The sequence below is a fragment of the Hordeum vulgare genome, chromosome 4H (assembly GCF_904849725.1).
Source record: "Hordeum vulgare subsp. vulgare chromosome 4H, MorexV3_pseudomolecules_assembly, whole genome shotgun sequence".
NCBI lineage: Eukaryota > Viridiplantae > Streptophyta > Magnoliopsida > Poales > Poaceae > Hordeum > Hordeum vulgare.
The window spans coordinates 473,266,454-473,338,542 of record NC_058521.1 but is presented as its reverse complement, the minus strand read 5'-3'; the positions used below and the strand labels follow the sequence as shown (position 1 = coordinate 473,338,542).

Sequence of the window (72,089 nt, the reverse complement as noted above, 5' to 3'; positions counted from 1 at the left end):
GTCGCTGGCGGTGATTGACTGGAGATCAACAGGAAAAGATGGCGCAGGTGAACATACGTGGTCCCTCCATGATGGTGTGTGGTGGAAGGGGTCGTCGGGGAGCACCACTTCAACGAGAACCTACACTCCGGCGGACAGCGGCTTCGGGTGCACGTGGATCTCACCGAAGAGACCTGCATCCATCAAATTGGAGCGCGGGTCAGAGCTATGGCTTCACTAGGTGGCTATGGTTGAAGCTTTGGCTGCGGGCATCCACTCACCAGAGTGAATTTTGAAGAGGGCCGAGGCTTATCGAGATGGATGGAGGCGGGGAAGAAGACCTTCCCGACGTCCTCCACGAGGATAGGTCTGGGTCTCGGGTTGGTGTAGTGTGGTGCTCGTCGATGGAGGCGGGGGGGACACCTATTTATAGGCGACTGAGGACGGTGCCATGACAGAGCTAGCTCCATGTGGGGACCCTGACTTGTTGGTCGATATCACCGAATTTACGTGTACAGTGATCCCCCACAGATCAATGCTCACTAAACACACATATACTGAATAACAAGAGTCTTACATCCATAAATAATGGTTGATACAGATAGGGCCATTATGGCTAAGTCATTACATAAATACGTCTTATCAAGCCGACTGACCAACATACTACTAATTGAGGATAACTTGCATGATAACGTGAACCCATGCCATCTGCCTTAACATACAGGCATTCTGACTAGGAAGCGTCCTAGATCGCGTGTCCGTCTCCGACGACAAACTCTTCTCGATACTCCGATTCTTCCATGCCTAGCCAATTAAATAACCAATGGAAAGCCAATGAGTACATTGAATGTACTTGCAAGCAACCCATGATGCGAACAATGCAAAATGAAGCATGATATAATTATAGAATACAACCTTTGCTGAAAGCAAGTTTTTCTCTAAATGCAATACCATGGTCAAGTGCTTCTATGGTTATGCATCATAAGGTAAATGATAACCACATGAACAGGTTACAGATATCAACATTTATTCCGAGGGCTGAACACCTCATGTTCACCCTCTATGCCAAGTCACCCAACTTGACTCAAGTAACCTCTTTCTCGTATACACCTTTGTCATGCACGCACACTTGGTTTATGAGAAAACGACTGGACGTAGTTAAAGCGGGATTACCCAACTGTCCTTGACTGTGGACACGGATATTTGAATAGTTTTACACTCTGCATAGTTTGCGCGCTGTACCCACAAGACTCAGGGAGCTTCCGTGTCATCCATGACTCGCGGTATATAACGTACCCGAGGTAAGCACCCGAACAATGTCATTCCCCTGACGACACTAGACAAACAATCCACTCAATTGTTACCCAACCCACATGTACATCTTACGGACCTCACTCTAGATCAAATCATCCATGTAGGGACCAACGCTATTCCCAAAACGTATAAAAACAACATAGTCGTCCTACCTGGAACGATCCCATCCCGAGAATGACCATGTCACTCCCGTCACTAGTAGTGCGGGTTGTTTGCTAGGACCGACCAAAGTAATCAATAAAGCCCCGTCCCATAAGGGGTATCATGGTCGCACATGTAAAGTTGGGATGGTCGACACATCTTAAATCTCTCCTTGTTTTCGAAACCACACACACACACACACACAAGACCTTCTTCCGGTACACCACTTCTTTCTCAAGTGGTCACCATCTGAACCCATCACCCTCACGCATTAGTGGCACCCGACGGGTTTTTTTGAAAAGCTTTTGAAATCACCTCCGTGTTACCATCACCATGCATATGCTCATCCTATGCGTACCACTACTATAAACCAACTGACTTTTTAACTACGTGCCCCTCATAGATGGTAGGGTCATGCTTAAAATGCAAGTGCTATCGAGGAACCGTCGGAAACAACATGGCGAGGATTTTACATATTCAATCAAGATCATATGCATTGGAATGGAGTAATAAACATGGCGTGCATGAAATATTTTCTGAGACATGGTCAAAGGGCAACTTTCCTTGGTCAACAAAGTTTCCTAGGTCTTCGGGTCCAAGTCCTTCAATAATCACGTGATCTATCGTCACGATAATAATATAAAATAATAATAATCACAACCGAAACAAGGCACACATTCCACTTCTAAAAAATCACCATATTCTGTAAAGTACGAGTTTCATTTCTAAAATTATTGGTTTCTAATTTTGGAGTGAAAAATAATTTTAATTTTCTATATCAAGGCTGAAATATGTTTATTCTAGGTTTTAAAATAAACATGTACATAAAAGTTCCTATAAAAATTACAGAGATAGTTTTATTAAATTCCCCACATTTAAACAAGAAATATGGTGGAGAAAATAGTTAAATTAGATGCATTTATAACCTTGTGGAATTTTTTTAAATAAAAACTAGAAAGGAAAAAAGAAAAAGGCCCAATGGCCAAGCCAGAGCGAGCGAGCAGTTGGGCGGGTTTAACTGGCCGGAGAGCCAACCAGCCCAGGTACACGCGCGCCATCACGTTTGAACCTGACATGTGGGGCCATGCGTCGAGTGACTAGGAGGGGGAGGAGAGAGAGACAGACGCTGACAAGTGGGTCACCCCTGTCAGGTCGTATTCTACCTAAAGATAGAGAGGGGGAGCTCATTGACAGCAGCACAGGCGACGTCGAGGAAGGGCGAGTGCAGGAATGGGTTCCTTGCACTCCCGCCTTTCAGGTGGTGGTCGAAGGGGAGGCTGAGGTGGCTGGAGTCGCAAGTGATGGCTGCGGTGGAAGCTTTGGGGAGGTGGCTTGCGATGATGCTCAGAGAGGGGAAACTGTCGGGGGAGAGGCGGAGGTGAAGCAGCAGACGACTGTGGTCAGGATGGGGGCCAAATGAGTGCCGGAGCAGGCCTGTGTCCCAAGATCGACTGAGTTCCCACGCAGCGGTGCCTCGGTCAATCTCGAGCACTGGTGCTGGGATAGCTCTATTGGGGGGCTCGGGGAGGCGATTGGAGGTGTGGTGAGGTCGAAGGGTTCAGAGAAGAGCCGGGGGAGGCCTATTTATAATGGCTCCACGGTCCATCGAGTGGTGGTGCGCCGACAAGGTTGCTGCAATGGCTGGAGAGGAAGTGGGGTTCCTGGGGTGTGTCTGGGGTCTTCGTGGGTGAGGCCTACGTGGGTCGAAAGGGTCAAAGGGGAGCGGGTCGCGCCTTTTGACGCATAATGGTGGCTAGCTCCGCCTAATGGGCTCGGGTGTGCGTGGGCACGCGTCGCCAGTGCAGGATAAAGGGGAGAAGGGAGGGGGCATGTGCCGCACTAGAGCTGAACATTGATTCAAGAGCTTTTGGACAGGTTGTGGGGGCGAGGCCTGGACGGTGCTGGCCTCCCTTGATGCAGGCGTGCTCTATGGCACGTCGAGAGCGTCGTTTTGGCATGTCATGGCATGCTAGTGCGCTCTAGCATGTTTAGGGCATGTTTGGTAGCACCTAGGGGTTTGGGAGATGCTCTGTGGAGGCATTGGCGCTCAGGAATAGTGTTGGTCAAAGAGAGAGTGAATAACAAGTGCTGCCGGAGTGCACTCATAGTGTAAATTTAACATTTTGTCCTCCTTCTTTTGAACTGGAGCTGAAGCCCTCAACTACAGGTGTGGGGCTACACAGGCCACCTGTGATATATATTAGGAATGGAGGAGTGGGGTGGAAGTGGTGTTTGTGGCTGATTTGCAAAATCAGCAAAAGGTGTTTGATGCTTATTTGGAGAAGTTATTCTTCTACAAATAGAGTGAAACTTAACATGATTGGATGAGGGATAGAAATAACAGGGTTTACCAAGTTTGAGCTCATTTGAGCTAGTTTGACAATGTAGACATGGAAAAACCCCCAAATAGGCAGAATTACAATCATGTGGTGTAGGGACCCCGACTTACTAGTCGATAATCGCCGTGCTCAGTGATCCCAGAGATAAATGCTCACCGAACACGGATACTGAATAAAGAGTCCTACATTTAAGTACCGATTATTACAACACGTGACCGAAGGGTCAAGTTCACAAGATAGGGCCTAAGGCCAAATCACACGAATACACTAATAGCGGAAACATAGGGCTAAGAGGGTGCCCATGCCATCAAGCCTACACCAACAGGCATTCTGACTCGGAAGCGTCCTAGTTCGCAGGGGTTTCGCCGAAGACGTACTCATCTCCAAACTCCAGTCCTTCCATGTCTGGTCAATAACATAACCAGTGGCAAGCCAATGCTTTGAATGTACTCGCAAATAGCCCATGATATGAACAATGAAAGTGAAGGATAACAATATCATGCATTTACTAGTATAACTCATCGGGGTGGAATGATCATGAATATGCATCAAGTTAAAGAATTACTCTTGAAGAACAGGTTACAGATACCAACATATCTTCTAAGGCTGAACCATCCGAGTTCACCCTATATGCCAAGTCACCAAACTTGGTCATATTATTATTACTTTCATAACAACACCTTTTTCCAACACCACTCACACTCACTCACACACACTTGGTTTATGCGGAAATATCAGGACGTAGTTTAAGCAGGATTACCCAACTATCCTTGACTGTGGACATGCCTATTCGAATAGTTTACACTCTGCAGAGGTAGTACGCTGGACCCACGAGATCCGGGAAACTTCCGTGTCATCCACGACTCGCGGTATATCACATACCCGAGGTAAGTACCCGATCAATGCCTTTCCCCTGACGATAGTAGACAAGGAGATCCACTCGATTGGTACATAACTCGATATGGTACCCAGCCCACATGTCGTACGTCTTATGAGCACCAACTCTGGACCGTACCGACCATGCGAGGACCAACGGTGTGACTGGAACTCATAAAAATGGCATATTCGTCCTACCCAGCACGACCCCATCACGAGAGTGACCACATATCACTCCCGCAATAGTAATGTGGCTCTTTGCTAGCACCGACCAGAGTAATTAACATAGCCCCGTCCCATAAGGGGTAACGTGGTCGTACTGGTAAGATTGGGACAGTCGACACATCATAAATCTAATCCCATTTACGAAACCTTACTCACACAAATACCGGGTGCATCACTTCACCAAAAGTGACCACCTAACTCATCATCACCCTCGGGCATTACTGGCACCCGACGGGGTTTTTATAAACTCTTACTTTATCACAACATCATGCTCATGATGAACTACTGCTACTTTTACTTGTCAACATGGTATTAGCATGACCCTAAGGGGTAGAGTCAAGCTCAATGCAAATGCTCCGGGGGACCTTCGGTAAAATCATATAAAATGATTACCCACACTTATGATCATATGCAACGGAAATACTTGCTATTATAATATGCAAAGTAATATATGCTCATTCATGGTCAAAGGGCTGCTTGCCTAGGTCATCTAAGTATCCGGGGTCTTCGAGGTCTTCCGCTCCGATTCCCTCGTCACACGGGTTTTCTATCGTCGATAAAACCAAAAATAAGAAATAGCTCACACAGAAACAGTCCACAAAGTCATTTTAAAAATGTTCCCTATTTCTGATAAATCTAAGATATCATTTTTAAAATACTTGCCTAAATTTTCCTTGAAGGAATAATTTTTAAAACAACCAAGGAGAAGCAAAACTATTCCATTTTAGTCCTTTTTAATATTGCAAATTAATTAGTTGCTGGAAAAATTCATCTAAGCATATCATTAAATACTACACATTTTTAGAAACATAACAATGGAAGAATTATATTTTTACACTGGTTAAATGTTTTTATAAAAATCTTAGAAATGCAGGTTTTAAAAATAAAAGAAAAACACAGGTCACATCCTGGCTTGGCTCGGCCCAGAGCTGGGCTGGCCCATGGCCAGCATACGGCTTGCCCAGGCGCGTGCGCCGTCAGGTTTTTAACCTGACGCACGGGCCCCTGCATTCAGTGGTCCAGGCCAACGCGGGGGAGGAGGTTGGGCCACCGATAGGTGGGGCACACCTGTCGGGGTCGTCTCCTACCTCCAGCCAGAGAGGAGGAGGAGGAGGCCGACGTGGCTGCCGACGTGCTCAAGCTCCAATGAGCACGGGAATGGGTTCGCCTGACCGTCGCCTACCTACTGGTGGTCGAAACAACGATGGGGAGGTAAGGGTTCGCCGGGGACGAGGAGGCCGTGGCGGAGGGGTTTCGGGAAGTGGTCGAGGAGGTTGTTAGCGACACGGGAAAGCTTGGGCGAGTTGGGGGAAAGCTTCCTCGGGTCAAGGGGGTCAGTTTGGGGGGTTGAGGGGCGCAGGAGCCGTCGTGTAGCCGGAGATCGACCGTACCTCCGAGGCGGAGGGGCCTCGGTCGATCTCGAGCACCGGGGCTCTGCTAGGTTGCTGGGTGGCTAGGGAGGTGCTAGTGGACTCGGCGAAGCTATCTGAGGGGTGATAGAGCGAGGGGGAGGGCTATTTATAGGCCCGCGATGGTGATCAGACTCGGCTGCGCCGGTGACTCATCGTGGCTCGCATGGGGGTGCAGAGAGACGTTGGGGATGAAATCACGGTCTCATGACGTGGTATTGGACTGCCCGAACCGTCTCCTGCAGAGAGAGAGAGAGAGGAGAGATGCATTCGTGGCCGCGCAAGCTTGGCCGAATCTGGAGCGCGCGGGCACGCGTCGCGCGAGCTCTTGCGCGAGAGAGGAGGGGCCCTGAGGCTGGCCCAACGCAGAGGGGCTGTCGGGGAGGTGGTTGGACATCTCGGGGGAGGCTGGAACTAGCCGAGGGCGTCGCACCCACCTCGGAGACTCCCTGTAGCGCGCCCAGAGCGCAGTTTTGGCATGCCACGACATGCCGGTGCGCTCTGGGGCACTTTGGACGTGTCTAGCATGTCCTGGCACTTGCTGGGGGTGTGGCTAGCCGTTTGGTTCTAGTGGGAGCTGCGGCTGGTCAAAGGAGGCAAGAAATACTGGTGCTGTCAATCATGAACTGATGTCTAAATTGGGGTTTTTGGCCTTTCCACTTTGAACCAGTGAGGGGCCAGTTGACTGGGGTTAGCTACTGGTGCTGGCTAGTTAATCTAAGAGTTTGAAGCAAAGGGGTTTGGTTTAGCTGTGGCTAAGGTGGCTTTTTCCTCTCTGTCAGAAGGTGTTCGACAGTGGTCACAGGGGGTTGCACCCCACCACTGGTGCTGAGACTTAACACGTTTGGTTTTAGGGGATAAACCATGGAGTTCCACCAAATTTGAGCTCCAATGGATAAGTTTAGCTTTGTAAACTTGAAATCACTCCAATATGACCAGATTTGTTCCTTCCAAAGGGAGTGTGAGCAAACTAAGTCCCACAAATCCCATTTTCGGTGCAGAACCCTCATTTGAGGTATTAGGCACTCCTGCAAAGTTTTAGCTTCATTGGGCAAACTTTGCTATGTAGAGTTGCTCTAACTTGATTCTGGACAAACAGGGTTTTAGGGTTATTCGGGATCCCTATCCACCTTTGATAAAGGTGAAACTTTATGTGGACACCAAACAAGCCTTAGGGCATCACTGGAATTTTCTAGTAATTTATTGAGAATATTTCCTTTGGAAATATTCCAAAATGCCAAAACAGACATAAATAGCTTTTATTGTTTTAATCAATAAATATAATATAAAATGGGTTTTAAAATCCTATGTATGGAAAATATATGTCCTTCTCATCATCTCTAAATTTAATCAGATTTTTCCAAGGCAGAAAAGTATTTTTCCTTGTTAGAATACCAATTCTGACCTTAGAAATGGACATGTTATTTAATTGGGAAAATACTCACAAAAATAATTATTTTTGTGGTTTTGAAATAAAAAGATATCTAAAAAATCAGATTACCAAATATGAGTGGAAGCACTGCTTGCTATCAAGGACATGTAGTGCAACTCAAGGTGGTTTTACTTTGGTTACCAAAGGTTTTTGAAAATCATAAAAATACCAAAAGGATTTTAGGGTTTTAAATCTCACATGATCAAACATACAAGCATACAATGTCAATAATGGCACTCACAACATTAGTTTGGAAAAAAATTAACAAGCTCAGAATTTTACAACAGACGCAGGTGATAGCAAAAACAGGGTGTGACATGTGGGCAAGTGTGATCAAATCATTTGGAGTTTTGAGCACTCCTACAAACTTTGGGATCAATTCGATAAACTTGGCAATGTAGAGTTGTTCCAATTTGGTTCTGGACAGAATGGTTTTCTGAGTTATTAGGTGAGCCAAACCATCTTCGATGGGGATGAAACTTGGCATTTTCATCACATATGATATGTGGGACATGCTGGAATTTTATTGGAATTTATTGAGAATATTTCCTTTGGAAACATTTCAAAAGATCAGAATAGATAGAAACTGTTTTCAAGGGATTAGTCCAATATTTTGAACATGACCACGGATTGAAACACACATATATGGAAAATATATGTCCTCTGAGTTTCCATAATTTTTCTCAGAATTTTTTGAGGTAGGAAAATAATTTGCCCCTATGAAATACCATTTCCGGCCTCAGGAAAAGTCACTTAAGTAATATAGGAAAATAACTTTTAGAATAACTATATTAGGGTTTTGACAAGTTATTTTAATAATAGAAACAAGATAAAACCTTTGGGGCCACATATCTCCCTTAGATTACGGACATGTAGAACAAATCCCAATCCAAGAGCTTCAGAAATTAAAAATAAGAAAATGCGTTTTTGTTGGATTAACATTTTATAATGATTGGTTGATGGTGCTATACCCAAGGCATGATCATTGGGCAAGGGTTTAAAGTCATGATGCAAGTCCTTAGAGAAAAAAGTTGTTTTGGGTGAGCTACTCACAAGCAAACATACAACCAATGGCAATCAAGACAATCATAACACTCACTTAATAAGTTCTAATTGACTCCAAATTTTGAAAAGGAAATCAGTGGTGACAAGGTTGTACAAACACGGGGTGTGACACTCCGGCGTGCATCATAGTGAACCAGAGGGGTTAGCAGGTGGTTAGGGCGGCTGGGAAGGCAGCATCAAGCTCTAGGGATGCCATGTCACACCTAATCGAGCTCATTGATATGCTAATGCTGCTGCTCAACGGAACAGAGCTCACGAGCATGGCGGCTGTTGTCGGTGCGCTCTGGTGCATCGAGGCCATGACGACGGTCTTGCACGGTGGGGCATCACATTGCAGGATGCACAGGGCCATGCGGAACTCGCACGGGCGATGGACGACGGAGGCCAGCTGGTGCTGCTCTCTAGGATCGGCAACGGGCATCACAGTGTCGCTGTGAAGGCTGGCATCGGCAAGCCAGCTCACCACCAACGCTCAGGTATGGCCAAACGATTGTGCAGCGCATGGATAGGATCGGGTAACAAGGAGCAACCGCCAATGCTCGGCACTAGCGAGTTGCGGTCGGATTTGACCATTCACTCATCCAGTGCACGCGAGGTGCTCGCCAGAATGAAAATGTCATGAGAAAAATGAGTTTTGAGGTGAAACTTGGACGGAAGGCTTCTCATCAATTCTAGGAGCTGCCTGGATTTATTCAGAATTTTTTAGGGTGAAAAAGATGGGTTTTCATCAATAAGATCAAATCTGGTCCAAATTTTTAGTCAAACAGAATTTCAATAATTTGAACTAAAAAATAAGAAGTATTTGGAGAAATAGGTTGAGGGTACCTAGGGCTATCATGAATATTTTACTTGGCGTGAGATGGTAAAGGAAACTATGAGTTCCTTTGCAAATTTTTGTGGTCCAAAAATGATTACAAAAAATGCCTTGGGTTAATTTAAAATGGATAAAAATAATAAACACATCCAAAACTTTGTGAAATTGTTTTATATTATGTCTTGGGAACAGAGGAGGGTCATTGGGATGAAAAAACTTTGAAATTATGAGAGGGGTAAATGAGTGAGAATTTTAGAGAGCAAATTTGAGCATAAACCAGTTTGTGGTTTTCTAGAAAATAAGGAATTAGTTCCCATAATAAAATTTTCTTGTCAAGTAAGAACAAGATAGAAACTTTTTTCAAACCAGAAGTCATCTCAAGAAATCTCAAAAGTTTTCTCAAGAATCACGTTTCCCAAAAGATTTCAAAAGAGTTTTTTTATAAAAATATCAATAACCCTCTTTAAAAATAATAAAAAGTTCAAAAATCCAAAATAAAAATTTGTGGGTGTTACATCCCATAAAGTCAAAACCCCACACATCAAATGGTTCAATAGCAAGTGAATAGTTCATCGGTATTTCCTGACATTTACCAATATTACCTACTCTTTGTCATTCATCACAAGATAGGACCTACTTACGGGCATCTTTACAAAGAGTAGGCCAATAAAAACCAGATTACAATACCTTGTATGTACTTCTATTACCAGCATGATGTCCTCCGTAGGCCTCAGAATTACACTTCCTTAGAATTTTTTCCTGCTCATGCTTAGGTATTCAACGCCTAATAACAACATCTACTCCTTTGTCAAGATGTGGGTCATCCCAAAAGTAATGTCGTAAATCATTGAAGAATTTTTTATTTTGTTGATAGGTGAAAGTTGGTGGAATATATTTGGCAAAAATGTAATTGGCATGATCCGCATACCAATGAGTGCTACGTGAAGTGTTTATAACATCAAGTTTCACATGAGGGAAATTATTGTCAATACGTAGTGGGTCAGCAAGCACATTTTCCATCCTAGGCAAGTTATCTGCTATAGGGTTATCAGCTCCCTTTCTATCAAGGATATGCAAATAAAATTCTTGGAGTAGTAACACCCATCTAATGATTCTAGGATTAGCATATTTCTTTTCCATAAGGTACTTAATAGCAGCATGATTAGTGTGAATAGTTACTTTAGAATAAACAATGTAAGGTCTAAACTTACTACATGCAAACACAACTTCTAAACATTCCTTTTGAGTAGTAGCATACTTTCTTTGAGCAGTATCTAGGGTCTTACTAGCATAATGAATAACCTTCAATTTCTTGTATATTCTTTACCATAGGACATCACCAACAGCATAATCACTAGCATCACACGTAATTTCAAAGGGTAAATTTCAATAGAGTGGTTGAATGATAGGTGCAGAAATTAAGTCTTTCATATGTATTTCAAAGGATTCTACACAATCATCATCAAAAACAAAGGGAACATATTTTTGAAGAAGATTAGTTAATGTCCTAGAAATCTTTAATGAAACACCTATAGAAACTAGCATGACCAAGGAAGCTTCTTATACCTTTGACATCTTTCGGGCAAGGCATTTTCTCTATTGCATCAACTTTGGCTTTATCCACCTCAATACCAATTTCGGAAATTTTTTGCCCAAGCACTATACCTTCATTCATCATAAAGTGGCACTTCTCCCAATTCAAGACAAGACTAGTTTATTCACATCTCTGCAACACTCGATCGAGGTTTCTCAAGCAATAATAAAAGGAAGTCCCGTAAACAGAGAAATCATCCATGAAAACCTCAACAATGTTTTCACAGAAGTCAAAGAATATAGCAGTCATATATCTATGAAAGGTAGCAGGTGCATTGCATAGACCAAAAGGCATACGTCTATAAGCATAAGTTCCAAAAGCACAAGTAAAGATGGTTTTCTCTTGGTCCTATTTTGACACACGTATTTGAGAAAATCCATAGTACCCATCAAGGAAACAAAAGTGTTTGTGCTTAGATAATCTTTCTAACATTCGATCAATAAAAGGCAAAGGATAGTGTTCTTTCCTAGTGGTTTATTCAATTTCCTAAAATCAGTCACCATCCTTTCACAAGTTACTATCCTTTGTGGAATGAGTTCATTTTTATCATTGGGAACAACTGCTATACCACCATTCTTAGGAACAGAATGAACATGACTTACCCATCTACTATTAGCAATAGGATAAATTATACGTGCTTCGATAAGTTTTAGTATTTCAGTTCTTACTACCTCCTTCATTTTAGGATTGAGGCAATGTTAATGATCAATGATTTGTTTGGCATACGGTTCCATATTATTCATGTGCTGACAGAGAGTAGGGCTTATGCCTTTAAGATCATCAAGAGTATAGCCAATAGCAGCCATGTGCTTCTTTAAGGTTTTGAGTGGTCTTTTTCCTTAATGCTATAAAAGGTTAGCACTAATAATAATAGGATATATCTTATTGTCATCAAGATAATCATATTTCAAAGTATCACGTAAAGCCTTGAACTCAAACACGGGGTCTTCTTTGGGTGGAGGAGGACCACCTAAAATTTCAACTCGTAAGTTGTGCTTAAGAATAGGATGCTCATCAAGGAGTATCTTATCTATTTCATTGCTTTTATTGACATTCATGTCATTCTCATGGTCTAGCAAATATTGTTCTAAAGGATCGGTAGGAGGTACAACAATAGAAGCAAGACCAATTATTGCATCCTTTCTAGGAAATTCTTTTTCATGTGGCTGTTTTCTGAACTTAGAGAAGTTAAATTCACGAAAAGCATCACCAAAACTTACCTTGACCTTCTGAGTAGCACAATTAATTTCAAAATTAACCGTATTCAAGAAAGGTCTAACAAATATGATAGGACAGAAGTTATCTTGTTCCGAGCCAAGTACTAGGAAATCAGTGGGGTACTTAACTTTTCCACACAAGACTTCAACATCTCTAACAATCCCAAGTGGTGAAATAGTATAACGGTTTGCAAGCTTAATAGTGACACCAATATCTTCAATTTTAGATCGTTCTATGTCATGCGTAATTTCTTGATATAATGTAAAGAGTATAACACTAATACTAGCACAAATATCACATGGGCCATGATAGCAATGATTCCCAATTTTAACTGAGATGACATGTGTGCCTACCACTATTTTAGTTTTATCTAGTTTATATCTTTTGTTTCTAATAGGTTTAGCAATTCTAGTAGCTTCGTAGGAGATATAAATAACCTGCCCATCAATATTGTCAACTAGGAGATATTGACTATATAAATATTAGGATCAACATTTATTTCTTCAGGAGGTGTAGGTGTTCTAACATAACTTTTATTAACCACTGTTGTAGCCTTAGCATGTTCTCTAATCCAAACAGGGAAAAGTGGTTCCTCAATGTAACCAGTAGGAACAATTGGATCAACATGGTTAACAAATATTTCTTCCTTCTCTATTTTAGCAGGTTCCTCGGTAGCTTTTCAATGCGAGGATGATATTCAAACCACTTTTCCTTGGGAAGATTAGTATAGGTAGCAAATGATTAGAAGAAAATAGCTACTATCTCAGAGTCAAGGCCATATTTGTTGCTAAACTCATGAAAACGGGAAGTTTCCATGAAAGATTTATCACAATCAAAATTAAGTTATATATCTGACTCTTTACCTTCACAGAGTTCCCAATATTTAGATTTGTGTTTAATATTTTCCAGAAGATCACATTTGAATTCAATAGTCTCCTTCATATAAGAACCCACCGCACAAGAATCGAGTAATGTTTGATCATCGTGAGAAAGCCGAGCACTCTTTTGTATAATCAATTCCTTTGAGAGCTCATGATTCGGGCAAGTGTGCATCATAGATTTAAGCCTCCCCCGAGATTGAGCGATGCTTTCTCCTTCACGAGGTCATCAATTATAAATAAAATTCCAATCATGAAGAATTAAATGCATAGGATAAAAACTTCTGATGAAATTCCAGCTTCAAGTTATTCCAATCCCATGATCCAATATCATCCAATAACCTGTACCACATTAGTGATTTTCCCTCCAAATATAAAGGGAAAACTTTCTTCTTAACCCAGTCTCCGGGTAGACGTGAAAGCTGAAACAATCCACAAATCGCATGGACATATCTCAAATGGTAATCAGGATGAGTTGAACCATTATAAGGATTAGCCAATAGTTTCTCTACCATACCCGAAGGACTCTCATAATAAATATTTTCAATAGGTTGAGGAACAATTTCCTCAACTTTCGTTCGAGGCGAAGATGCCCCGAACAAGCCACTCAAAGGGTGACCATTCATAGTGATAAGCAACAGTAAACTTCAGCATGTACTGAAAATGTTACCTTAGAGGTTTCCACTTACCAAAGGCGCTTCACTCCCGAGAAACGACACGATAAAAGAGTATTGATGACCCACAAGTATAGGGGATCAATCATAGTCCTTTCAATGAGTAAGAGTGTCAAACCCAACGAGGAGCAGAAGGAAATTATAAGCAGTTTTCAACAAGGGATTCTATGCAAGTGTTGTAAGTAAAAGTGATAGATAGTTTTGTAGCAAGATAATTCGTAGCTAGTGACAAGTAAAAATAATAGCAAAGGTGCACAAAGGTAGCCCAATCCTTTTGTAGCAAAGGACAAGCCTGAAAGTACTCTTATATGAAGCAAGTAATCCCGGGGACTCATGGGAATATGTGTCTAGTCATGTTGATCATATTGAGTTGATTCATGTTCGCTACTTTAATAATTTGATATGTGGGTGGACCGGTGCTAAGGTGATATTCTTACTTGAACTAACAACCTATTTATGATTAACCCCTCTCGCAAGCATCCGCAACAATGAAAGAAGAAATAAGAAAATCTAACCATAACATGAAACTTGTGGATCCAAATCAGCCCCTTATGAAGCAAGACATAAATTGGGGTTTAAGCTTCTATCACTCTCGCAACCCATCATCTACTTGTTACTCGACAATGACTTCCTTTAGGCCCATAACCTCTTGAAGTGTCATGTAGTCGACGTTCACAAGACACTACTAAAGGAAGTGAAAACATACATATCATCAAAATATCGAACGAATACCAACTTTATACGACTACTTATAACCAGACTTCTCTCATGTCCTCGGGAACAATAGTAATGACTCACACCTCATCAACATGTTCAACATCACTAGTATAGAAATAATGATTAAGGATATGAACATGATGTCTTCCACCAAGTAATCCAACTATCATCAACTACAAGATGTAATTAACACAACTAGCAACCTACAGGTACCAATCTGAGGTTTTGAGACAAAGATTGATTAGACGAGATGAACTAGGGTTGGATATGAGATGGTGTTGGTGAAGATGTTGATGAGGATTCCATGAAGAAGGAAGCGTTGGTGATGATGATGGCTTTTCCCCCTCCCGGAGAGGAATTCCACCGGTAGAATCGCTCTGCCGGAGAGCAAAAGTTCCTCTACCCAGGTTTCCGCCTCGAGACAGTGGTGTTTCATCCCGAAAGTTATGTCTTGATTTTTTTTCTAGGGTAAAACACACCATATAGGATAATAGGAGTGTCGGAGGACCAGAACGGTTTTGAGGAACGTTGCATGGGAAACAAAAAAAAATTGACACTCACCCAAGATCTATCTATGTAGATCAACATCTACGAGATGAGGAGTGCATCTACATACCATTTTATATCGCTAAGCAGAAGCGTATATAACACGGTTGATGTAGTCGTACTCTTCATGAACCAATCGTGATCCAATCCGATCTAACGCTAAACGTGCATCACTTCCGCGTTCAGCACACGTGCGGCTCGATGATGTCTCCTCCTTCTTGATACAGCAATACAAGAAGGAAAAGTAGATGGGATCTCAACCAACACAACGGTGTGGTGGAGATGGTGGTGGAGCAATCCAAGTAGGGCTTCGCCAAGCGCCTCCGAAACTACGAACGAGGAAGAACGGGAGAGAGGGGAGGCCACATGGGCATGGAAATTGTTGTGTCCATCCCTTCACATATCCTCTACTATATATAGGAGGTAAGGGGCAGGTTCAGGTTGTAGCCCTTAGCCCCTCCTCCAAGGAGGGCTGGCGGCTAGGGTTGAGTCCTCCCTCCACAAGGAAGGGAGGAGTCCCCCTCCTCCAATGCACCTCCGGGGTGCCTTGTACCTTTGGGACTCTTTCCCCAAGCCAATATCACCTCTAGGGGTTGGTGCCCTTGGCCTAGGGTGGCTAGGGAGCCCCCCTAGAGCCCATGTGGGCCCATGGAACCCTTTCAGCACCCCGGTACAGTACCGATAATGTCCGAAACTTTTCCGGTAGGCAAAATAACACTTCCCATATATAAATCTTTACCTCGGGACCATTTACAGAACTCCTCGTGATGTAAGGAACCTCATTCGGTGCTCTGAACAATATTCGGTCACCAACATACATATCCCAATACTACTTTAGCGCCAATCAAGCGTTAAGTATGCGGAACCTACGGGTTCGAGAATCATGTGGACATGACCAAGACACCTCTCTGATAAATAACCAATAATAGGACCTAGATGGCCATATTGGTTCCCACATATTCCATGAAGATCATTATCGGTTGAACCACGATGTCAAGGATTCAATCAATCTTGTATGCAATTCCCTTCGTCCATCGGTATGTTACTTGCTCGAGATTCAATCATCTGTATCTCCTTACCTAGTTCAATCTCGTTACTGGCAAGTTTCTTTACTCGTTTCATAATACAAGATCATGTGACTAACTCCTTAGTCACATTGCCTGCAAGTTTCTTGTGATGTTGTATTACTGAGTGGCCCAGAGTACCTCTCCATCATACCGAGTGACAAATCCCAGTCACGATCCATGCCAACCCAATAAACACCCTTAGATATACCTGTGGAGCATCTTTATAATCACCTAGTTATGTTTTGATGTTTGATACACCCAAGGCATTCCTCGAGTGTCACGAAGTTGCATGATCTCATGGTCACAAATACATTGACATGCAGGAAGTAATAGAAAAAAAGTTAGTCATACTATCAAATGCTATGCTTATGGTTTGGGTCTTGTCCATCACATAATTCGCCTAATGATGTGATGACGTCATCAAATGTCAACTTATGTCTATGGCTTGGAAACCTTAACCATATTTTATTAATGAGCTAGCTAGTAGAGGCTTACTAGAGACACTTTGTTGTCTATGTATCCACACATGTATTTGAGTTTCCAATCCATGTGTACTTGCACTAGAGTCAATATCTAGTTCACATCACTATGTGATTAACACCCAATGAGTTTTGGGGTTTGATCATGTTTTGCTTGTGAGAGAGGTTTTAGTCAACAGGTCTGCAACATTCAAATCCATGTGTACTTTGCAAATCTCAATTTCATAATCTAGATGATGCTACCACGCTCCACTTAGAGCTATTCCAAATGACTACTCCAGTATACGAATCCGGTTTGCTACTCAGAGTCATCCGCATTGGTTTCAAAGCTTGCATCGACATAACCCTTTACAACAAACTCTTTTACCACCTCCATAATCGAGAAGCATTTCCTTCGTCCTCTAGTTACTAAGGATAATTTTGACCGCTGTCCAGTGATCCACTCTTGGATCACTCTTGTACCCCTTGACAGACTCATGACAAGGCACACACCAGGTGTGGTACACAACATGGCATACTATAGAACCTATGGCTAAGGCGTAGGGGGCGACCTTCATCCTTTCTCTTTCTTCTATCGTGGTCTGGTCGAGCTTTGAGTCTTACTCAAATTCACACCTTACAATACAGTCAAGAACTCCTTATTTGACTAATCTATTTTGAACTCCTTCAAAATCTTGTCAAGGTATGTCTTCATTGAAAGTTTTATCAAGTGTCCTCATCTATCTCTATAGATCTTGATGCCCAATGTTCAAGTACCTTTATCAAGGTTTTCCTTTGAAAAACTCCTTTAAAACAACCCTCTATGCTTTCCAGAAATTCTACTTCCTTTTTTATCAACAATATGTCATCCACATATACTTAACAAAAAAATTGTAGTGCTCCCACTCACATTCTTGTAAATACACGTATCTTCATAAACTCTGTATAAACCAAATTCTTTGATCATTCAGCAAAGCGCTTATTCCAACTCTGAGATACTTGCATGAGTCCATAAATGGATCGCTGATGTCTAGAGGGGGTGATTAGACTACTTGACAAGATAATTTTTTTCCTTTTCCCAATTTTAGTTCAGAGGCAGCTACGACAGTTATAACAAGTCAACTACACCCTACACATCCAGTTCTAATAGTATATCAGTGGAAAGTAAACCTGCAAGTGTAAATAGAGGAGTAAGGTAGGGAGATGAAACACATGAGATTGACACGACGATTTTTTACATGGTTCCGATAGCGGCGATATCATACGTCCTTGTTAGTGGAGACTTCAACCCACGGAGGGTAACGGCTGCGAGAGTCCACACAGAGATCCACCCACGGAGGGTCCACAAAGAAGCAGTCTTGTCTATCCCACCACGGTCTTCGTCCATGGAGGACTAGCCTTACTCATGATAGATCTTCATGAAGTAGGCGATCTCCTTGCCCTTACAAACATCCTGGTTCAACTCCACAACACAAAGTAGGAGGCTCCCAAGCGACACCTAACCAATCTAGGAGGCACCACACTTCGAAACGTAATAGATGTGGTAGATCAATGAACTCCTTGCTCTTGTGGTTCTAAAGATAGTCTCCTCAACACAAATCACTCTCTCATAGAATATGCATGGGAAGGAGAGGTTGATTTGGTGGAAAGCAGTTTGGGAAGGCTAGAGATCAAGTTTCAAATGATTGGATTGGAATATCTTGGTCTCAACACATGAGTAGGTGGTTCTCTCTCAGAAAATTGATATAGAAATGAAGTGTGTGTTCTGAGTGCTTCTCCCACGAATGAGAGGTGGGTGAAGAGGTATATGTAGGCAGCAGCCAAAATCCAACCGTTACACACGAAAGAGCAAACTCGGTGACACCGAAGTTGGAAACTCGGTGGTACTGACTAGCACTAAAGGTGTGAACTTTTGAATCTCGGTGAGACCAATATATACAACCCGGTGGCACCGAAAAGGTGAATAACGGTCAGATGGTTAAACTCAGTGGCACCAATACTCAAACTCGGAAATTCTTATCTTGTGCATCTTGGCAATAGAATGTTGGTCACCCAAACTCGGTAGCACCGATGCAGTTTTGGTTGCACCAATTTGGTAGGAATGGCTAGGGTTTCTGTCTGAGGTCAAACTCGGTGGATCTTATATGGGAATGTTGGTGACACTGAATTTGTGAATGTGAAACTTGACACAGTGGAAATGTGGGAAAATGACTAAGTGTTTTGGTGGCTAACTTTGAGCGTTTGAGCAATCAGTTCATTTTATGACCTCACCCTCTTTTAATAATATTGGCTTTCCTATGGACTCAAAAGTGATTTATCACAAATATAAAATGAAGAGTCCTCTAGCTTGAAGCTTGAGCCAATATTATTCCTTTCTGGTATCCCGGGGTATCTCCACATAAACCATAAGCCATAGCTCTCCATGGACTTTCCTGAAATATCTAGGTAAAAGTGTTAGTCCAAGAGACAATGTATGTTGTCATGAACTATCAAAATCCCCAAGGGAGCATATTTGCTTTCAATCTCCCCCTTTTTGGTAATTGATGACAACATAAAATCAAAGCTTCAAATAAAGATACACATAAGGATATGACAGCTTTGAAGGAAATATGACTAGTACAAGCCCCCCCCCTAAATGTGTGCAATCCCTTTATAGGATAGTTGCTTTGGAATGCATGGGCACACACAAGATAGAAGGACAGGACAAGCCATAGGAATCTTGGCTATATGCATCAAACATATGTGAATGAAATACCTCCATGTTGAAGACTCCCTCTTGCAAACAATATGTGCAAGAAACAAGAGGCCATCATGAACAAGGATATGATGCATATACTTACCTTGAGGATCTTGAGCATCTTGACATAGGAGTAAACTTGGGAAAACAAATGTTACATAACACAAGAGTACCCTATTGTAAAGATGCAAAGAAATTCAAAAATACCATGAAATTGAAGACATAGTTAAGATAGGATTTGATGAAAGAATATGTCTCCAAGGAACAAGATTTTTTTTCTCCCCTAAAAATTAATATGTAAAGTTTCCTATCCCCCCTGAATAATGGCATGTAGATATCGGGAGTAGGTAGGGAAAATAAGTTCAAACCAATCAAGCCAATTAAAACGGTATTTATCTCTCTCCCCATTAATGTGTAGGGTTTAGTGTTGTTGCTCCCTCTTTTGTATAAGCTTCTTGATAGTATTTGATAGTATTTATCCCCTATAAATAGGTTCACTGAATTACCAAAAAGAAAGGACAGAGGGTAAGGGCTCATTGAGAGAAATAATAGGATCCTTTATACTTCTCTCTTTTGTAAGGGTTCCTAGGATTTGTCTTTTCTCCCCCCTTAGATGTTTTGTAGGGTACATTGAATGTTCTCCCCCTTAGGTATGGATAATAGTTCCTTGAATGATGTCCCCCTAAGTTAGGGATCCTAGAGGATTCTCACTCTTATATTGCATGGGATCACTTAGATTTTTTTCCCGTACAAAAGTTGTCTCCCCCTAAGACAATAGTCCGGAAGAAATTATCATAGCAACAAAGTCAGAAAACACAGTCACCGAGGCATAATGATCCGGTAGAACCGAGATTGATATTTAGGACTCTTGGAGAAATCGGTTGGACCGAGTTTCCCAATTCTGTGAAACCGAGTTGCAATGATAGTCAATTCTTTAACAGAAAATAGGTTGATTAAAGAATTGTTTCAAAAGGTCAAGAGTCCAAAATAATGATAATTCCAACTAAGAGAGTTAAACAAAAGTAAGAAAAATAATAGCTAGGTTTTTTGGTTTTTTTGTTAATACACACATATAGATGAGAGTGGAATGGTTCTAAGAATGTGAAAGATCAAATGTGAACCATACAATATTCTCCATCTAGATGTGGGGTGGTGACTAGGTCACCTATATTAGAGTATTTGACTTGAGGAGTCAAGCAAGGATGCTTGATTATAGATCATACTCATCGTTAAGCGTGAAATGGGGTTGCCATTTTTCTATTAAGCATTTCAATGTCTTCATATCACTTGAGTTGTTGTACACCATGAATTAGTGTAGAGCTTTATCAAGGATATATAGTACATACCTTCAAATGATGTTGATGACGTGGCATGTAGGTGAATTTGTTGTGGATGCTCAAAGTTTATGAAGACCATCTCTAGTTGGGAGCTATCCTTGTTGTTTTCATACTCCTTTCACCTACATGGGTTAGTCCCAAAGCAAAAGGAACATATGCAAGAATATCTATGGACATGGAGTGAAGCACACATGGGATAATGTCCAAAGATGCATTAATTACCTTGTTCATTGCTTACCTTTGAGGGAATGTGTGACTCCTTGAACTAATGCATATGGTTGTGGTTGATTGCATATAGTTCTTTCCAAAATGAATAAGAGTGAATTTCATTAGCAGAGTCACCCTTCAAGAACTTCTAGTTCTTCCTCTTGGGAATCCATGCCAAATTGATGGGAATCCTTGGAGTTGTGGTAGCACTTGTTGAAGTAGAGCTAGTAGTATCCTTTGGAATCCACTTGACCTTGACTTGGGGTTCTTCTTCAAATAGGTCAATGTCATATTGAAGCTTTCCCTTGCCTTTGTGGTCTTGTGGAAGAAGACCATCTTGTGAGCTCATTCCTTCGGAAGGAGTGGAATCACACTTCTCTTCTTGGAGAACAAACTTGGGAGTTGGATATGCACCTTCTTCCCAAACATATCTGTAGACGTTGAAGTAGCCAACACCTTGTTTCTTACGATGTCCTCCTTTCTTGCGCACAATTTCCTCAAATTGCTTACTTCCGACAAAACTTGATACGTCTCCAACGTATCTATAATTTTTGATGGTTTCATGCTATTATCTTGTCAAACTTTGGATGTTTTGCATGCCTTTTATTTATTTTCTGGGACTAACCTATTAACTCAGTGCCAAGTGTTAGTTCCTGTTTTTTCCATGTTTTTGACCCCTTTTAGAGGAGATTTTGAAACGGAGTCCAAACGGAAGAAAATCCCCGAAAAGATTTTTTCTAGAACGGAAGAAGATCGGAGAGCTAAGGGGCCAAGCCAGAAGAGCCCCAGGGGCCCCACAAGCCCCCACCCCACGGCCAGGGGGCACGCCATGCAGGCTTGTGGGCCACCTGGAGGTCCCCTGACCTAGATCTTGCGCCTATAAATTCCCAAATATTCCCAAAACAATCAGGGGAGCATCGTATTCACTTTTCCGCCGCCGCAAGCTTCTGTTTCCGCAAGATCCCAACTGGGGCACGTCCTGGTGCCCTACCGGAGGGGGGATATGGACACAGAAGGCTTCTCCATCAACACCATGACCTCTCCGATGATGCGTGAGTAGTTCACCATAGACCTACGGGTCCATAGCGAGTAATTAGATGGCTTCTTCTCTCTCTTGGATCTTCAATACAATGTTCTCCATGATCTTCATGGAGATCTATCTGACGTAATCTTGTTTTGCGGTGTGTTTGTCGAGATCCGATGAATTGTGGATTTATGATCAGCTTATCTATGAATCTTATTTGAGTTTCTTCTGATCTCTCTTATGCATGATTTCATATCCTTGTAATTCTCTTCGAGTTGTGAGTTTTGTTTGGCCAACTAGATCTCTGATTCTTGCAATGGGAGAAGTGCTTGGTTTTGGGTTCATACCATGAGGTGACCTCACCGAGTGACAGAAGGGGTAGCGAGGCACGTATCGTGTTGTTGCCATCAAGGGTAAAAAGATGGGGGTTTCATCATTGGTTTGAGATTATCCCTCTACATCATGTCATCTTGCTTAAAGCGTTACTCTGTTCGTCATGAACTCAATACACTAGATGCATGCTAGATAGCGGTCGATGTGTGGAGTAATAGTAGTAGATGAAGAAAGTATCGGTCTACTTGTCTCGGACATGATGCCTATATGCTAGATCATTGCCTTAGATATCTTCATGACTTTGCGCGGTTCTATCAATTGCTCGACAGTAATTTGTTCACCCACCGTGATATTTTCTATTATGAGAGAAGGCTCTAGTGAACACTATGGCCCCCAGATTCTACTTCACACCATATTTTCAGCCTTACACTTTTCACTTTGTTGCATTTTACGCCTTCAGATCTCACTTTTGCAAACAATCTTGAAGGGAGTGACAACCCCTTTGAAGCGTTGGGTGCAAGGTTGTTTGTTTTTGCGCAGGTACTTTGGACTTGACGAGGCCCTCCTTTTGGTTTGATACCTTGGTTCTCAAACTGAGGGAGATACTTGCTGCTCCTGTGCTGCATCACCCTTTCCTCTTCAAGGGAAAAACCTACGCAAACGAGAGAAGTAACAAGAAGAACTCCTACGCACCAGGGAAGGACTTTTGTTGCCGCAGCAGAAGAATTTCTGGCGCCGTTGTCGGGGAGGAAGATCAAGTCAAGAACCCATCCAAGTAAGTGTCGCAAACTCATCTCTTGCATTTATTTTGTTTGCCAGTTGCCTCTCATTTTCCTCTCCCCCACTTCACCAAGTTGCCTTTTTTGTTTGCCTTTTCGTTCGCCTTTTCGTTTGCCCTTTCTCTCTCGCAAGCTTTCTGCTCGTTTGTGTGGGATAGTCTATCCTGATGGCTAGATCCACCACTTTGAACGATACTCCCGAGAGCGAAGTTCTCAATTTCAAACAAATTGAGGGAGAAAACTTAAAGGACGCCTGGTATAGGATTTGCAATGCTCAGAGTAGATCTACTCATAAGCCATCCACTACCGTCTTGCTTCGCAGTTTTTATGTGGGTATTTATCCTTGGAATAGGTGTATTCTTGACACTATCGTATGTGGAAATTTCTTGGGTAGCCATACCGTTGATTCTTATGGAGCTATGATAAATTTGGTAGGCTCACCCCCACTCATGGTTAATGGAACTACCTTAACTCTGGAACATGTGATGCGTAGGCTGGACACTATTGAAAATAAAGTTGCTACGATTGAACTCATTGAGAATTTGGATAAAAAGATCCACAATCAAATCACTAAGTACGGGTCCAAGATGGGAATGGTTTTGAAAAATTTAAAGGAGAAGGAACCCACGGTTAGCGAAAAGCTAGGTCATGATTCCGCTAGGATTGGCAAACTAGAGGATGTTATAACTAACTTGGGTTCCGCTTTTGCCGCTATGCAGAATACTCCCAATCTTTCCCACAATAAAATCACCAAGCCTGTCTTTGTTCCTAAATATAGTGGTGAATCATCTAGCAAGAAAGATGATACGTGATTCTATCGCTACTATGACTAGCTAAGGGTGTTAAACAATAGCGCTTGTTGGGAGGCAACCCAATGAATTTATCTTTTTCTTTCTATTTAGTTGCGTCCACACTTTCACTATTCTGTTGTGATTGTGTTTTTTGTGTTTCTTTTTGTGTTTGAGCCAAGCAAAGCCTTTATGACTAGTCTTGGTAATGGTTGTTTGATCCTACTGGAAAAAGACAGCAAATTTTCGCTCACGAGAAGATTTTTCATTTTTATTAATGAAGAGCTTTTGAGTTGATTCTTTTTGCTGCTGATTGATATGCTTTTTCCCCAGACCGTCGTAATTTTTCAGATTTTTTGAGGTAACAGAAATACACGAAGTAAACAGATTGCTACAGACTGGTCTGTTTTTGACAAATTCTGTTTTTTTGTTGACTATGGTTAGTATAGGGGCGTACTAGTCATGGAAAAGTGAGAATACAGTAGTCCATCATCAATATAGATGGAATTCAAGTTTGCTACAGTACCAAAAGAAGTGGTAGTTTGTTTTCTTGTACTAATGTTATCACAAGTTTCTGTTTAAGTTTTGTGTTCTGAAGTTTTCAAGTTTTGGGTGATGTTCTCATGGACAAAGAGATAAGGAGCGGAAAGAGCTCAAGCTTGGGGATGCCCACGGCACCCCAAGTCAAATTCAAGGACACCAAAAAGCCTAAGCTTGGGGATGCCCCAGGGAGGCATCCCCTCTTTCGTCTTCAATCCATCGCTAACATTACTTGGAGCTATATTTTTATTCACCACATGATATGTGTTTTGCTTGGAGCATCTTGTATCATAGGAGTCTTTTATTTTTGTTGTGTCACAATCATACTTCCGGCACACCTTTTTGAGAGGGAGAGACATGCACTCACTGTGATTTTGCTAGAATGCTCATAGTGCTTCACTTATATCTTTTGAGCTAGATACTTTTGCTTTACTGATTCACTTATATCTTTAGAGCTAGATGCTTTTGCTCTTGTGCTTCACTTATATCTTTAGAGAACGACGGTGCGTGATTTGGTAGTTGGCTTATGCTATGAAAGTACTCCCATGTGCTAGGTACCCAAAGAGGATGCAAAAACCTCCATCCTCATGTGCATTGAGTAGAAACAGAAGTTTCGATTCCTCTCAATTAGTATTGAGACACGGATTAGGTAATATTGAGAGTTATGTTAGTAGGGTGTTGTGAATCTAGAAATACTTGTGTTGAAGTTAGTGATTCCCATAGCATGCACGTATGGTGAACCGCTATGTTAGGAAGTCGGAGCATAATTTATCTATTGATTTCCATCCTTTGTGTTGAGGTCGGGATCGCGCGATGGTTTACACCTACCAACCCTTCCCCTCGGAGTATGCGCTTAGCACTTTGTTTCGATTACTAATGAAAACTTTTGCAACAAGTATGTGAGTTCTTTATGACTAATGTTGAGTCCATGGTATAAATGCACTTTCACCTTCCACCATTGCTAGCCTCTCTAGCGCCGTGCAATTCTCACCGGTGCACAAACCCACCAGATTCCTTCCTCAAAACAGCCACCATACCTACCTACTATGGCATTTTCTTAGCCATTACGAGATATATTGCCATGCAACTACCACCATTCCGTCTAATGACTTGTGCCGTCACTTTCATATTGCCATTGCATGATCATACTAGATCGTTGCACATCCCGGTACACTGCCGGAGGCATTTCCTATGGAGTCATTATCATTGTGACCTTCGAACTGTGAGTAAATAAAAGTGTGATGCTCATCACTATTAGAGCATTGTCCCATGTGAGGAAATAAAAAAAAAGAGGCCAAAGAGCCCAAAAACAAAAAAAGGACAGAAAAGAAAAAAAGAGGCCTAAGAGCCCAAATAAAAAAAGAGAAATGAGAGAAAAAGAGAGAAGGGATAATGCTACTATCTTTTTCCACACTTGTGCTTCATAATAGCACCATGTTCTTCATGATTGAGAGCTTCTTGCTTTGTCACTACCATATGCTAGTGGGAATCTTCGTTTTATAACTTGGCTTGTATATTCCAATGATGGGCTTCCTCAAAATTGCCCTAGGTCTTCGTGAGAAAGCAAGTTGGATGCACACCCACTAGTTTTCCTCTTGAGGTTTCAAATACTTATAGCTCTAGTGCATCTCTTGTATGGCAATCCCTACTTATTCACGTTGATATCTATTAATGGGCATCTCCATAGCCTATTGATACACCGAGTCAATGTGACCATCTCCTCCTTTTTGTCTCACAACCACCACCACACTCTATTCCACCTATAGTGCTATATCCATGGCTCGCGCTCATGTATTGCGTGATAGTTATAAAAAGTTTGAGAAAGTAAGAGTGCGAAAACAATTACTTGGCCAATTCCGGAGTTGTGCATGATTTGCATTAGTTGTGTGAGGATGATGGAGCATATCCAGACTATATGATTTTGTAGGGATAACTTTCTTTGGCCTTGTTATTTTGAAAGTTCATGATTACTTTGCTAGTTTGCTTGAAGTATTATTGTTTTCATGTCAATAGCAAACTATTGTTTTGAATCGTATGAATCTGAACATTCATGCCATGTGAAAGAAGTTGCAAAGGAAGACTACGCTAGGTAGCATTCCACATCAAAAATTCGTTCTTTATCACTTCCCTACTCGAGGATGAGCAGGAGTTAAGCTTGGGGATGCTTGATACGTCTCCAACATATCTATAATTTTTGATGGTTTCATGCTATTATCTTGTCAAACTTTGGATGTTTTGCATGCCTTTTATTTATTTTCTAGGACTAACCTATTAACTCAGTGCCAAGTGCCAGTTCCTGTTTTTTCCAGGTTTTTGACCCCTTTGAGAGGAGATTTTGAAACTGAGTCCAAACGGAAGAAAATCCCCGAAAAGATTTTTTCTAGAACAGAAGAAGATCGGAGAGCTTGGGGGCCAAGCCAGAAGAGCCCCAGGGGCCCCACAAGCCCCCACCCCGCGGCCGGGGGGGTGCGCCATGCAGGCTTGTGGGCCCCCTGGAGTTCCCTTGACCTAGATCTTGCGCCTATAAATTCCCAAATATTCCCGAAAAAATCAGGGGAGCATCATAATCACTTTTCCGCCGCCGCAAGCTTTTGTCTCCGCAAGATCCCATCTGGGGCACGTACTGGTGCCTTGCCAGAGAGGGGATTTGGACACGGAAGGCTTCTCCATCAACACCATGACCTCTCCGATGATGCGTGAGTAGTTCACCATAGACCTACGGCTCCATAGCTAGTAACTAGATGGCTTCTTCTCTCTCTTGGATCTTCAATACAAAGTTCTCCATGATCTTCATGGAGATCTAACTGATGTAATCTTCTTTTGCGGTTTGTTTGTCGAGATCCGATGAATTGTGGATTTATGATCAGATTATCTATGAATCTTATTTGAGTTTCTTCCGATCTCTCTTATGCTTGATTTCATATCCTTCTAATTCTCTTTGAGTTGTGGGTTTTGTTTGGCCAACTAGATCTATGATTCTTGCAATGGGAGAAGTGCTTGGTTTTGGGTTCATACCATGCGGTGACCTCACCAAGTGACAGAAGGGGTAGCGAGGCACGTATCGTGTTGTTGCCATCAAGGGTAAAAAGATGGGGTTTTCATCATTGGTTTGAGATTATCCCTCTACATCATGTCATCTTGCTTAAAGCGTTACTTTGTTCGTCATGAACTCAATACACTAGATGCATGCTGGATAGCGGTAGATGTGTGGAGTAATAGTAGTAGATGCAGAAAGTATCGGTCTACTTGTGTCGGACGTGATGCCTATATGCTAGATCATTGCCTTAGATATCGTCATGACTTTGCGCGGTTCTATCAATTGCTCGACGGTAATTTGTTCACCCACAATGATATTTGCTATTATGAGAGAAGCCTCTAGTGAACACTATGCCCCCCAGGGTCTACTCCACACCATATTTTCAGCCTTACACTTTTCACTTTGTTGCACTTTCCGCCTTAAGATCTCACTTTTGCAAACAATCTTGAAGGGATTGACAACCCCTTTGAAGCGTTGGGAGCAAGCTTGTTTGTTTTTGCGCAGGTACTTTGGACTTGACGAGGCCCTCCTTTTGGTTCGATACCTTGGTTCTCAAACTGAGGGAGATACTTACTGCTCGTGTGCTGCATCACCCTTTCCTCTTCAAGGGAAAAACCAACGCAAACCAGAGAAGTAACAAGAAGAATTCCTACGCGCCAGGGAAGGACTTTTGTTGCCGCAACAAGACTCTTGAAGACACCTCTCTCTATAATCCCTTTATATACATCATTTCTTGCTCAAGTGTAACTTGGCTAAGAGAATCGTTAGTGGAATCAATAGAGTTACTAGCAACAACATTATTGGATTTGGCTTTAGCATTGTTGTTACTAGATGAAGAAACCTTCTTGCCTTTTTTACTAGTGTTCCTAGGATTAACTTTTGGAACAAAGTTAGACAAGAGTAATCGTTTGGATAGATAAGAAGAACTCTTCTTCCGAAGATCATCATTGATTGCTTTTAAGAACTCATGCTCTTGCTCCAAGTTGATCTTCTCGAAGCGTAGCTTCTCATGGGTTCTTGCAAGATCTCCATGATCTTCTTGAGTAGTCTCATGATCTAACTTAAGAGTTTTTAATTCTTGAGTTAGTCGTTCAATTTCTTTCTTATCATCATCATTGAATTTCTCTTAACTACCATGATAAATAGCAAGTTCATTTTTAGTGCATTCACTACACTACTAGGAAAAGGCCTGCTAGTGGCGCACCTGTTTTGGCTACTAATGGCGCACTACAGGTGCACCACTAGCATCACGCCATTAGAAATTTTTACTACAGGTGCGCCATTAGTATCTGGTATACTAATGGCACACCAGGCAGTGCTCCATTAGTATAGCCCATGGTGCGCCATTAGTATGCCTCCGAGGGGGCCATATTTACCCATGTGCTCTGGCTTACTAATGGTGCACTAGTTGACGATGCGCCACTAGTGTGCTTTTTGCATTGCGCCACTAAAGTGCTGAGTGGTGCGCCACTAGTATGAAATCTTTGCTGAGAGCATAAAATCTTTGCTGAGAGCCCCATGACATCAAAGATTCTGGCATATATATGTTTTGTTTCAAGACCACAAATTCAATAATACATAACATATATATCAAATATATAATACATAATATGTGCCCAATAGTTTTACTGATCCACAACATATGACATATATGCAAAGTTGCATAACAAATTTCATGATCCATATATCAAAATTCCATAGCATCCGTATATACGTATTGTTCCATAGCATCCATACATACATAGCTCCATAGGAAATATAATACACAACGATACTTTGCGGGCATTAGTAAGTAATATTTGGCACTAAAACAAATGCCTTCATGTCCATATCGTAGTCCAAAGAGCATCCGCGTGGCAACCTACAAGATGAAATTATCAACATGTCAAATTTAACACTCTAAATCATGAAGATCTTCAAGAATGGTCTCTAATTATAAATTTGATCTTCAAATGGGTCAAATGATCTCTACTTACATGTTTTGCAGCGGCGTGGCGGGAAAACCTAGCTTCTAAGCAAAGAAATAAAGTAGCACGAAAGACTGATGGACAAATAACAAGACAAACCTTGCGCTTCCATTGTCCTTTGTATGCTGGATTCAGTATCCTTCTAGGTTTCCATATGCCATCATCATCGTTGTCCCACGTGTCGGGCTGATTAATAACACAACATGCATACATTTTTCATCATGTGGTGTGCTTAGTTGTACAGAGCTTCATCATAAAAATGTTTCTTTAGATGTGCTAGGACATCTACAGTTTATGTGAGGGTAACTAGAATGCTTCAAATGCAGAAAATTTTCAACAAGACCAAATATGTAGAGCCAGATATGCGGTTAAATGGGTCAACTTCATGCTAATAAGTTAGCACTGAATGATGCATAATAAGTCAAGACCATTTATAATATGGAATATGAAGTGCAGTAACCTAATGTTTGATGTCTTGAATTTCATTAAGATAAGAACTTGCATACGTTCTTATCCTTTGGGTCAAGAATCTCTCTTGGAATAGAATCATAGCCCTGGCCAAGGTAGATGAGTCGTTAGAAAACAATTTGCTACACTGTAAAATAATCAAATGCACATACTAATGTATGGGCACACAAACCTCAGGTTTAACCGCATCAGGATCCTCAATATACTCTCTGTCATCCCAATCCTTAGGCTGCAAAAAGGCAAATAAGTTAGATGATTCTCTCACTGTAAATTTCCTAGTTGTAGTACAGTTCAGTTTTTTTTAAAAAGCGAGCTACCTTTTTGGCACCAACATCCTTGATTTTACGAGGAGGTAAGATGTCCCAATCAGTGTACATGCTCCCAGATTCTCTTTCACGGTTATCAACAAGTAAACTATAAGATGCATCGGGCCTAAGAATGAATGTGTAAACATGTGTGAGCCTGCGTTTCGCATTGTAGATCTTTTTTGATAGGATAGTTCGGCCCCTGGTAAGAGAGTATAAGATGCAGCTTCTTTGTTTGAGTCCCGCATGTATCTGGCCCAAACATCAAGTTGCGTAAGAGAACGAAGAAAGCTATTAACATAACTCAGCAGTAGACTAGTAAACCTCAACAAGTAAGCAGTTTATATTTATTCATTTCCCCTTAATCATGGATGGACATTCGCAAGCCATAGCATCTAGGTGGACTTATACAATGTAACAAATTATGTGAGGTAGACCTTTGCTCATCAACTATACAAACATTCCAATCCAATCACATGGTCGAAAGAGTGACAGGGTCTGCTTAGGAGCTTACTAACAGCAATGGTGGACCTTTGTTCCATGGGACAGAAGTAGGCAATAACATACCTGTATGGAGTGTCTCCGCTATATTTCTTCTGGTTGACATAACCAGACATTAGCTTAATATAGCCGCCGCCACACTCATTTTCCTGCTCAAACTTTATGGAGTACTGGACCACCAATGTTCGGCCTTTGTTACTGAACTCCGGTATCTTGGCTGAGATAGCAAAATGCCTATCATCTATCGTTGTTTGAATGCCTGGAATACACGAATAGAATACAGGGATTAGATGGTATGTAGAATTAAGGTAGCGACAAACAAGAGTTTATTTGATTAGCGCCCAAACCATCAACATCATTAATTAAACAAGAACTACTGAGGGGTGAGAACGCAAACCTTTGTCATCAGGGTCCCCAGAATATTTCCCTTCCGTGTGCTTGAATGTACCGGCTTTCCCTTCGCTCCTTTTCCAATTGGGTTTCACCCAACGTGTCTCCCAGCCATATGAAACATACAACAGTATGAGACAACTAGAAAGTACAGTACTAATCGCACAGAAGTGTTGTTCCATGTCGCCGCCATCAGTGATGAGGCATGTGTTAGGGAGCGAAGTTACCAACACGCTGATCAATAGATCATTGTGTTATAATACACAAATACAACAAAATAAACAAATAAATGTGATAGTAGTATTGCGTGTTTTTCGAGAAACAGGAATGTGACATCACAAATTTTCAGCTTACAATAGAATACTTCGTGTTTCACGCGTTTGAGTATGATCACACAATTTAAATTAGCGAGTATCTAGTTCATATAAGATGTTAGAAGATATTACAAAGCTCATCTACTACATTATCAAGAGGTTCAGATATAGCTGCACACCAAGAGAGAAGTTATTAGATAAATATTTTACATGGTGGCATAAGTATCTTGAACACCAAACATAAAGAAGAAAAGCCATGAGAACACCATTTAGTTTTTGTACCTTCTTATCCAACAAACATTCCAATATGAAGAATTTGATTTCTAATCCATGGTCAAACTATCATCTTCCCTAGATAGAAATAGCAAGGGAGAAACAGATAAGATGTGTTTTTAGTATTAGTGCAAGCAAGTTACTAAGATAAACCAGCAAGTAATGCATCTTATCTCCTCTCAGGCCAAATATCATACCAAACCAGCAAGTAATTCATATTATCTCCCATCAGGTCAAATATCGTAACAAACCAGCAAGCAATGCATCTTGTAGTTACCTCGTACCCTTTGTTCTGACAAACTAAAGACTATCGGACACTTACATCTCCACCACACCAAACTGAATCAGAGAATGGATAGGCAAGGGCGCCAAACCTCCGAACGCCCACTTATGGAAGGTCAGGTTGGTGTTGAAGAACTTGGGGTGCACACAGACCGACGCGGTTGTGCTGCAGTGTCTTCAACAGTCGGAGTTGTGCACCACGCTACCCTTGCACCCCAGAGCACCGCCACCCGCAGCAACCGATTTAAAATGTTTTTTATGTGCATGCGAGCATTGTCAACACTGCCAAGGGCAGATGGAAACCATATATCAATAACCACATATGAAAGAAATCATGCAAGAAAAGCATTGATCAGGTCTAATTCAATAACCTGGAAGCTATCACAATCTACAAGATCTCCTAATGCAAATCTCTTCTCTTAATCCACCATTGGACCATCTGTGGAACATCTGCACAGTTTGGGACAGCAATCAGGTTAATTCAAATGCCTTCAGCAGAAAATAAAAAGGGCTCCAAGCATAAAAAGCGTAATGTAAAATGAAACCTTTAACCGGATCAGCCGATAACCAGATTAATTGGCATATGGAATAGGCTTAAATATCATTGGATGAGAAGAACTATATGCTAAATTTATAAATAAGTGAGATGAATATTATAAATTGTTTGGAGCTAAGTCTCCAACTTAGAGAAGAGTAGACGCAAGCTCCAAACCTATCTTATGAAAAAGACGTCAAGCTAAGTAACTAAGCTAAAATTCTACAATTTCTCATCGGAAGCGCAAAACCTTTTAAAATAATAGTCGGATGGTTTAGTTTTGCTTGGTCAGGTTTGCCTTTAAATCCATTTAACACTATAAAATGACCCAGAATAGTCTAATGCTCCAGAGACTTTTTCATTTGGTGGCAATGGAAGCTGGTTAAGTAGCATTCAAATTAAAGGGAAGAGGATGTGAGCATTAAGAAGGTGAGAACATATCCTCCAATTCACAGATTCACTTATTTTCATGGGAGCTTCTTCTTCATGAGCTCAACCTATGGCAAAATGAACCAACAAACAGCATTATGAGAATGTCATGGTATATTAAATTACTATATCGATGTCATTCATCACAGAGAAACAATACAACGGGCCTTCTTGAGGAGCTTATCTCTTTGTCGGACACGTTGGACATCTTTTTCTTGTTCGGTGTTGAGGGCCTTGAGGTTGTTCAACGTCTGCTCCTTTTGCTTTATAGCCTGAAATTTGAGACAAGGTCAGTAGTCAATCGAGCTGGTATGTAAGAGACCGTGTGTATGATGAAGCCAGAGAAGCTTCAGATGTTGAACAGGGAAAACATGGAAGGATTGATGTTTACCACTTCAATATTCCTGAGCTCCCTGCTCCATTCTATAAGCTGACGATGCTGAACAGGTAAGTTGGAATCGCCCATAGCCTTCTCGGTCTCTTCTAGCAGCTAGATGGGGGTGAGCTTTCTAAACTCATAGACCCGATCTTGCGGCAAGAACTAAATCGAGACAAATCGTCATTCGTGTATAGGTACATAGTGTCGCCGGCCTGTGACTGGGAGCGGAGGGAGAGGCAGACGTGGTCGGACTCCTCGCCGCGCTTGACGAAAGCCCCAACGCTGGAGGCCCTGCCGAGGATGGAGGGGTCGGAGCGAGGGCGAGCGCGATGGCGCAGACGAGGGAGCTCTTGTCGGAACCGATGGGGCCGACGACGAGGTTGAGGCGTGGGCCGGGGCGGCAAACGAGGCGGTCGTAGCTCATGAAGTTGCAGAGCTCGATCTCCACGATGTTCCACGGCACATAGTCGTCGTCGCCCGCTGATGCTGATGCTGCGCAGCGGAGGTGGAGGCGGAGGCTAAAAGGACCACGATGAAGCCTAGAGGGGGGTGAATAGGCTATTTAAAAACTTCTTCGGATTTGGCTTAAACCTAATGCGGAAATAAACTAAGAGGATACTTTTCAAGCACAAATCCTAAATGCAATAGGCACTGCAACGTGCATCAACAACACGATCTACCAAGATGGACACAACACGGTTACTAACAAGCACAAGTAAGTTGGACAAACTTACTTGAGCTATATCACACGACGAGTAGGTGAACGACACAAGATACTAGATCACACTATAGCACACGATATATCAAAAACTGCAAGTGTGAACGTGTGGATATAGAGGGTATGCTTGAACGATTATTCTTGTACAAACAAATAGCCAACACAATATAATGAGCACAAACAATATGCAATGTATGTATGCTCAAGCAACACAAGTAAACCACAAGTAAGGAGTTAGAGTTAGGGATAACCAAGGTCACTGAGACAAAGATGTATCCCGATGTTCACTTCCTTGGAGGGAAGCTAGTCACCGTTAGAGAGGTGGATTTTACCACGAAGGCACACAAACGCCACGAAGGCTCACCCTATTCTCCCTTTGAGATAACACCACAAAGGAGTTTCTCAACCACTAGTGCTAAGCCTTTGAGGTGGCTTCCAAACCCTCACAAACTTTTCCGGGGGTAATCACACGGATTGATTCCTCTCCGAAGAACTCCTACCGCCTAGGAGTCTCCAAACTCCAAGAGTAATAAGATCACGGGGAATGCTCAAAACTTGCTCAAATCTCAAATATCTTGGGTTGAGAGGAGGAGAGGGAGACGATCTAGATTTTGACTGGAACAACTCTCAAAGGGGCTCACAAACGCTCTTGGGATCCAAGATTTGGTGTGAGAAAATGTGTGTGAGGTAGAAATGTGTTCTTATGAAGATATGGCTGTGTTGGACCCCCCTCGCACGAAGTGGGATGGGGGTATATATAGTGTGGATACAAAAGTAACCGTTGGGGTCACTTAAGTAACACAGTGGTCGGACGTCCGACGATTTCCAAACGTCCGGACGGCCACAGAGGTCGGACGTCCGACAGGTGTCGGACGACCGAGGAAGTGTTCATATCAGTTGGCCCCTGTATAGTCGAACAAGGACCGGACGTCCGAAGATAGGGTCGGATGTCCGAGAGTACGGCTCTGTTCAATAGCACCGGATTTCCGAAAGAGGTCGGACGTCCGGCCCTCGGACGACCGGAGGAAGCTGGAAGTCCAAGGTTTTTGACTCTATTGCAAGGCTCCGGATATCCGAAAGGGGTCGGACGTCCGGCCCTCAGACGTCCGGAGGAAGCCGGATGTCCGAGATTTTGACTCTGGTATAAGTCTCCGGTTTTCCGAAGTGGTCGGGTGTCCGGCCCTCGGACGTCCGAAGGGAGCCGGATGTCCGAGGCTTTGGTTATGTTTTGGAATCAAACAAGAGCAGAGGAGATGTGGCTTGAGCAGAGAAGTAGAGATGTAGTTTTGAGCAAACTTATCGCAATACCCAGTGATCCCCTCTTAATAGTGCAGGATCCCTGAAGACTCAAGAATCATAAAAAGATGGGGTACCGATGATCTATACTTGCGTGTATACTTTTATTCGGTGATCATCACTCTACACCACTAACGTCGAAGGAACTAATACCTTTGAGTTAGCCTTTCACTTGAGCTTGGTGTTGTTGTTCATTCTTGACTCAAGTTGAAAGCAAGACATGATGAAGTCTTCAAGAAGCTCTCCCATGCACAATGTGGAAAGCCTAGCTTGGGTATTCATCTTCATCTGTCCGCCATGTGAGCATCCACAAGATTCAAGCATGTAGTACTCAGGAATGCTTATCTTGATCTTGTCCTTGTTAGCACATGAGCTTGTCCTTATCAACACATGATCATTAACAACAACTTAAAGGGGATTAGTGATTAGTTATCTATATGTGTTTTGTCAGCAACACCAAAACACGATTAAGGGCATGACTGCACTTTCACAGGCGGAGGGCTCGAGCTTGGGGCGCTTGGCGGCACGGGCGGGCGCCATGGACGGCGGCGGCGACTGGGGGAATGGGTTGGTAGGGCTTTGGAGTTTGGGGCTGTTCGGCAGGACGGGACGGGATGGGACAGGACAGGATGGGACGGGACGGGACGGGGTGGGGAATTTGGAGGAAAAAAATGGAAGGCAACCGCATCGGTGGCTTTGGGCTTGGGCTGAGAATTATAGCAATGGCGCATCCCAGAGAGGTGCGCCATTAGTAACCCTAGTTACTAACTAACGGCGCACCAGCTGGTGGTGCGCCATTAGTAGTTTTGCCAAAAAAATATAGTAATGGCGCACTGGGTGAGTGGTGCGCCATTACTAGTTAAACTAGTAATGGCGCACTCTGCCCCGGTGCGCCATTAGTACTTTTGGAAAAAAAAAGTTTGTTAGTAGTAGCGCACCGAGTGTGTGATGCGCCATTAGTGTCCATCACACTAATGGCGCACCTGCACATGGTGCGCCACTGCTATATAGTAGTGGCGCACTACTTGTGTTGTGCACCAATAGTGTCTATATTATCTATAGCCATGGCACAAATTTGTCTCGTACATATGACCATGAAGAGCTAAGAGAGCACCAAGACTAAGCATTTCGTCAGTGTGATTGACAAGGACATGCAGGAAATTACACAGTGGAAAAAGTATTATGTTCATGCGATGATGCAACCTACACAGGGTTGACTCTAATGTTATGCATGCATGAAGTAAATACTTGTTACCGAAAACCATTGATATGGCGTAGAAGTAGCGGAGTCCTGCCTTGACTCTAATTTCTTCGTGACCAACACCACCAACTTCTTCTGAGAATAACTCAAGATAGCAATGCTTCTCCAAAGTACCTAAACCACCATTCAAGTACAATATGGTCCCCAAACTCATTGGGTCCGAAGTAGTTAGTCCAACTACCATATATATAGGGTAAAATCACTTAATTATGTGCTCATAGATATAACTTTTACTTTCATGCACACCTTAACCTTTTAATGGATATGTCAGATTTACCATATACATATATTGGATCAAAGATACGATAGACAAGGCATGTGAATCTACAAATAGTAGATATTCCTACACAAGCCTATCAAAAACCAAGAATATACAAATTGGACAAATGAAGACATAACTGTTAATTACGGAATATTCATTTTGTCCAAGATGGATCATGGTGACAAATCAGCATATGATAGCACCCCAAGTTCAATACATGAACCGGTCAAAGCATCAAACCATGTAAGGTATGCATTTTGCATAAACATCCATGCATGTCTCACTCCAGTAGATATATTAGTGTAGGTAATACGATTATAACTCCCACAACATTATAAAGTAAATAATACAACCTCAAACACATGCATGGGAGATTACCGGAAGACACATGAATTTCTGGGCAAGTTATGTAGGTCAAATGGAGGAATGGCCGAAATAGGATGAGCATGAAAACACTACCAAGCAAGAGATACCATGTGTGAATGAACACAATGGTATTTGGAATTATCAGTGGTGGTAGATGCCAAACGAGCACACATATCATTTTGTACTCACACAAGTGTGATATGGGAGTTTAGCCATAAGCATAATGTTTAGATACCATACGTTAACATCCCAATTAGCTAGAACATATTGTAGAGAAATAATTTGAAAGGCTTGCATCATATATGCCCTTCCTTCAAGTACGATCTAGCGACTAAGCCATGAGTATAGGTGTAGCAGAATGTCATACTCACGCACATCTAAGGGATTTAAACACCAAAAGGGTTATTATGTGAATTAAGTCACACGGAGCACGACAAGCCACACAGTTATAGAATAACCCCATGTGGTAGATTCTGAGTGGCATACATCGGATGTTTATCTTACCAAGGGTTGTGACGTGCACAAAGCATATGACACTCCCTTAATGTGATAATCCATGTATTTATCATACAAGGAAAACAATCATCCAACTAAGCTGATAAGTGGATGCCAATTTGAACTTCGGATGGCTTTGACATCCAACGAAATGAATGGATAATCTTGCACCGTGGATACTAGATGGAGTCCAATACATATATACACATTTTGGGTTAGTGATGTGCGTAGAGAAGAACACTCCCCCTTAATGTGATGAGCTATTAACGTTTCAAAAGACCCACACAACGGTGCAACTAGGATGCAAGTAATGATCAGGACTACACACAAATATGACATACATAACGACCTACACATGATAGATAACACATCACAATCATACTAGTAGGCGCAACATGTCAAAGTACATGCTAGGTACCAAACCTAGACATGAGAAGGAGTGGGGCAGGCAACTTTCAATGTAAACAATTTAAGTACAAGTTACCGCGAAGAGGCACATTGGATATGGGATATGAGCTCGATAATCCAAATGACTTGGCTTGAGATAATACAAATGATGAAGAGTCCTCAAATCTTCATTGTGTATCCAAGTCTTCAGTGTCCTCCAAAGTCACCTATTGATCAAGTTTGAGCTTGTTGGTCCCCAACTACGTTGGGTCCTAAGAGGTTAGTCACAATAGGCTTGGCAACCCAAATGGTTCTTTTCTTGACACCATTTTGAGTACCAACAAACTTGGCAAACACATTTCCAACCTTATCCTTCCCAAGGGAATAGATATCATCAATAGTGATTGGGTTGGATAAGTTACCTCTCATGCAAGACGAAGCAACGTGACCCTTCTCACGACATAAGTAGCAACATCTACCCTTTGCTTTCTTCCCAGTTGATTTCTCACCTCGGGGAGTTTTGGCTTGGGTCTTATTGGGAAGAGGCCTTCCTTCAACTTGTAGTTGAGTATGTGATTGAGTTTGTGGCTGCTTCCCTTGTTGCTGGTGACTTTGAGGCTTCATCTTCAGAGGGCAAGATCTAACGTGGTGCCCTTTAACTTTGCACTTGAAGCAAATGATCTTGGCCGAATTCTTGACTTGTTCTAGGCCACTCTTGTTCTTGTTGGAGTTTATTCCAACATCATTTTTGTCATTTGGAGATGTTTTCTCACACAAGACGTTGTTGACTGTGGACATCCCTTCATGACACTGTTCCAAGTCTTTCTTCAAAGAAGTGACTTGGGCCTTGAGCTCTTCGATTTCCTCTACACGGTTAGTATCAACGCAAGTACTAGAGGAAGTATAAGCTTCAGTGTTAGAGCAACAAGGCAAGAAAAGTAATTCATCACACGAGGTAGCAACATTATGAGTAGACGAATTACGAGGACTAGCACATGGAAATATAGTACTTTAACTAGAAGTGGTGCCATTGTCCACATGAGGCTCACTTGATGTTACCTTGGTGATGATAGCCTCATGAGCTAACTTTTGCACATTATGGGATGTTAGAAGATCGGCATGAGAGATTGTGAGCATTACATGGTTTTCTTCCAATTTCCCGTAATTGCTAGTTAGTAAATCAAGTTGAGCATGTAGCTCAACATTCTCCTTCAATGTTGATACTTCAAACGAGGTAGTGTTAGATGTACAAGTATCATCAACAACATGAGAGGAGAAAGTAGCAATTAGAGACTTATCATGAGTAGATTGAAGCTCCTCATAGATCTTAGAGGTTTTGATGAGCTCTCCCTTGACATTATTGCATTCAAGGAGAAGGACCTCAAAATCCTTTTTAAGTTTACCATGAGCAACTTCAATCTCTTCTTTTGAAGATCTTAAGTCTCTACATGCTTGATGACTCTTCTCAAGTTCATGTTCAAGTTGTTCACTTTTAGCTTGTTCATGATTAAGTGAATCATTACAATTTTCAAAATAAGCAAGAACATCTTGGAATCTTTGAAGAGCGTTATTTTTAGCTTTATGAAGAATTTTAATGATCACATACAAGTCATCATCATCATCCTCATCGCAGATATCATCGTTATTGCACAAAGAAGATGATACCTCATTATTACCTCTTGCCATGAGGCACATGTGAACTGGAGGAGTTGATGATGATTCTTTTGGTGAATCAGATTCTTCATTAATCAACAGTACTTCATATTTCTTGATTTCCCTTAAATGATTAGTCATAGAGCAACTAGGGAGAAACAAGATATTTTGATCAAGAGGACACGTGAGAGCAGGCATATCACCACAGACATTTTTTGAGGGATATTTAGGTGAAATGTATGACCTATAAGCACAATAATTTACACTATGTGTGGTGCTAGATATGCTCGTTTCCATAGAGGCTATGACATTTTCATCAACACATACTTCTTCACTTACCATGTCATTACCTTGTGAGGTTGAAGATGCTAAGGTGTGCAAGCAATCGGATATGGAAGTAGTGGTGGACTCTTCATGATCGAAAAGAGTAAAGAGCTCATGCACCAACTCCTTCATCATAATATTGTCTTCATCAAGATTGGACCCACAATATATATCTTCAAGTTTGGTCCAAACTTCATGAGCTGACTTGCAAGTCGAGATAGACTTAAACACTTCAGGACTTATGGTGTGATGAATGGCAAGAAAAGCCTCACAATCAAGATACATTTCATTAGTAGATGAAGATGCATCATCCTTTTTGTCGGCAATCCCTACAAGAACAATTCGTAAAGTATTTGGGCCCATGGCCCGAAAGTGATGGAGCATACGAATTCTCCATAGGGTATAATTTGTGCCATCAATGTCAAAGGTGTCATTGTGCACTAGTCCAATAGTCGACATCGATACTCTCTAGGTCGTGAAACCTAATTAAAGAGAGACATTGCTCTGGTACCAATTGAAAGGACCACGATGACGCCTAGAGGGGGGTGAATAGGCTATTTAAAATCTTCTTCGGATTTGGCTTAAACCTAATGCGGAAATAAACTAAGAGGATACTTTTCAAGCACAAATCCTAAATGCAATAGGCACCGGAACGTGCACCAACAACACGATCTACCAAGATGGACACAACACGGTTACTAACAAGCACAAGTAAGTTACACAAACTTACTTGAGCTATATCACACGACGAGTAGGTGAACGACACAAGATACTAGATCACACTATAGCACACGATATATCAAAAACTGCAAGTGTGAACGTGTGGATATAGAGGGTATGCTTGAACGATTAGTCTTGTACAAATAAATGGCCAACACAATATAATGAGAACAAACAATATGCAATGTATGTATGCTGAAGCAACACAAGTAAACCACAAGTAAACCACAAGTAAGGAGTTAGAGTTAGGGATAACCAAGGTCACTGAGACAAAGATGTATCCCGATGTTCACTTCCTTGGAGGGAAGCTAGTCACCCTTAGAGAGGTGGATGTTACCATGACGGCACACCAACGCCACGAAGGCTCACCCTATTCTCCCTTTGAGATAACACCACGAAGGCATTTCTCAACCACTAGTGGTAAGCCTTTGAGGTGGCTTCCAAACCCTCACAAACTTTTTCGGGGGTAATCACACGGATTGATTCCTCTCCGAAGAACTCCTACCACCTAGGAGTCTCCAACCTCCAAGAGTAACAAGATCATGGGGATGTTGGGGAACGACGCATGGGAAACAGAATTTTCCTACGCGCACGAAGACCTATCATGGTGATGTCCATCTACGAGAGGGCATATTCGATCTACGTACCCTTGTAGACCGCACAGCAGAAACGTTAAGAAACGCGATTGATGTAGTGGAATGTCCTCACGTCCCTCGATCCGCCCCGCGAACCGTCCCGCGATCAGTCCCACGATCTAGTGCCGAACGGACGGCACCTCCGCGTTCAGCACACGCACAGCTCGATGATGATCTCAGCCTTCTTGATCCAGCAAGAGAGATGGAGAGGTAGACGAGTTCTCCGGTAGCGTGATGGCGCTCCAGAGGTTGGTGATGATCTTATCTCAGCAGGGCTCCGCCCGAGCTCCACAGAAACGCGATCTAGAGGTAAAACCGTGGAGATATGTGGTCGGGCTCCCGTGGCAAACTTGTCTCAAATCAGCCCTAAAACCTCCGTATATATAGGGGGAAGAGGGGGAGCCTTGCCTTGGGGTCCAAGGACCCCCAAGGGGTTCGGCCGAGCCAAGGGGGCAACCCTCCCCTTCCAAACCGAGTCCAACTAGGTTTGGAAGGAGGAGTCCTTCCCCCTTTTCCCACCTCCTCTTTTTTTTCTTTCTTTTCACTTTGATTTTCTTCCTATGGCGCATAGGGCCTTCTTGGGCGATCCCACCAGCCCACTAAGGGCTGTTGCGCCACCCGCAAGGCCTATGGGCTTCCCCGGGGTGGGTTGCCCCCCCCCCCCCCCCCGATGAACACCCGGAACCCATTTGTCATTCCCGGTACATTCCCGATAACTCCGAAAACCTTCCGATAATCAAATGAGGTCATCCTATATATCAATCTTCGTTTCCGGACTATTCCGGAAACCCTCGTGACGTCCGTCATCTCATCCGGGACTCCGAACAATATTCGGTAACCAACCATATAACTCAAATACGCATAAAACAACGTCGAACCTTAAGTGTGCAGACCTTGCGGGTTCGAGAACTATGTAGACATGACCCGAGAGACTCCTCGGTCAATATCCAATAGCGGGACCTGGATGCCCATATTGGATCCTACATATTCTACGAAGATCTTATCGTTTGAACCTCAGTGCCAAGGATTCATATAATCCCGTATGTCAGTCCCTTTGTCCTTCGGTATGTTACTTGCCCAAGATTTGATCGTCAGTATCCGCATACCTATTTCAATCTCGTTTACCGGCAAGTCTCTTTACTCGTTCCGTAATACATGATCCCACAACTTACAGTAAGTCACATTGCTTGCAAGGCTTGTGTGTGATGTTGTATTACCGAGTGGGCCCCGAGATACCTCTCCGTCACACGGAGTGACAAATCCCAGTCTCGATCCATACTAACTCAACGAACACCTTCGGAGATACCTGTAGAGCATCTTTATAGTCACCCATTTACGTTGCGACGTTTGATACACACAAAGCATTCCTCCGGTGTCAGTGAGTTATATGATCTCATGGTCATAGGAACAAATACTTGACACGCAGAAAACAGTAGCAACAAAATGACACGATCAACATGCTACGTCTATTAGTTTGGGTCTAGTCCATCACGTGATTCTCCTAATGACGCGATCCAATTATCAAGCAACAACACCTTGTTCATAATCAGAAGACCCTCACTATCTTTGATCAACTGGCTAGCCAACTAGAGGCTTGCTAGGGACAATGTTTTGTCTATGTATCCACACATGTTTATAAGTCTTTATTCAATACAATTATAGCATGGATAATAAACGATTATCTTGATACAGGAATTATAATAATAACTATATTTATTATTGCCTCTAGGGCATAATTCCAACAGTCCCCACTTGCACTAGAGTCAATAATCTAACCCTCACATCATCATGCGAATTACATTGTAATAAATCTAACACCCATACAGTTCTGGTGTTGATCATGCTTTGCCCGTGGAAGAGGTTTAGTCAGCGGGTCTGCTACATTCAGATCCGTGTGCACTTTGCATATATTTACGTCCTCCCCTTCGACCTAGTCGCGGATGAGGTTGAAGCTTCGTTTGATGTGTCTAGACTTCTTGTGAAACCGTGGTTCCTTTGCTAGGGCCATGGCACCCGTGTTGTCACAGAACAAGGTTATTGGATTCAGTGCGCTTCGCACCACTCCAAGATCCGTCATGAACTGCTTCATCCAGACACCCTCCTTAGCCGCCTCCGAGGCAGCCATATACTCCGCTTCACATGTAGAATCTGTTACGACGCTCTGCTTGGAACTGCACCAGCTTACCGCACCCCCATTAAGAATAAATATGTATCCGCTCTGCGACTTAGAGTCGTCCGGATCTGTGTCAAAGCTTGCATCGACGTAACCTTTTACGGCGAGCTCTTCGTCACCTCCATACACGAGAAACATCTCCTTAGTCCTTTTCAGGTACTTCAGGATATTCTTGACCGCCGTCCTGTGATCCACTCCTGGATTACTCTAGAACCTACCTGACATACTTATGGCCAGGCTAACATCCCGTCTAGTGCACAGCATTGCATACATGATAGAACCTATGGCTGAAGCATAGGGGACGGTGCTCATATGCTCTCTATCCTCATCAATTGTTGGGCACTTAGTCTTACTCAATCTCGTACCTTGTAAAACTGGCAAGAACCCTTTCTTGGACTGTTCCATTTTGAACCTCTTCAAAACTTTATCAAGGTATGTGCTTTGTGAAATTCCTATCAGGCGTTTTGATCTATCCCTGTAGATCTTAATTCCTAGAATGTAAGCAGCTTCTCCTAGGTCCTTCATAGAGAAACTTTTATTCAAGTAATCCTTTATGCTCTCCAAAAACTCTACGTTGTTTCCAATCAGGAATATGTCACCCACATATAATATTAGAAACGCCACAGAGCTCCCACTCACTTTCTTGTAAATACAAGATTCTCCAACCACTTGTATAAACCCAAATGATTTGATCACCTCATCAAAGCGTTTGTTCCAACTCCGAGATGCTTGCACCAGTCCATAAATGGATCGCTCGAGCTTGCACACCTTGTTAGCATTCTTAGGATCGACAAAACCTTCGGGTTGCATCATATACAACTCTTCCATAAGGAAACCGTTAAGGAACGCCGTTTTGACATCCATCTGCCATATTTCATAATCGAAAAATGCAGCTATTGCTAACATGATTCTGACAGACTTAAGCATCACTACGGGTGAGAATGTCTCATCGTAGTCAACTCTTTGAACTTGTGAAAAACCCTTTGCCACAAGTCGAGCTTTATAAACGGTCACATTGCCGTCAGCATCTGTCTTCCTCTTAAAGATCCATTTGTTCTGAATAGCCTTGCGGCCCTCAGGTAGTACTTCCAAAGTCCACACTTTGTTCTCATACATGGATCCTATCTCGGACTTCATGGCTTCTAGCCATTTGTTAGAATCTGGGCCCACCATGGCTTCTTCATAACTTGCAGGTTCATTGTTGTCTAACAACATGATTGACAAAATGGGATTACCGTACCACTCTGGAGCAGCACGTGGTCTCGTCGACCTGCGTGGTTCGATAGGAACTTGAACCGGAGTTTCTTGATCATCATCATTAACTTCCTCCTCAACCGGCGATGCAATGACAGAGGTTTCCCCTTGCCCTGCGCCACCATCTAGAGGGATGAGAGGTTCGACAACCTCATCAAGTTCTATCTTCCTCCCACTCAATTCTCTCGAGAGAAACTCCTTCTCGAGAAAAGCTCCGTTTTTAGCAACAACCACTTTGCCCTCAGATTTGAGATAGAAGGTGTACCCAACTGTCTCTTTTGGGTAACCTATGAAGATGCACTTTTCCGCTTTGGGTTCCAGCTTTTCAGGCTGAAGCTTTTTGACATAAGCATCACATCCCCAAACTTTAAGAAATGACAACTTTGGCCTTTTGCCATACCACAGTTCGTATGGTGTCGTCTCAACGGATTTTGATGGTGCCCTATTTAAAGTGAATGCAGTTGTTTCTAATGCATAACCCCAAAATGATAACGGCAAATCGGTAAGAGACATCATAGATTGCACCATCTCTAATAAAGTACAATTACGACGTTCGGACACACCATTACGCTGTGGTGTTCCAGGCGGTGTTAACTGTGAAACAATTCCACATTGTCTTAAGTGAGCACCAAACTCGAAACTCAGATATTCACCCCCACGATCAGACCGTATGAACTTGATCTTCTTGTTACGATGATTTTTAACTTCACTCTGAAATTGCTTGAACTTTTCAAATGTTTCACACTTGTGCTTCATTAAGTAGACATAACCATATCTACTTAAATCGTCAGTGAAGGTGAGAAAATAACGATATCCGCCGCGTGCCTCTACGCTCATCGGACCGCACACATCGGTATGTATGATTTCCAACAAGTCACTTGCACGCTCCATTGTTCCGGAGAACGGAGTTTTAGTCATCTTGCCCATGAGGCATGGTTCGCACGTGTCAAGTGAATCAAAGTCAAGTGACTCCAAAAGTCCATCGGCATGGAGTTTCTTCATGCGCTTTATACCAATATGACCTAAGCGGCAGTGCCACAAAAATATGGCGCTATCATTGTTAACTCTAACTCTTTTGGTCTCAATGTTATGTATGTGTGTATCACTATCAAGATTCAATATGAACAATCATCTCACATTGGGTGCATGACCATAAAAGATGTTACTCATAGAAATAGAACAACCATTATTCTCTGACTTAAAAGAGTACCGTCTCGCAATAAACAAGATCCAGATATAATGTTCATGCTCAACGCAGGCACTAAATAACAATGATTCAAGTTCATAACTAATCCTGATGGTAACTGAAGTGAAACTATGCCGACGGCGATTGCATCAACCTTGGAACCATTTCCTACGCGCATCGTCACTTCATCTTTCGCCAGCCTTCGTCTATTCCGCAGTTCCTATTTCGAGTTGCAAATATGAGCAACGGAACCGGTATCGAATACCCAGGCACTACTACGAGAATCGGTTAAGTACACATCAATAACATGTATATCAAATATACCTGATTTTTTCTTTGGCCGCCTTCTTATCAGCCAGATACTTGGGGCAATTGCGCTTCCAGTGACCCATACCCTTGCAATAGTAACACTCTGTTTCAGGCTTAGGTCCAGCTTTGGGTTTCTTCATCGGATTGGCAACAGGCTTGCCGCTCTTCTTTGAATTACCCTTCTGGCCTTTCCCGTTTCTCTTGAAACTAGTGGTCTTATTCACCATCAACACTTGATGCTCTTTACGGAGTTCAGACTCTGCGACTTTCAGCATCGCAAACAACTCGCCAGGTGACTTGTTCATCCCTTGCATGTTGTAGTTCAACACAAAGCCTTTATAGCTTGGCGGCAGTGATTGAAGGATTCTGTCAGTGATAGCCTCTTGCGGGAGTTCAATCCCCAGCTCAGCTAGACGGTTTGAGTACCCAGACATTTTGAGCACATGTTCACTGACAGACGAGTTCTCCTCCATCTTGTAAGCATAGAATTTATCAGAGGTCTCATACCTCTCAATCCGGGCGTTCTTCTGAAAGATGAACTTCAACTCTTGGAACATCTCAAATGCTCCATGACGCTCAAAGCGACGTTGAAGTCCCGGTTCTAAACCATACAAGACTGCACATTGAACTACTGAGTTGTCCTCCTTACGTGTTAACCAAGCGTTCTTAACATCCTGGTCAGCCGTAGCGGGTGGTTCATCTCCTAGCGCAGCATTAAGGACATAATCCTTCTTCCTAGCTTCTAAGATTAGATTAAGATTGCGAGCCCAGTCTACAAAGTTGCTTCCATCATCTTTCAACTTAGCTTTCTCTAGGAACGTATTAAAATTCAGGGTGACTGTCGCGTGAGCCATGATCTACAATACAAATATATTCACAGTGGACTTAGACTATGTTCAAGATAATTAGAGTTTAACTTAATCAAATTACTTGCTAAACTCCCACTCAAAAAGTACATCTCTCTAGTCATTTGAGTGGTTCATGATCCACTTACACTAGCTCAAGTCCGATCATCATGTGAGTTGAGTATAGTTTCAGTGGTAAGCATCCCTATGCTAATCATATCATCTATATGATTCATGATCGACCTTTTGGTCTCATGTGTTCCGAGGCCATGTACGCACATGCTAGGCTCGTCAAGCTTAACCCGAGTGTTCCGCGTGCGCAACTGTTTTGCACCCGTTGTATGTGAACGTTGAGTCTATCACACCCGATCATCACGTGGTGTCTCGAAACGACGAACTGTAGCAACGGTGCACAGTCGGGGAGAACACAATTTCGTCTTGAAATTTTAGTGAGTGATCACCTCATAATGCTACCGTCGTTCTGAGCAAAATAAGGTGCATAAAAGGATTAACATCACATGCAATTCATAAGTGACATGATATGGCCATCATCACGTGCTCCTTGATCTCCATCACCAAAGCACCGGCACGATCTTCTAGTCACCGGCGCCACACAATGATCTCCATCAACGTGTCGCCATCGGGGTTGTCGTGCTACTCATGCTATTACTACTAAAGCTACATCCTAGCAAAATAGTAAATGCATCTGCAAGCACAAACGTTAGTATAAAGACAACCCTATGGCTCCTGCCGGTTGCCGTACCATCACGTGCAAGTCGATATTATCTATTACAACATGATCATCTCATACATCCAATATATCACATCACATCGTTGGCCATATCATATCACAAGCATACCCTGCAAAAACAAGTTAGACGTCCTCTAATTTTGTTGTTGCATTTTTTACGTGGTGACCATGGGTATCTAGTAGGATCGCATCTTACTTACGCAAAGACCACAAGGGAGATATATGAGTTGCTATTTAACCTCATCCAAGGACCTCCTCGGTCAAATCCAATTCAACTAAAGTTGGAGAAACTGACACTTGCCAGTCATGTTTAAGCAACGGGGTTACTCGTAGCGATGAAACCAGTCTCTCGTAAGCGTATGAGTAATGTCGGTCCAAGCCGCTTCAATGCAAGAATACCGCGGAATCAAGAAAAGACTAAGGAGGGCAGCAAAACGCACATCACCGCCCACAAAAACTTTTGTGTTCTACTCGAGAAGACATCTATGCATGAACCTGGCTCATGATGCCACTGTTGGGGAACGTCGCATGGGAAACAAAATTTTCCTACGCGCACGAAGACCTATCATGGTGATGTCCATCTACGAGAGGGGATATTCGATCTACGTACCCTTGTAGGCCGCACAGCAGAAGCGTTAAGAAACGCGGTTGATGTAGTGGAACGTCCTCACGTCCCTCGATCCGCCCCGCGAACCGTCCCGCGATCAGTCCCACGATCTAGTGCCGAACGGACGGCACCTCCGCGTTCAGCACACGTACAGCTCGACGATGATCTCGGCCTTCTTGATCTAGCAAGAGAGACGGAGAGGTAGATGAGTTCTCCGGCAGCGTGACAGCGCTCCGGAGGTTGGTGATGATCTTAACTCAGCAGGGCTCCGCCCGAGCTCCGCAGAAACGCGATCTAGAGGTAAAACCGTGGAGATATGTGGTCGGGCTGCCGTGGCAAAGTTGTCTCAAATCAGCCCTAAAACCTCCGTATATATAGGGGGAAGAGGGAAAGCCTTGCCTTGGGGTCCAAGGACCCCCAAGGGGTTCGGCCGAGCCAAGGGGGGCAACCCTCCCCTTCCAAACCTAGTCCAACTAGGTTTGGAAGGAGAAGTCCTTCCCCCTTTTCCCACCTCCTCTTTTTTTCTTTATTTTCTCTTTGATTTTCTTCCTATGGCGCATAGGGCCTTCTTGGGCCGTCCCACCAGCCCACTAAGGTCTGGTGCGCCACCCCCAAGGCCTATGGGCTTCCCCGGGGTGGGTTCCCCCCCCCTCGGTGAACACCCGAAACCCATTCGTCATTCCCGGTAACTCCGAAAACCTTCCGGTAATCAAATGAGGTCATCCTATATATCAATCTTCGTTTCCGGACTATTCTGGAACCCCTCGTGATGTCCATGATCTCATCCGGGACTCTGAACAATATTCGGTAACCAACCATATAACTCAAATACGCATAAAACAACGTCGAACCTTAAGTGTGCAGAACCTGCGGGTTCGAGAACTATGTAGACATGACCCGAGAGACTCCTCGGTCAATATCCAATAGCGGGACCTGGATGCCCATATTGGATCCTACATATTCTACGAAGATCTTATCGTTTGAACCTCTGTGCCAAGGATTCATATAATCCCGTATGTCATTCCCTTTGTCCTTCGGTATGTTACTTGCCCGAGATTCATCGTCACTATCCGCATACCTATTTCAATCTCGTTTACCGGCAAGTCTCTTTACTCGTTCCGTAATACAAGATCCTGCAACTTACACTAAGTCACATTGCGTGCAAGGCTTGTGTGTGATGTTGTATTACCGAGTGAGCCCCAAGATACCTCTCCGTCACACGGAGTGACAAATCCCAGTCTCGATCCATACTAACTCAACGAACACCTTCGGAGATACCTGTAGAGCATCTTTATAGTCACCCAGTTACGTTGCGATGTTTGATACACACAAAGCATTCCTCCGGTGTTAGTGAGTTATATGATCTCATGGTCACAGGAACAAATACTTGACACGCAGAAAACAGTAGCAACAAAATAACACGATCAACATGCTACGTCTATTAGTTTGGGTCTAGTCCATCACGTGATTCTCCTAATGATGTGATCCAGTTATCAAGAAACAACACCTTGTTCATAATCAGAAGACGCTGACTATCTTTGATCAACTGGCTAGCCAACTAGAGGCTTGCTAGGGACAGTGTTTTGTCTATGTATCCACACATGTATATAAGTCTTTATTCAATACAATTATAGCATGGATAATAAACGATTATCCTGATACAGGAATTATAATAATAACTATATTTATTATTGCCTCTAGGGCGTAATTCCAACAGGGGAATGCTCAAAACTTGCTCAAATCTCAAATATCTTGGGTTGAGAGGAGGAGAGGGAGACGATCTATATTTTGATTGGAACAACTCTCAAAGGGGCTCACAAATGCTCTTGGGATCTAAGATTTGGTGTGAGCAAATGTGTGTGAGGTAGAAATGTGTTCTTATGAAGATATGGCTGTGTTGAACCCCCTCACATGAAGTGGTAGGGGCCTATATACAGTGAGGATACAAAAGTAACCGTTGGGGTCACTTAAGTCACACAGTGGTCGGACGTCCGACGGTTTCAAGATGTCCGGACGGCCACAGAGGTCGGACGTCCAACAGGTGTCGTACGACCGAGGAAGTGTTCATAATAGTTGGCCACTGTATAATCGAATAGGGACCGGACGTCCGAAGATACGGTTGGATGTCTGAGAGTACGGCGTTGTTCAAGAGCACCGGATTTCCGAAAGAGGTCGGACGTCCGGTCCTCGGAAGACCGGAGGATGCCGGAAGTCCGAGGTTTTTGACTCTGGTGCAAGGCTCCGGATATCCGAAAGGGGTCGGACGTCCGGCCCTCGGAGGTCCAGAGGAAGCCGGATGTACAAGATTTTGACTCTGGTATAAGGCTCCGGTTTTCCGAAGTGGTCAGGCATCCGGCCCTCGGACGTCCGGAGGGAGCCGGATGTCCGAGGCTTTGGTTTTGTTTTGGAATCAAACAAGAGCAGAGGATATGTGGCTTGAGTAGAGAAGTAGAGATGTAGTTTTGAGCAAATTTATCGCAATATCCAGTGATCCCCACTTAATAGTGCGGGATCCCTAAAGACTCAAGAATCATAAAAAGAAGGGGTACCGATGATCTATACTTGCGTGTATACTTTTATTCGCTGATCATCACTCCGCACTACCAACATCAAAGGAACGGATACCTTTGAGTTAGCCTTTCACTTGAGCTTGGTGTTGTTGTTCCTTCTTGACTCAAGTTGAAAGCAAGACATGATGAAGTCTTCAAGAAGATCTCCCATACACAATGTGGAAAGCCTAGCTTGTGTATTCATCTTCATCTGTCCACCATGTGAGCATCCACAAGATTCAAGCATGTAGTACTCAGGAATGCTTATCTTGATCTTGTCCTTGTTAGCACATGAGCTTGTCCTTATCAACACATGATCATTAACAGCAGCTTAAAGGGGATTAGTGATTAGTTATCTATATGTGTGTTGTCAGCAACACCAAAACACGATTAAGGGCATGAGTGCACTTTCAGAGGCGGAGGGCTTGAGCTTGGGGCGCTTGGCGGCACGGGCGGGCGCCATGGACGGCGGCGGTGGCCGGGGGAATGGGTTGGTAGGGCTTTGGGGTTTGGGGCTCTTTGGCGGGACGGGACGGGGCGGGGTGGGGAATTTGGAGGAAAAAAATGGATGGCAACCGCATCGGTGTCTTTGGGCTTGGGCTGAGAATTATAGCAATGGCGCATCCCAGAGAGGTGCGCCATTAGTAACCCTGGTTACTAATGGCGCACCAGCTGGTGGTGCGCCATTAGTAGTTTTGCAAAAAAAAATATAGTAGTGGCGCACTGGGTGAGTGGTGCGCTATTACTAGTTAAACTAGTAATGGCGCACTCTGCCCCGATGCGCCATTAGTACTTTTGAAAAAAGAAAGTTTGTTAGTAGTGGCGCACCGAGTGTGTGATGCGCCATTAGTGTCCATCACACTAATGGCACACTTGCACATGGTGCGCCACTGCTATATAGTAGTGGCGCACTACTTGTCTGGTGCGCCATTAGTGTCTATATTATCTATAGCCCTTTTCCTAGTAGTGCTAGTTTTATCTAGAAGCAAGTCATCTTCTCCTAACAAGTCATCCTCATCAATATTAAAATCAAGATACTCAGGATGTGATACCTTGGGGCCTTTAGCCATAAAGCATTTCCGACTCCCTCATTTGGTGAATCAAATAAGTCGTAGGAGTTGGTGGAAACAAGCGCAATCCCGGCAACACCTTCATCTTGACTATAGTCGGAGTTGGAGTGATAGCTTCTCTCAGAGTGGTGATCAGACTCGGAGCGAGAGACCCATTCACCAACATGAGCGTGATGTCTTCTTCTTGGACTCCTCTTGGTGTATTTATCCTTCTTCTCTGATTCCTTGCCTCTCCAAGAGTGTCTTCATTCATAGTGATATTATCTACTCCTTGACTCTCTACGAGAGCTTCGTCTTCGAGGTGACTCCTCTCTTATTTTGTATGGAGCCAAGCACTCATTTGAGTAGTGTCCGGGCTTCCCACAATTGTAGCAATTTCGGTCACGACTGGACGAATGCTTCTCATCATGTCCTGAACTTGAGCTTCTATCTTTGCCTCTACTCTTGTAGAACTTGTTGAATTTTCTGACCATGAGGCTCATCTCTTCATAAGTGAGAAGATTGTCTTTTGAAGTAGCGGGATCATCACATGAAGCTTTATAAGCACCGCTTGACTTGTTGTGCATCTCATCTTTGTCCTTGATTGAAATCTCATGAGCAAAAATCCTACCAATGGTTTCAATTGGTTTGAGATCTTTGTAATTTGGTATCATTTGGATCAATGTGCACATCGTGTCATACTTACCATCAAGAGCTATAAGTATCTTCTTGATGATGAACTTGTCGGTCATCTCTTCGCTTCCTAAGACGGCAATCTCACTGGTGACGAGAGCTAGCCTAGAGTACATTTCAGCGACTCCTTCACCATCCTTCATCTTGAACTTGTCAAGCTGACTTTGAAGCACATCCAACTTATATTCTCTGACAGAATCAATACCTTCGTGCATATCAACTAAAGTATCCCAAATTTCTTTTGCATTCTCAATACGACTGATTTTGTTGAATTCTTTGGGGCAAAGGCAGTTGAAGATTATATCGCAGTCTTGACCGTCAAGTTGCAACATCTTCAATTCATGAGGTGTCGCATCACGATTTGGTTCATTCCCATCTCCAAAGAAGTTACCTTGCACACCAACACGAATAACACCCCAAACATGAGGATTAAAGCCAAGTATATGCATTTTCATTTTATGCTTCCAACTAGCAAAATTAGTGCCATCTAAGTAAGGACCTCTACGATGATAATTTCCCTCACTAGATACCATACTATCCTAGGTTGCTAAACCAATGAAACGGATACGAAAGCTCTGATACAACTTGAAGCATAGAAAGTATGTCTAGAGGGGGTGATTAGACTACTTGACAAGATAAATTTTTTGCCTTTTCCCAATTTTACTTGAGAGGCAGCAATGACAGTTGTAACAAGTCAAGTACACCCTACACATGCAGTTCTAATAGTGTAGCAGCAGAAAGTAAACATGCAAGTGTAAATAGAGGACTAAGGTAGGGAGATTAAACGCATGAGGTTGACACCGCAATTTTTGGCATGGTTCCAATAAGTGGCGCTATCGTACGTCCATGTTAGTGGAGACTTCAACCCAGGGAGGGTAACGGCTGCGAGAGTCCACGGAGGACCCACAAAGAAGTGGCCTTATCTATCCCACCATGGCTTCCGTCCACAGAGGACTAGCCTTACTCACGGTAGATCTTCACAAATTAGGCGATCTCCTTGCCCTTACAACCATCTTGGTTCAACTCCACGACATGAAGTAGGAGGCTCTCAAGAGACACCTAACCAATCTAGGAGGCACCACCCTCCAAAAGGTAATAGATGTGATAGATCAATTAACTCCTTGCTCTTGTGCTTCTAAAGATAGTCTCTTTAACACAAATCACTCTCTAACAAAATATGCATGGGTAGGAGAGGTTGGTTTGGTGGAAAGCAGTTTGGGGAGGCTAGAGATCAAGTTTCAAATGATTGTATTGGAATATCTTGGTCTCAACACATGAGTAGGTGGTTCTCTCTTAGAAAATGAATCTGGAAATGGAGTGTTTGTTGTGAGTGCTTCTCCCACGAATGAAAGGTGTGTGAAGGGCTATATATAGGCAGCAACCAAAATCCAACCGTTACACACAAAAGAGAAAACTCGGTGACAACGAAGTTGGAAACTCGGTGGTACCGACTAGCACTAAAGGTGTGAACTTTCGAATCTCGTTGAGACCGATATATACAACACGGTGACACCGAAAAGGTGACTAACAGTCAGATGGCCAAACTCGGTGGCAATGATATTCAAACTCAGAAATTCTAATTTTGTGTATCTTGGCAACAGAATGTTGGTTACCCAAACTCGGTAGTACCAATGCAGTTGCGGTTGTATCGATTTCGTGGTAATGTCTAGGGTTTCTGTTTGAGGTCAAAATTGGTGGATCCGATATGGGAATGTTAGTGACACCGAATTTCTGAATGTGAAACTTGATAGAGTGGAAATGTGGGGAAAATGATTGGGTGTTTTGGTGGCTAACTTTGAGCATTTGAGCAATCAGTTCATTTTACTACCTCACCCCCTTTTAATAGTATTAGCTTTCCTATGGACTCAAAAGTGATTTCTCACAAATATAAAATGAAGAGTCTTCTAGCTTGAAGCTTGAGCCAATATTATTCCTTTCTTGCATCCAGGGGTATCTCCACATAAACCTTAAGCCATAGATCTCCATGGACTTTCTTGAAATATCTAGGTAAAAGTGTTAGTCCAATAGACACTTTATGTTGTCATTAATTATCAAAATCACCAAGGGAGCATATGTGCTTTCAACTGGAGCTTGCATTCCTTTTAGCATCCGTGTGATACAAAACCTTCTCGTTGTATCATATAAAATCTTTCCTCAAGGAAACCGCAAAGGAAACAATGTTGTGACATCCATCTTCCATATTTCATAATTGAAAAATGCAGCAACTGCTAACATAATTCCAACAAACTTTAGCATGGTAGTCAACTCCTTGAACTTTTCACAAACCAGTTTGTGTCAAGTTGAGTTTTCTAAATGGTGACATTTACGATCCTCATTTTCCTTCCTTTTAAAGATCCATTTGTACTTAATAGTCGTACGAACATCAAGTACTTCTTCCAAAGTCCACGCATTGTTTCATACATGGGTCCTATCTCGGATTTCATGGCCTCCAGGCATTTGTGAGAATTCGGGCCCACCATCGCTTCTCCATAGCTCGTAGGTTCATTGTTTTCCAGCAACATGACCTCCAAGACACGATTACCATACCACTCTAGATAAGTATGTGTCCTTATCAACCAATGAGTTTTGGTAGTAATCTGATCCAAAGCTTCATGATCACCATCATTATCTTCCTCTTCAACTGGTGTAGGCACCATAGGAACATCTTCCTACGCCCTACTACTCTCTCATTGTAGTGATGGTTCAGTAACCTAGTCAAGTTCCACCATCCTCCCGCTCAATTATTTCGAGAGAAACTTTTTCTCAAGAACTGACTCGTTCTTAGAAACAAACATTTTGCCTTCGGGTCTCAGATAGGAGGTATACCCTACTGTTTCCTTTGGGTATCCTATGACGATGCATTTATCCGCTTTGGGTTCGAGCGTATCAAGCTGAAGCCTTTTTACATAAGCATGGCAGCCGCAAACTTTAAGAAATGACAACTTAGGTTTGTTGCCAAACATAGTTCATATGGTGTCATATCAATGGAATTATATGGTGTCCTATTTAAAGTGAATGTGATTGTCTCTAATTCATAACCCCAAAACGATAGTGGCAAATCGGTAAGAGACATCATAGTATGCACCATATCAAATACGGAATGACTACGATGTGCGGCATGGGTTGTGAAACAAATTCCACATTGTCTTAAATGTATACCTAACTCATAACTCAGATATTCACCTCCACGATCACATCGTAGACATTTCATCCTCTTGTCACGACGATCTTCTACTTCACTCTAAAATTGCTTGAATTTTTCAACATTTCTATTGCTTTTTATTGCTTTGGTCGAGTAGTAGATTGTAACTCCAAGAGGTAGCCTTATGTTGTAACATCCCAAATTTTGGAATGTTAATATAATTATTAGATTCATTGTTTGTTTGTTTGAGTGATTGAAACTTGAGTGGAATTTTAAACTTCTTTATAAAAAAGAGGGAATAAAATGAGTTTCCCAATTTTTTTATTTTGAATCCCTTTTTAATTTTGAGTTTGAATATTTTCAAAACCCTTTGATTAAAAAAATCAAATGGGAGGAGGAAAATGACATTCCAAAATCAGAGACAATGTCTTGATTCAAATTTTAAGTATTTGCAATTCACTTGAAATTCAAATTTCTTTTCTTTTTAAATTTATTGCAAAAAAATATATTTTTTAAATATTTTATTTGGTCTTGAAAATATGTTCATGTTATAGGAAATTTTATTATGAAAATTTTGATATATAATATGCCTATATAAAATATCCTCTTAATTTCGTTTATATTTGTTTTCGTTGTTTATTTTCAAAAAACAAAAAAGGCACTGTTCACTCGATATTGTTCATTCAGGAGAAAAAAAGAAGCTGGCCGGATTTGCCCATGCGGCTGGCCGAATCCTTTTGGCCCATGCGGCTGCTCTCCCTCCTTTTCTCCTCTTTTCGTCTATGTTTAGTCCCACATTGCCTATCTATTGACTTTTAGACCTTCTTTCCACCTATAAATATAGATCCATAGGAGCATCCAAAAATCATCTACTTCGGGTTAAAGCAATCTTTTGGTTTGACTAGGTTTCTTGAATAAAAATATTTTCTTCTCTCCGACGGGATTTCTGGAAGTGGTCTCCTCTTTGGAATTAATTCTTACTCTGCATTCTAAAGATATTTCTCTTCGTATTTTTCTTTTATACTCCCGTAGTTTATTATTTCTAGACTAGTATTCCTACACTAGTATACGGTAGAGTAATTATATTTATCAGTTAGTCTCTGTATTTACACATTAGTCCTAGAATTCCTTTAGACATAGCACTTTTCTTCCGTAAAACAGCTTGGCCCTGATTTTTTGAATAGCCATAACTTTTTACTCATTTAGCCGAATTCGATGAAACCAACGCCCAGAGTTTCGTCTTGATCCCACCTATCCGATGAACCTATCATATCAACTTTTTGAAATTTTCAAATTTCTAAATTTGTTCATATTCAAACTTCTTTTGATCATATCATTTTATCTGTAGCTCCATTTTAGATCAATCCAAATGCGTCGGATTCGTATCAAAGTAATTTTCCCGTTTGTATCATTAGTCTTAACTTTTCAAAATATAATTTTGATCAAATCAGATTTATCTATTAGTGCCCAAAAGTATTCACATCGTTCTAACTGATTCAATGTTATATTGAAGTATTTGTATCTTTTGATCCGCTATTTCAAATCTAGTAATTCTTTTTTTTCAACATGTTCATATTGATCTCCTATATCCAGTAGCATCATTAGTTTTGACCTTTGAACCTTACAAATTTGAGAGATTCAAATTTGTATTCAAACATTCATTTGATCTTATCTTGCAAATGGTAACACCTTTTCAATTGATTCCTTTTACCCCTAAATACTCATGTCATATATTTTTGTACATAACCATCGTACTTCAGTTCAACTTATTTTGACCTTGTGAATGCAAATTCAATTCATACTTCAATTCGCTATAACTTGTGTGGTAGTTGTAGTGCTCCATTTCAAGAAATTCTTTCTACAAATAAATTCTTATGTCTTATACTATTTGTCAATATTTTTGATCATCTCCCATAGTGAGCTTATATAGCGATAGTTGATCATCCTTTGACTCTTTTGAGTTGACTCCTTTCACCTTTCCTTTTACAACACCATAAGGCCCTATCTTTTCTTATTAAATGTTGGTATGCTGTTATTTTGCACCAAGACATGTTTTGCTCTGATGTTCTTTTGGTTCTTACTTTTGGCATGAATGTTTATTGAATGCTATTCATTTATGATAGATTTCTCGTAGTGTGACGAGTAGAATTATCAGGATTATGAGAGTGACTATCTTCATCAAGTAATACCAGGAAAGTTCACATTGATCATATTTTTACCTATGGTTTTATTGCATAAGTTACAACCTTCTTCGCCCATTGCATGCAAGTATGTACTTGGAAACTTTGGTTATTGAGTAGAGTGTTATGATAGGCAACCCTAAACCCTTGTTACTTTGGACGGGACGTTATTCTTTTGCTATGCTCCTAGTAGACGGGGTTTGGTTGAGAGTTTATCATGAGTGTTGTGAGAACATAATAATCAAGACCTGAAGACTCCAAGACTTGCAAGACCTCAGAACGACATATACCTCTGGGTGAAGGACGGTTCTGATGGCCTCCCTGGGAAAACCAGCGGAGGACCCGAGATGCATGGAGAAGTGGCATGACATCTTGCGGAAAGCTTCACCCAGGCTCAAAGAGATGGATGGATATTTCAAGACCCAAGGCTTACCTCCACAACCACAAGTCATTATGGGCTCTGGCTTGGTTGGACAACGTGGTGACTCCGGACGGGCCGTGCTACGAGATGTAGAAGAACAGTAGGATTGGATGGGCACCGACAGAGGCTCAGAGGAACCCGTTCAAAGACCATGTTTTGATCATCCCATTCTCAAACACCTTGAAGTGCGAGGACTTCAACGGAGGCGACCAAATCTTGTGGGGAACGTGTGCAAAACTCTGCAGAGTACTCAAACCTAATCGATTAACCGTGTCCATGGTCATGGACAACTTGAGCCAAAGGAACTGAAACTATCAGCAATTCTCAACACCATTTATTATTGATGTGGGTAATATTTATAACTTGGGTATGAGAAATGGTTCGTGGAACACTACTAGGAAAAGGGATATAGATAATATAGACACTAATGGCGCACCAGACAAGTGGTGCGCCACTACTATATAGCAGTGGCGCACCATGTGCAGGTGCGCCATTAGTGTGATGGACACTAATGGCGCACCACACACACGGTGTGCCATTACTAACAATTTTTTTTCAAAAATACTAATGGCGCACCGGGGCAGAGTGCGGCATTCCTAGTTTAAGTAGTAATGGCGCACCACTCACCGAGTGCGCCACCGCAGGTATCCCACCGCGTCGCCGATTTCCTCACCCTCTCCCCCGCGGACCCCCTTGCTCAGCAACGGAAGTGAGGCCACCCTTCTTCTCACCTCCCCCTCAGTTCGGAGAGCTCCAAGGCCCCTCCGACGAACCCCCCGGCGACCGCAGCCCCACCTCAGCCCCGCGATGCTTCCCCGCCGGGCATGCACGTCGCCCGCTCGCCCCGCGCACTCCGCCCTACACCTCTGCCCCACCAGCTAGTCGCCTCCGGCGCCGGCGCCTTCCCCACCAACTCTGGCAACCGGCGACCACCCCGACCTCCCGATCCACTACATCCCTTCTCTTCCCCTCGGCCGATCCACGCGGGCGGTGACCCTCCGTAGCCATGGTGAGTCCATTACCCTCTCCTTCCTCCCTAGATCCCACCCTTCCCTGCGCACCGCCGCCGCTGGATTCGGGCGGCCACCGGGTCCTGCGACTCCGTTCAAATGGGTTCTCGTGTATCCGTAGGCCAACATGCTGCGTCTGTACCTCACTTGCATCCGCAACACTCTGGAGGCCGCCATGTGCCTGCAGGTACGCACCATTTCCATCGCCTCCCGGATCGCCATTCCGCTCGGCAAATTTATTGATTTACTCAAGATCACCTGTAGAGTCTCGTATGATTCCTCAGCAAAAAATATTCTAATGTCGTGTGTGCTTGTTCCTTCTGCCTCTAGAATTTCCCTTGCCAAGAGGTCGAGAGGCACAACAAACCGGAGGTGGAGCTCAAGTAAGCCAATGCTCTCGCCTGCATACTGTTTTATTTAATGCCTGTATTGTATGCTTTAGTTAGTTGTTTCTGTAATTGATTCGGTTCAGACTAGTAGAAGCTAGTGCAATGGTGTTTCATCTTGACAAACTGGATTCCGCACAATATAGTGGCTTTTATTCTTCTTATGTGCATTTGTGTGCTCTTACATACATGTTGATACTTGATGAGGCCTAGTAGAAACAGGCTAGAATGTATCCTCTTTTATTCATAGGATGTCGATTTCAAAGACAACAATAGGGGCACTGTCTCTGGCTTCCTTTGATAGTTTATATGCCATTCTATGCCTCCAATTGCATTCACATGTTCCCTTTTGACCTTACACGTTTCCTCCATGAGGCTCATGGATGTGAGTAAATCATGTTTTGCTCACATCGCCTTCTTTCAATTACTTTTACAGGACTAGCCCTGAACTTCTGCTGAATCCGGTAAGAGAGACTCTCCATATTGATTCTCTAATGTTTCTAAGCAAATCTTGTGAGAGTAATTGCCTATTGTGTATGGAATTGATTTTTATCTATGCATTCTCCTTTTCTCATACACTCTTCAAAATACTATGCTGGAAATCATGAACAGATTGTTCTTAGTACTTCAGTTAACATTGTTCTTAGGCAAAGTTCAGACTCATAGGACAGTGAATGTTCTTTCGTCATTCATGTTGTCCTGCCATGAAATTCCCAATGGTCCCTTTTTATGACCTGGTCTTTCGCTAGGTGATGACAAGTAACATAGGCCACTAGCACTGATGTCAATTAGGTACCTAAATCAAGATATAAAGCAAGATGCTTATATGACAGTACTAAACTGGAATAATCACATTTCCTCAGTTTTGTACCATTTGAATGGCTGTGAACTCGACATTCTAGACTCTTTTTTTATTTATGTACATCTGTAGTATATTAGAGTATAGGATTGAATATTGTTATTGTCTTCTTTAATACTTGCTTGTAGTTATTTATAGCGTTTGAGAATACTTTCCTCTAGCGTTTGAAACTGATGATCGCAGTGTGTCATGAGATCACAAGAGCCAATATTTTTCTGCTGGTTCAGATTACTACAACACCAGTTATAGTTGTTATTGTTGTCGTTTATTCTCTTTGTTGTCATATGGAAATATTATGTTGTAGTTATTTCTGTCGGAGAGGCGTTAGTGAGAGAGTTCATGGGGTAAGACGAGTTCATGAAGGATGTGATTTGTTTCTTACTAGAGGATAGAGATGTGGTCATATGGAGTTGGACCAGTGCATATGGGACAGATGTTTCCTTGTCAAACTGGAAAAGTATCCTCTAAATGGGTCATCGGTCGATGAAGTCGGTCTTAGGACACTACTGATTTTCCAAACGGCTTATCAAATCCCTAGTATTTTTAAGTTGGGTTTTGGTTAGAGGTGAGAGAGTCAAGGTGTTTGCGGTTCTAGAGGATTGCCAAACATGCCCTTATTGACATTATGACTTGTGTTCACACCTTGCTTGTATTGAAAGTACAATAGGAAATCATACTTCACATGCACAATAGTATGGTGTACCCGGATAAAGGAGTAGAGACCATGGTAATTATGTGTGAGAACATATTAAAAAGAATTATAGTTTTATGTAATCAAAGGGAAGTAATGTAATGTCCCTCTCTTATTTATTCCTGCTCTAAATACATTCATCCATCCACTCGTCCATACACGTGTATAGAGTAGGGCACAATAAGGCCATGGAAGAGTGTTGTTTGTAATTAGGCGGTCATTGTGTACGAGACATACAACACAATTTTGGCCTATAGGCTATACCATACATTTGCAAATGAAGTGCAAAACGGAGAGAGAGGGGGAGAGAGAGAGGGAGGTAGGCAGGCATCGGCTGAGTGTGGATGAATTTCAGGATTGCGTTCCTTATTTCCTTTTAACATATGTAATTTTCCTTTAATCATTGGGACTAGGCATGGGATTGAGCTCTTTGTTTGTAGCTCATTTACTATGCCTATATTCTGCTTTACTTCCGAACGCGACACACTAATTAGTGCTTGTACGGGCTTGGTAAAGGAAAGTTTGTAGTTGCAGCCATCACTCGAAATATACAGTTGAAATTAAGTGGTCACATAGAGAGGTAGTGGAATTAAAACGAAGGGAGGACTTGCGTGCAACTTTGATTGAATTAGGGGGACCTCGTCCTCGTGGATCTCCATGAGCTACACAGGTCGCTTCGCTCGGTTGAGGAGGCTAGGTTCTCCTATTTTCTCGATCCCCAAATGTTTTCTTGTTGACTGTTAGATGCTCATTTTGCTTGCTTGCTTGCCTTTACCCTTTAATTGAGGCTCAAGGTAGAGGGAGGGAACCGAATCACATGACTTCTCTTGGAATTACCAAATCCTTTTCTTGTGTCTGTTTTTTGTTTTCTCCTTTGTTTGCCTCGTGCTTGCTAATGGAATAAGCATCGAAGAAGCGCTCATCTATTAGTTCGATAGATTCCATCCTTTGTATATGCTCCATTTTTGGCCTCTCGGGTAGATACCAGGAGGTTCTCCTCATGTCCATGTGCAACGTTTCCCTGTGAGTAGCATAGTGGTGCTAATTTGTTCTCGTGTCTCTAGGTGTCCGCATTTCGGGAGAGCAAGTCCGACGGCAGGAGATTCTACATATTTTCTCCCACAAAGACACTTCATTTGAAGACAGATTCGAAAGATGACCGCGTCGCTTGGATCGAGGCCTTGATATTGGCGAGGAGTGTTTATTCGCTCAGGTCACTCAGTCGAAGGATAACTTTTGTGCAGAGTGATCTTTCAGTTTCCACCACAAGGCTTCGAAATCGGATGCGCCAGGAGGGTTTAAACGAGAGTCTTATACAGGACTGCGAACAGATTATGCTTTCGGAGTTTTCAAGCTACCGAAAGCAACTGAAGCTACGCTACGAGGATCATCTAAGCTTGTTTGGATCCAGCAGACACCATTTTGAGGTAAGAATGGTTGTGTATGTTAATTAGTGGTGCACATTCTTTGAGGCCGTGCAATATTCTTAGAGAAAATGCTTATAGTGAATTGATAGGTAGCACGAACTGCTAATGCCTGAAACTAATTGGTGGAACTACATCATTTGCTGATTGGTCATATGTTACTGCTTATCAGTAAATCTCATATGGATCCTTTTACTTAACTTTGCAAAGGTTACTCTCCTTGAAAGGTTACTCTGCTCTTTTTCCTGCAGGAAATTTACATAGTGTATTACACGCGTATTTGTGCAGGAAGGTAAAGATGGAAATATAATACAGGGGGCGTTGACAAAAAATGAATTTTCTAGTTCCCGACATGGAAATTTTAGTGGTATGATTTCTTGCACATACTAATCAAATTACTGCACTATGTTAGCTGCATGCATCTACTTTTGTGGTGCTTGCGTCCTTCTTTCAATCTTTCTCATATAGTTATCTGAATTATTTAGATGTGCTGCCTTATTTCCTAAAGAAAGTAAAGCAAATGTTGCAAGTTTTATTCTTTCTCTACTCCTATCTATTTATCAATAGAAATATCTATGCTTTTCAAGTGTTGTAATTTCCTAGAAGTTGCTCTTTTCGCCTCTGCATCACTAGCATTGTTGCTCAAAACATGTAAGTAGAGATCATTTGACCCATTTGAATATCAAATTTAATTAGAGACCATTCTTGAAGATCTTCATGATTTAGAGTGTTAAATTTGACATGTTGATGATTTCATCTTGTAGGTTGCCATGCGGATGCTATTTGGACTACGATATGGACATGAAGGCATTTGTTCTAGTGCCAAATATTATTTCCTACTACCTACAAAGTATCGTTGTGTATTATATTTGCTATGGAGCTATGTATGTATGGATGCTATGGAACTATATGTATATATGGATGCTATGGAATTTTGGATGTATGGATGCTATGGAATTTTGATATATGGATCATCAAATTTGTTATGCAACTTTGCATATATGTTATGTGTTGTGGATCAGTAAAACTATTGGGCACATATTATGTATTATATATTTGATATATATGTTATGTGCTGTTGAATTTGTTGTTTTGAAACAAAACATATATATGCCAGAATGTTTGATGTCATGGGTCTCTCAGCAAAGATTTCATACTAGTGGCACACCACTCAACACTTTAGTGGCGCACTGCAAAAAGCACACTAGTGGCGCATCGTCAACTAGTGCTCCATTAGTAAGCCAGAGCACATGGGTAAACATGGCCCCCTGGGAGGCATACTAATGGAGCACCATGGGCTATACTAATGGTGCACTGCCTGGTGCGCGTTAGTATACCAGATACTAATGGCGCACCTCTGGTGCGCCATTAGTAAAAAATTCTAATGGCGTGATGCTAGTGGCGCACCTGTAGTGCGCCATTAGTAGCCAAAAGAGGTGCATGATACTTCCATTTTGCATCATGCTTTAATGTTGATATTTGTTGCTTTTTGGGCTGTTATATTACTTGTGGTACCATATTTATGCCTTTTCTCTCTTATTTTGCAAGGTTTATTTGAAGAGGGAGAATTCAGACAGCTGGAATTCTCGACTGGAAAAGGAGAAAATCCTAGTCCACTATTCTGCACATCTCCAAATGCCCTAAAAATTTACGCGGAATTTTTTGGGAATATATAAAAATACTGGTCGAAAGAACTACCGGAGGGGGCCACCAGGGCTCCACAAGCTTGCCCACCGCCACCACCCCCCCTGCTGGCGCAGGGCAGGCTTGTGGGCTGCCTGACGGCCCGCTAGCCCCCCTCTTTTGCTATATGAAGCGTCCTGGTCTAGAAAAAATCAATCGGGAGCTTTTTCGTGGTTTCGCCGCCACCACAAGGCGGAACTTGAGCAGATCCAATCTAGAGCTCCGGCAGGACGATCTTGCCGGGGAAACTTCCCTCCCGGAGGGGGGAATCGTCGCCATCGTCATCACCAACACTCCTCTCGTCGGAGGGGAAGCATCTTCATCAACATCTTCATCAGCACCATCTCCTCTCCAATCACTAGTTCATCTCTTGTAACTAATCTTCGTCTCGCAACTCCGATTGGTACTTGTAAGTCTGCTAGTAGTGTTGATTACTCTTTGTAGTTGATGCTAGTTGGATTACTTAGTGGAAGAGTTTATGTTCAGATCCTTGATGCTATTCATTACACCTCTGGTCATGATTATGATTATGTCTTGTGAGTAGTTACTTTTGTTCCTGAGGATATGGGATAAGTCATGTTAATAATAGTCATGTGAATTTGATATTCGTTCGGTATTTTGATATGTTGTATGTTGTTTTTCCTCTAGTGGTGTTATGTGAACGTCGACTACATAACACTTCACCATATTTGGGCCTAGAGGAAGGCATTGGGGAGTAGTAAGCAGATGATGGGTTGCTGGAGTGATAGAAGCTTAAACCCCAGTCTATGTGTTGCTTCGTGAGGGGCTAATTTGGATCCACTAGTTTAATGGTATGGTTAGACTTTGTCTTAATTCTTCTTTTGTAGTTGCAGATGCTTGCAAGAGAGGTTAATCATAAGTGGGATGCTTGTCCAAGTAAGGGCAGTACCCAAGCGCCGGTCCACCCACATATCAAACTATCAAAGTAATGAACGTGAATCATATGAACATGATGAAACTAGCATGACAGAAATTCCCGTGTGTCCTCGGGAGTGTTATTCCTCCTATAAGACTTTGTTCAGGCTTGTCCCTTGCTACAAAAGGGATTGGGCCACTTGCTGCACCGTTGCTACTACTTGTTGCTTGTTACTTTTTTCTCGCTACGTTTTACCACGCTACACAATCACTTGTTACCGCTACTTTCAGTGCTTGCAGTTATTACCTTGCTGAATCCGTTTATCAGAGCCTTCTGCTCCTTGTTGGGTTCGACACTCTTACTTATCGAAAGGACTACGATTGATCCCCTATACTTGTGGGTCATAAAGACTCTTTTCTGGCGCCGTTGACGGGGAGTGAAGCGCCTTTGGTAAGTGGAAATTGGTAAGGAAACATTTATATACTGTGTTGAAATTTATTGTCACTTGTCACTATGGAAATTGTTCCTTTGAGGAGTTTGTTCGGGGTATCTTCACCAAGAACAGAAGCACGAGGAGTTGCTCCTCAACCTGAGGTACCTACTGAAAAATCTTTTATGAAATTCCTTCGGGTATGCTTGAGAAACTACTGGCTAATCCTTTCACAGGAGATGGATCTTCACATCCAGACTTGCATCTAATCTATGTAGATGAAGTTTATGGTTTATTTAAGCTTGCAGGTTTGCCCGAGGATGAGGTAAAGAAGAAAGTCTTTCCTTTATCTTTGAAGGATAAGGCGTTGACATGGTATAGGCTATGTGATGATACTGGATCATGGGGCTACAATCGGTTGAAATTGGAATTTCATTAAAAGTTCTATCCTATGCATTTAGTACATCGTGATCGGAACTTTATTTATAACTTTTGGCCTCGTGACAGGGAAAGCATAGATCAAGCTTGGGGGAGGCTTAAATCAATGCTATATTCATGCCCCAATCATGAGCTCTCGAGACAAATCATCACTCCAAACTTTTATGCTCGGCTTTCTCACGAAGATCCTACCATGCTTGACACTTCTTGTGCCGGTTCTTTTATGAAGAAGGATATTGATCACAAGTGGAATTTATTGGATAGAATCAGACACAACTCTGAAGATTGGGAGATGGAGGAAGGTAAGGAGTCAGGTATGAATTTCTAGTTTGATTGCGTTAAATCTTTTGTTGAGACAAACACTTCTAGAGATTTTAGCGCTAAGTATGGACTTGACTCTGAGTTAGTAGCTTCTCTATGTGAATCTTTTGCTGCTCATGTTGATCTTCCCACAGAGAAGTGGTTTCAATATCATCCTCCTGTAGAAAGCAACATAGCCAAAACCAATCTAGTTGAGGAGAAAATCATAGCTTTTAGTGATCCTGTTGTTCCTTGTGCTTACACTGAGAAACCACCATACCCTGCTAGGATAAAGGATTATTCTAAAGCTCCAGCTGTGATACGTAGGGGTTACATTAGACCACTTGCACCCCCTGAGGAAATTAAAGTTGAACCTAGTGTTTCTATTATCAAAGATCTCTTAGCCGAAGACATAGATGGGCATGTTATCAAATTCTGTGAGGACTGTGCTAGAATTGCTTAACCTCACGCGAAAGACAAACACGGACCTGTAGTTGGCCTGTCCGTTGTTTATGTTAAGATAGGAGATCACTATTACCATGCTTTATGTGATATGGGAGCTAGTGTTAATGCAATACCCTGTTCTCTATATGATGAAATCAAAGATGAGATTGCACCTGCTGAGTTAGAACCCATTGATGTCACTATTACGCTAGTTAATAGAGACACTATCTGCCCTTTGGGAATTGTGAGAGACGTAGAAGTCCTGTGTGGTAAGACGAAGTATCCTACTGATTTCCTCGTCCTTGGTACTGCACAAGATAGCTTTTGTCCCATCATATTTGGTAGACCCTTTCTCAACACTATCAATGCTCACATTGATTGCATTAAGTAGACTGTCACAGTAAGTTTCAAGGGTGTGTCTCATGAATTTAACTTCTCCAAGTTTGGAAGACAATCCCATGAAAGAGAGTCGTCTGGTAGGGATGAAATCATTTCTCTTGCCTCTATTGCCGTACCTCCTACAGATCCTTTAGAGCAATATCTGCTTGAGCATGAAAATGATATGCATATGGAGGAGAGAGATTAGATAGATAAAATTGTCTTAGAACAATATCCTATTCTCAAGAATAATCTGCCTGTTGAACTGCTTGGGGATCCTCCCCCACCAAAGGGTGATCATGTGTTCGAGCTTAAACAGTTGCATGATACTCTTAAGTATGCCTATCTTGATGAAGATAGTCGCTCTCAAAATTATTAGTGCTCTCTTCTCAGAGCACGAAGAGATAAGTTACTAAAAACTCTGAGGAAGCACCGCGCTGCTATTGGATATACTCTTGATGATCTTAAGGGTATTAGTCCTACTCTATGTCAGCACAAGATTAAAACCGATCCTGACTTTAAACCAGTTGTTGATCATCAAAGGAGATTAAATCCTAAGATGAAAGAGGTCATTAGAAAAGAAATATTAAAGCTTCTGGAAGCAGGAATCATTTATCCTGTTGCTCATAGTGATTGGGTAAGTCCAGTACATTGAGTACCTAAGAAGGGAGGTATCACCGTCGTTCCTAATGATAAGGATGAACTAATCCCACAAAGGATTATTACCGGCTATAGAATGGTGGTAGACTTCCGGAAACTGAACAAGGCAACCAGGAAAGATCATTATCCTTTGCCGTTTATCGACCAAATGCTAGAAAGGCTATCAAAGCACACACACTTCTGCTTCCTAGAAGATTATTCAGGTTTCTCGCAGATAACGGTTGCACAATCTGATTAAGATAAAACCACTTTCACCTGCCCTTTCGGTACCTTTGCCTATAGACGTATGCCTTTTGGCTTATGTAACGCACCTGCCACCTTCCAATGATGTATGATGGCTATATGCTCTGACTTTTGTGAAAAGATCGTCGAGGTTTTCTGTAGCGACCCGACTCAAAACGAGTCAAGCCTCTGTGTATCTGTGCCATCCCTGGATCAGTATGCTGGCACACACAGTACATCAATGTATATATCAAAGTGCAATCACACGTAAATAGCGTAAAACTGATATATACCTTAAATATCTTAGCGGAAGCAGTCAAGGGAGTGGAGTCCCAATAAACACCAACGGCAAGTTGAGAGTAGACCGTAACCCTGAATCGTACTCTTACTCATCGAAGAAAAATATCTGCAACATAAGATGTTGCAGCCGTGTAGGTCATCATAATGAATATGGTGGCAAGTCACATATGAGAGGGGGTAAAATACCATCTATACAATATGCATATATGGCAGGTGGTGTTGTAAGTTTTAGCGTAAAGAATATTTTGTCCTACAACAAGAGGGGCGAAAATCAAAATATTACTACGCTGTTGGTTGTTAATGAGATGGTTCCGCAAACCAGTTCTCATACCCAGGTTATCAATATTACCCACATCAAATATATAAATGATGTTGAGAATTCCAGATAACTTCAGTTCCTTTGGCTCAAGTTGTCCATGACCATGGACACGGCTAATCGCTTAGGTTTGAGTACTCTGCAGAGTTTTGCACACGTTCCCCACAAGATTTGATCGCCTCCGTGTATGTCCTCGCACTTCAGGGTGTTTGAAGACCGGATGATCAAAACAAGGTCTTTCAACGGGTCCCTCTGAATCCCTGTCGGTGCCCATCCAATCCTACCGTTCTTCTGCATCTGCTGGCACCACCTGTCCAGAGTCGTCGCGTTGTCCAACCAAGCCAGAGCCCATAATGACTTGTGGCTGTGCAGGTAAGCCTTGGGACTTGAAAATATATGTCCATCTCTTTGAGCCTGGGTGAAGCTTTCCGCAAGATGTCATGGCACGTCTCCAGCATCCCGGGTCATCCACTGGTTTCTCCAGGGAGCCGATCAACCGTCCTTCACCCAGAGTTGCATTGCATCACGAGGTCTTGAAAAGTCTAGACTTAACCGATCTTGGTTATTAAATTATTCTCGCATCACTCGTGATAACCTGTCAACCAGAATCCCGTCTACTCAAGCATAGCAATATGAAATTTGTCGTCCTGGGCCAAGTAACGGGGTTGTTGGGTGCCTACCACATGATACTACATTATGTAACAATAATTTCCAAGTACCTAGTCAGCATGCAAATTGGGCATCGGATGGTAGAACTACGATGCATAAAACATAGGTGATACATGATCAAATGACTTGCCTGGTATTACTTGATGAAGATAGTCGCTCTCAAAATCCTGATAATTCTACTCGCCACACTCCGAGCAATCTATCGTAAATGAATAGCATTCAATAAACATTCATGCCAAAAAGGAAGAACCAAGAGAACATAAGAACAAAGCATGTCTTGGTGCAAAATAACAACGTACTAAGGTTTAATAAAAAGGTCCTAAGTGTGTTGTAAAGTGAAGGTGCATGAATGAGATCAAAAGAGGTAATGGACGATGAACTATTGCTATATAAGCTCGACTTGCATACACTATGGGAGATGATCAAAAATATTGGGAGAACAACATGAATGTTATTTGACAAATAGTATAAGACATAGGAATTTATTTCTAGAAAGAATTTCTTGGAATGGAGCACTACAACACAAGTTATAGCGAATTGAAGTATGAATTGAATTTGCATTCAAAAGGTCAAGAGAAGTTGAACTGAAGTACGATGGTTACATACAAAAATATATGACATGAGTGTTTAGGGGTAAAAGGAATCAATTGAAAAGGTGGTACGATTTGCAAGATAATATCAAATGAATGTTCGAATACAAATTTGAATCGCTCAAATTTGTAAGGTTCAAAGGTCGAAACTAATGATGCTACTCGATATAGGAGATCAGTATGAGCGTGTAGGAAAAAGAATTACTAAATTTGAACTAGCGGATCAAAAGATACAAATACTTCAATATAACATTGAATCGGCTTAGAACAATGTGAACACTTTTGGGCACTAATAAATAAATCTAATTTGATCGAAATTATAAGTTGAAAACTTAAAACTAATGATACAAACGGAAAGATTACTAAGATACGAATCCGACGTAATTGAATTCATCTAAAACGGAGCTACGGATAAAAAGATATGATCAAAAGAAGTTTGAATATGAATATGAACAAATATCAAAATTTGAAAATTTCAAAAGGTTGATATGATAGGTTCACAGGATAGGTGGGATCAAGAAGAAACTCTAGGCGTTGGTTTCATCTAATTCGGATAAACAAGTAAAAAGTTATGGCTATTTGAAAAATCAGGGCCAAGCTGTTTTACGGAATAAAAGTGCTACATCTAACAGAATTCTAGTACTAATGTGGAAATACGAAGAATAACTAATATATGTAATTACTCTACCGTATACTAGTGTAGGAATACTAGTCTAGAAATAATAAACTACGGGAGTATAAAAAATACGAAGGTAATTACTCTACCTTCAGAATGCAGAGTAAGAATTAATTCCAATGAGGAGACGACTTCGAGAAATCCCGCTGAAGAGAAGAGAATATTTTTATTTAATAAACCTAGTCAAACCAAAAGATTGATTTAACCCGAAATAGATGATTTTTGGATGCTCCTATGGGTCTATATTTATAGGTGGAAAGAAGGTCTAAAGGTCAATAACTAGGCAATGTGGGACTAAACATATACGTAAAGAGGAGAAAAGGAGGGACCAAATGCCCATGGGCCAAGTAAATTTCGGCCAGCCCATAGGCAAGCTCGGATGAACAGTGTTTCCTAGTGAATAGTGTCTTTTTTTATTTTATTCAAAATAAACAGCGAAAACAAATATAAACGAAATTAAGAGAATATTTTATATAGGCATATTATATATCAAAATTTTCAGAATAAAATTTCGTACAACTTGAACATTTTATTTTTCACAAAATAAAAACGTTATAAAAAATAATTTTTTTAAAAATTCAATAAAATCCAAATTTTGTCTTTAAATTCTTGGCACTATTTTTCTTCTGACTTTTCTTTTTTTTGGCGGGTGTCATGTTACCTCCTCTCTTTCTTGCTTCGCAAGTATATTGTCAGGAAAAAAAATTGTGGTTGAAATCTTGTGCCAAAAATAAAATTCAAATCAAAAGCCAAAGGAAAAAAATCAAATGCCACATTCATTCAAATTCTTTATAGTTGAAGAAGTCATGTTATCTTCTCTCACTGATTTTAAATGGATGAATTTGAGTTCAAAAGAAAATGGGAAAGTCATTTTATTCCCTCTCATTCAAAAGTTTTAAAAAAGTTTCAAATTCCACTCAAGTTTCAATCACTCAAACAAACAAACTCTCAATCTAATAATTATATTAACAAAACAAAATTTATAATTTTGGGATGTTACAAACTACCACACTTAAAATGAATCTCGTCCTCGAGATTCGAAGGGGCTAGAAAGAAAAGGTTTAGATTTTGGAGGCCTTCTAACAAATC

At 42.1% G+C, this 72,089-nt stretch overlaps 1 protein-coding gene, 1 long non-coding RNA gene and 1 pseudogene across 2 annotated transcripts; 1 reads left to right on the top strand and 2 right to left on the bottom strand.

Moving 5' to 3' along the window:
• Nucleotides 1-29,402: 29,402 nt before the first annotated feature.
• On the bottom strand, nt 29,403-31,341 carry LOC123450629 (calreticulin-3-like). Its single transcript, XM_045127786.1, has 6 exons — nt 31,167-31,341; nt 30,836-31,028; nt 30,281-30,377; nt 30,136-30,192; nt 30,002-30,049; nt 29,403-29,681 (listed from the first exon to the last, which is right to left on the bottom strand). The coding sequence occupies exons 1-6, from the start codon at nt 31,339-31,341 to the stop codon at nt 29,445-29,447; spliced, it is 807 nt and encodes a 268-aa protein (XP_044983721.1). The 3' UTR covers nt 29,403-29,444.
• A 1,689-nt stretch (nt 31,342-33,030) lies between these two features.
• LOC123450628 lies at nt 33,031-36,073 on the bottom strand (annotated as a pseudogene).
• A 23,699-nt stretch (nt 36,074-59,772) lies between these two features.
• LOC123446656 lies at nt 59,773-60,524 on the top strand. Its single transcript, XR_006631420.1, has 3 exons — nt 59,773-59,844; nt 59,988-60,040; nt 60,480-60,524. It is a non-coding gene; the product is annotated as an uncharacterized LOC123446656 (long non-coding RNA).
• Nucleotides 60,525-72,089: the final 11,565 nt, after the last annotated feature.

Bases quoted from the DNA above. Each gene is read 5' to 3' on its own strand.
- LOC123450629 (XM_045127786.1), bottom strand. From the start codon at position 31,341: ATGGAACAACACTTCTGTGCGATTAGTACTGTACTTTCTAGTTGTCTC. The intron at 30,378-30,835 runs GTATGTTATTGC...TGCATCTTATAG, and splicing joins AGCGGAGACACTCCATACAG to TTTACTTGTTGATAACCGTG. The intron at 30,193-30,280 runs GTAGCTCGCTTT...GCCTTTTTGCAG, and splicing joins AGGATGTTGGTGCCAAAAAG to CCTAAGGATTGGGATGACAG.